The 72,089-nt window shown below is 40.1% G+C and overlaps 2 protein-coding genes and 1 long non-coding RNA gene across 3 annotated transcripts in view; 2 read left to right on the top strand and 1 right to left on the bottom strand.

Moving 5' to 3' along the window:
• The first annotated feature begins 30,327 nt into the window (after nucleotides 1-30,327).
• Nucleotides 30,328-50,487, top strand: LOC113090843 (CD9 antigen-like). Its single transcript, XM_026256455.1, has 7 exons — nucleotides 30,328-30,402; nucleotides 30,512-30,609; nucleotides 47,016-47,090; nucleotides 47,170-47,271; nucleotides 47,909-47,995; nucleotides 50,053-50,136; nucleotides 50,261-50,487. Exons 2-7 carry the CDS (start codon nucleotides 30,517-30,519, stop codon nucleotides 50,402-50,404), a joined length of 585 nt encoding a protein of 194 aa, XP_026112240.1. The 5' UTR covers nucleotides 30,328-30,402; nucleotides 30,512-30,516; the 3' UTR covers nucleotides 50,405-50,487.
• A 9,904-nt stretch (nucleotides 50,488-60,391) lies between these two features.
• LOC113090846 (vegetative cell wall protein gp1-like) lies at nucleotides 60,392-61,280 on the bottom strand. Its single transcript, XM_026256456.1, has one exon. The coding sequence runs from the start codon at nucleotides 61,245-61,247 to the stop codon at nucleotides 60,663-60,665; it is 585 nt and encodes a 194-aa protein (XP_026112241.1). The 5' UTR covers nucleotides 61,248-61,280; the 3' UTR covers nucleotides 60,392-60,662.
• An 8,238-nt stretch (nucleotides 61,281-69,518) lies between these two features.
• Nucleotides 69,519-72,089, top strand: part of LOC113090845 (uncharacterized) — a 4,650-nt gene continuing 2,079 nt past the window's right edge. The window contains exons 1-2 of the long non-coding RNA XR_003287271.1: nucleotides 69,519-69,561; nucleotides 71,663-71,679. This is a non-coding gene — a long non-coding RNA (uncharacterized LOC113090845). The remainder of the gene's footprint in view (nucleotides 69,562-71,662; nucleotides 71,680-72,089) is intronic.

Below are 72,089 nucleotides of genomic sequence, written 5' to 3'. Positions count from 1 at the left end.
GACGGGCTTTAAGTATAACCCGTCTGAAGTCATGGTGCTTCATATATCATTATCCAGAGAAACAAATATTAATGATAAATCCCCTGTGATGTTTGTACAGGCTACTATATACAGGCCAGCATACAGACTTTATTAAAGAATGTGCTGATTTTATATCTGAGTTAGTGCTGGCTGCAGGTAATGTTTTAATTGTTTGTGATTTTAATATCCATGTTAATAATGAAAAAGATGCATCAGCTTTTCATAGACATTCCAAACTCTATTGGGGTTAGACAACACGTTTCAGGACCTACTCGTTGTTGAAATCGTACTGTAGATTTAATACTGTCACATGGAATTGATGTTGATGGTGTTGAAATTATGCAGCCAAGCGATGATATCTCATTTAGTCTTGTGCAAACTTGATCATTCAGACCGGCATTCATTATTTATTCTGATTCCTGAAAATCACATGACTGGCAGGAAAACTGAAACTGAAAGCAAAACAGAAACTGAGAAGCCTTATGTGTAATTTTACAAAAAAAGCTATATTACTCCTAATCATACTACACTTAAACATGAATTATGCAAACTTCATATAACTAAAACCGTAAATTCTACTCCTTGTTACAAGTATGGTAGAACCATCACTTCTACCACTAAAGACTGCTTTGTAAATAATCTTCCTGATTTATTTATTTATTTAATTTATTTTTTATTTACCCTTTATTTTACCAGGTGATGTCCCATTGAGATATTCAAATCTCTTTTACAAGGAAGCCCTAGGGCAACAATTACACAGTTACACAGAATCACAAAAATGGACTCAACAAACAAAACAGATTTACAACACATGTTAAATAATTTAAAATGACATAATAGGGTTATTAAAAACGTGCATTGCTAAAATTTGGAACATTAAAGTAATTTAAGTACTTTAAATGTAGTAGTTTAAAATGTTAAGTAGTTTAAAATGTTCAAGTGGAATAAAAACAGAAATCTTCAAAACTTTTTGGAGCAAATTCCAACACCAAGAAGCAGCATAACTAAAAGCAGTCTTACAAAATTCAGTTGTTTTACGTGGGGTATTTAGAGCCAGCTAATAGCTTTGTAAATAAAAATATGCCAGTGGAACCACCTGCGCAGACCTAAAGAGCTAGAACCAGTCACCTCATAAAGAGGACAGTGATGCGTGCGTGACTTGGCATTAATAATGAACCGTAATTCACCATGGTAAACTGTGTCAAGTGTGTGCAGCATGCATATACATATAAATAACATCCTCATAGTCCAAGACTGGTAAGAAAGTTGCCCAGATCAATATCCTCCTAGCTTGGAGAGTAAAACAGGATTTATTCCTAAAATAAAAGCCAAGCTTTACTCTCAGCTTTCTCACTAATTTATCAATATGAGCTTTGAAGATTAGCTTTTCATCAGTTCACAGACCAAGATATTTATAAGATGAAACATTTTCAACACACTTCCCATCCAGTGTGGAAATGGCTAAAGTGGTTGATGAGGTTACTATGCAAGACTTTGTGAACTGCATCACCTTAGTTTTACCAGCATTTAATACCAGTCTAAGTTCAATGAAGGTGGCCTGTAATAATTTTAAAGACTGCTGTAATGATTGATAAGCTTGAGCTAGGGTGGGGGCAGAACAATATAGTACTGTGTCATCTGCATAGAGGTGTATTTTGCCATTATCTGCTACAGAAGCAATGGTGTTTATCTAAATGGGAAATAGGACCAGACCAAGGATAGACCCTTGAGGGAAACCTCGTTGGACCCCCAGTGGGGCAGAACTATGCCCATCGACAACTACAGTTTGAGTGCTGTTGGAATGATGGTTTCTGAACAAATCAACTGTCTTAGTGTGCAAGCCAATGTCCCGGAGCCTCTTAATAATAATAATATCTGCTAAAGTTATAAAACATTAGTTAAAGTTGCACAGATTACCTTGAGCACATCAAACATATAAAAGACATAAAACATTGTTTGTGAATATAATTTAACCTTCAGGTTTCTCAATGGTTGTCCTTTTGAGATCGTTTATTGAAAAGTTAAGTTCGTAGAAAGATTCACAAGCTAGCCGGAAGTAGAGTCATGGGATGGATCCTGTTTTGGTTCTTTGTGTTGAGGTCCATTAATTATTAATGATTCTGGTGGCGTTTCCATGATCATGTGATGCTTCTGTATACACAGGGTCTTTGTATCAGTAAAAGTTTGTAAAAGTCATCAACTCTTTTGATTGGAAAACAACACTGCTGAGAGGAAACCAACCCAGATGTTGATGTCACATGTTTAGCCCAAGATTAATTTTCTCGATTTTTCAACACACTTGTCCTCTGTTGTATGATCACATGAAATGGGTCCAGACAATCTTTGTTCCTCTTTGTCACGGTGTCTGGTCTGTGTTTCCCTGGGTGTTAACTAGTGGTCTCGCTTCCCCATAGGCACCTCACCGCAGGCACTACAGTTTGTCACCCAGTTTCCTTGTGTTCTCTAGTTTCTAGTTTCCTGTTTGTTTTGTTTCCTGACTGATTTCATGGTTTTGACCCCCTGCTTGTTTTGGATATAGATTTTTTGAAAATGTAAAAATTAATGAGCGGGAGGTCTTTGATTTTGGGGGGTTCAAACTGTACCTGCAACATCGGTCTCAGTGCGATACCCCAGCCACACCTGTCTCTCCAAGTGGGATGGCTGACTCTAGACCAGGGTGTACAGACAGGAGGACCACCAGCCCAGCGCCACTACACAATATGGCCGCCAGCCCAGCGCCACTGCGCAAGATGGCCACTGGCCCAGCGCCACTGCACAAGATGACAGCCACAGGTGACCCTCCAGAGTCGAGTCAGGTTCCCATTGACCTTCCAGAGTCGAGTCAGGTCCCCGTTGACCCTCCAGAGTCAGGTCAAGTCACCATTTACACTCATGAGTTAAGCACTACGGATCTACCAGAGCCGCTCCACGTCTCTGCTGAACTACCAGAGTCTCTCCACGTCTCTGCTGAACTACCAGAATCTCTCCACGTCTCTGCGGAACTTCCAGAGCCTTATCACATCTCAGCCGAACTCCCTGAGCACTCTACTGATCCTGTCGTGGCCACGGAGGCCATGCAGGAACTCACCGCCTTCCCTGTAATGGCCATGGAGACCATCTACCATCTCCTTAGGCCCACAAGGCTTCTGTCTCAAACGCATGGCTGTGGTGGTCTTCTACGCCGCCCTGTTGGGCTTCTGTCTCGACCGCACGGCTCCAGTTCCACCTGATCCACCCTGGATACCTGCCCTGAACTTTCTGTTCCCTCCTGGCCTTGTGTTTGTATATTTTTGTTTTCTCTCTGTTTCCTTCTATGGACCTGGCCCTCCGTCCCTCCCCCTGATCCTCCGCTGGTCCACCTCCCTCCTGGTCTCCTTGTTTTGTTTTTTCAGAGACTTCCTGTTTCTGTTTCCCTCTATGGACCTGGCCCTCCATCCCTTGGTTTGTTCTTGTGTTCAGGTGGAGCATCTGGTAGCTGCTCCGTAGAGGAGGGGATAATGTCACGGTGTCTGGTCTGTGTTTCCCTGGGTGTCCACTAGTGGTCTCACTTCCCCATATGCACCTCACCGCAGGCACTACATTTCCCACATAGCTTTGTCCCTTCATCACAGTTAATTGCACACCTGCTATTAAACTCAGCTGTCTCCACTTCCTTCGTTATCCTGTCTTTATAACCAGTTTGTTTCCTGTCTGTGTCATGTAGTCCTTATTTTCCGTGACCCAGTTTCCTCTCGTTCACTTGTGTTCTCTAGTTTCCTGTTAGTTTTGACCGATTTCATGGTTTTGACCCCCTGCTTGTTTTGGATATTGATTTTTGGATACCCATTAAACACACTGCTCTTGGATCTCTCATCTCCTGTGGCCTATCATTACACTCTTCAGATAATCATTAGCTTAGTTCAGATGGCAGATGGGATGAAGTAGGCTTTTATAATTCCTTTGACGAAGTAGCTGATACTGCATTTATTGGCGGGACTGTTCACCGAGGTCCTACACTAGGTTACACCAGTACTTGATTTTTTTACTTTGTCCACCACTGCTTATGTGTCTAATCCACTTGGAGAGGAGTGAACTGTCTATCTTGCCTGCACTCTTCTCACTCCTCCCCTCACTGCAGCTACCTACTCAAATTTCAGTTGAGTCGATGTACATCTCAAATGAGCCTACTGAGTGAACACATCAGAAGCTATCTGGAGGCAATCACAACACAACTACAGCTCAGTATCTTTGAGGTAAGTTTATTTATATAGCACAATTAATAAACAATTAGCATTTAAATAGTCCATTAAGATGTAATCCATAGATCATGTTCATTTGGAGGCTTTTTCTTGCAGTGAAAAAATTGGTTCATGATGAACAGGTCTATGCAGATGTGTAGATGTTTCCTGATCTCATCCAACATTCTTTTTGCTGTGAGTAAGCCTCAGTTTTTATTCATTATTTATTACTTGTCTATCATTTAAATACTGTCTCCTTTGATTAAAAAATCCTATAAATGTAAACACTGGGTTCGTACGGTCATGAAAAACCCGGTAAAGCCATGGAATTTTAAATTGGAAAAGTTTTGGAAAAACAAATGAAGCAAGAAAGTTTTGGAAAAGCTGTGATTTCTGTAAGTAATGTTGATCAAACAATGAAAGACTTCTGATAAAAGACGGAATAACTTTTTGTAACTTCAATCTGTTTTTAAATGACAGTTTATTAAATCCCTGTACCTGAATGCTACTGAATTTCCAAAAGTTAATTCAGCTGCTGAGTTTAACTGATATTATTGGTTAAAAAATTTAAATATTCAGTGATGCTATGATATGCTCTCTGCACACACACCCACGCACACACACACACACACATATATGTTTTTATATATTTTATAGTATATTTTAAAAACTGTTTTAAAATATAAAATCTATGTTTATTTCCAACAGTTATGCAAACAACTATATAAAAAGACATTTATGACAGTAAAACAGCGACATGTGCTGATGGATGCGGTGTCACAGGAACAAATCCCAGATAAAGATAATGATGAAATTTTGTCGCTCCTTTTGTAAAGTCCATTCCAAACTACTACTTAATGGCACGCATGTCCCCTGCTCACTCCAAAGTCCCCACTCCAAGGGGATAGGGATGATCACTTCCATTTAGAATATGCCCGGGAACCCATGGGGACCAAAAGGTGAGTACATCGCTGCTGGAGATAGCCATGCTGTCCACAAAAAAAAAAAATTCTCAACAGAATGGTTTTCAACCTTCAGTGAAAGATTTGCTTCAGATCTTTACTATTTGTTGTTATCAGCTTAGGCAATAATGATGGGAAAGTGAGCCTTCAAAGGGAAGGGTGTTATGGAGGCCACATCCTACCCATAGGAAGGTAACTTGTGGAGACACTGATATGGACTGATCGAATGGGGGCAGAACTACATATGGAATAGTCTCAGAGGCAGGTCCTTTCTGAGAGTAGATGGAGCAACTGCCAGCAAAGACTGACGTAATGGTCTGTCAAAGGGAAGACACTGAGAGGGAAACCTTACCGTGGAAGAATACACATATGGGATCACTCACAGGAAACCACGCCTTAGGACACCTAACAATCCAATTAAATTCAATTCAAGTTTATTTGTATAGTGCTTTTTACAATACAAATCATTACAAAGCAACTTTACAAAAAATTATATTTCTACAATATTTAGTAGTAGCTTATAAGTGGTGACTGTCAGTTTGTGCGCATATGCCAGGATTTTTTCAGAAAAATTAACACAAGACGTAGTCAGCCAGACGATGAACACTATTAACAGCAATTATTATATAATGCAGTCACATTTGTAGCAATATTTGCTAGTTCTGTTTGTTGATTCAGTGTTAGCATCATCTGAGGTCCTCTGAGGGTCAGCATCAACTCTTCTCAGGTGTTGTGGATCCAGACTGGAGTTTGTGTAAATCCTAGTTACCACGGGATGTAAATCCCAGCAGAAACGTAGAAACAAATAGAGAAATCATTAGCATAGCTGCTATTCCAAAATGGTAAAACTAATTAGTTTAACCGAAGCTAAAGAATATGAATGCGCATTTGATCAGATACAACTGCAGACCAATGATAGGCAGTAACGCGTTATTAGTAACCCAGTTACTTTTGACAGTAACTAATTTCGTAACGCATTACTTTTTAAATAAATTAACTCTGTTACCGTTACCACATGGTGCTGTAATGATGAGACAGAGAGGTTCGGATCCATGTGCAGAACTTTTAATGAGATTGGTCAGACAGGCAATGATCAGCAACGGCGTCAGGTATATAGGGATAACCAGAATCGAAAACAGGAACAAGCAGATGTCGGGGGCAGGCAGCAGAGAATCAGAGTCGGTATAAACAATCCAAAGGTCAGGTACAGAGAGATCAAACACAAAGGAAATGCTCAGAAATGACAGACACAGCAAATCAAGACTTCGCAGTGAGTGAGAGTGAGTGTGCTGCTTATATGTGTGTGTAAATGAGGTGCAGGTGTCGCAGGGTGATTGTGATGCAGTGACTATGGGTAATGTAGTTTGGGTGTGGTGCAACAGTATGAAAGGTGCTAGTGTCCAAGTGACATCTGGTGGTTGATGGGTTGAAAGGTCCTGAGTGGAGTGCCCTCTACTGAAGCTCATGGGCACTCCATCTAATGATCGTGACATAGCCCCCCCCCCCCCCCCCCCCCCAAAGGAGTGGCTTCCAGATGCTCAAAACAATCTAGGAGGACTGTGAAGCGGAGGCGGAACAGGGGGAGGAGTGGTCGAGGACTGGGGCAGAGCAGGCAGAACTGGGCCTAACATGGAGATCAGGAGGCCCTCCTGGACCTGACATGGGACACAAGGGCCCTTCCTTGGCCTGACAGAGGAAACAGGGACCCGCCGTGGCATAGCAGGTGGCGTGGGAGCCCACCAAAGCGGAGCAGGTGGAGCCTACCAGGGTGGAGCAGACGACCACCACAGCTGAGAAGAGGGGACAGAAGCCCACCAGGGCGGAGCAGAGGACCACCACAGCCGAGATGATGGGACAGAAGCTCACCAGGGCGGACCAGACGACCACCATAGTTGAACAGGCATGACAGAGGCCCACCAGGGCGGAGCAGAGGACCACCACAGTGGAGTTGATGGCACAGGAAAGCAAGTCTGGTCAGGTGGGACTGAAACAGTGAACATAAACAGGTTAATAGCGGCCTCCGTGGCCGTGATGGGATAGGACGAGAGCTCTGAGATGTGACGAGGCTCTGGGAGTTCGGCTGAGATGTGACGAGGCTGTGGTAGATCTGTGGTGATTTGACTGGGTTCATGAAGATCAACTGTGACTTGACTTAGTTCATGAATATCAACGATGACTTGACTGTGCTCATGAAGATCGTTGGTGACTTGCCTTTGCTCATGAAGATCATTGATGACTTGACTTTGCTCATGAAAATCGTTGGTAACTTGATTTGGTTCCTGAGGATCAACTGTGACTTGACTTAGTTCATGGAGGTTAAGGGTGACTTGACTGTGCTCATGAAGTTTAACTGTTGTTTTACTTGACTCTTGGGTGTTAGAGGTGACTTGACCCATCTCTGGATGGTCAACGGTGACCTGACTAGGTTCTTGGAAATCAACGGGGACCTGGTCAATGGTGACCTGATCAACGGTGACCTGATATTATTTACATCAAGCTTTTGAATGGTATTGTATACTGTTATTGAAACTACACAATGTTTCACTTGATTATACATTTAGTCAGGAATTATAGTTTGGAAAAAGTATTTGGAAAAAGTCTAACTAGTAAAATGTTTACACGTTATGTGAAAACTAGCAAAAATAAATAAAAAGAGACTTACTCATGTTTATGATCTCTGCTGAATAAAGTGCTTCATTCTTTTTTCTGAGGAAATCCATTTCTCAAATCCTCAACCACAACACATCTTTTTGGAGTGATTTATGTCTTATTCCTCTCATTGCGAAGCAAACAGTAAAATAAAATAAAAACTTTAAGAACAGTCTGGCTGCTTTTTTTTCTGTGTGGGCGTATTCAAGCCGCGCTCTTCAGTTTGAATCTGAATAGAGCGTTAAGCGCGGGGGCGTGATCACATTAGATATAATGAACGGAGACATGAAAAATAGACATCGCATTGTTTTCATATGGATTACTTTATCTCAGAATATTTGTTTTCGGCAGCACTTGTTTAGTTTAAAAGTAGACAGGCTTTCTATAGATATCTCTCTCATATCTCTTTGTTGAGTATTCACAGAGTTACAGTTCATTTTAATGATGTGTTTGTAAATGAAGATCAGAGCACACAAAGGCTGCAGACAGCATACCTTGTTTGTTATCTTTATTTTATAAGTGCACAAAGGTGTTTTGTTATTATGTCTGTATCCAAAAAAAAGTAGACCCTTTACAGATTCGATTGATGTATTGCTCTTATCTGTACGATTAAAACTGAGAGTATAATTTAAGTTCTTTTCGGGGTTATCCGGAGAAAATGACTCAAAACGCATATATGCGTTAATGGACTCCAGAGGGTTAAGCAATGCTTCTGGTAGCCTTCCATGGTGCGGGACGCTCGTCAGTTCGTGTCGGCATGTCCTGTTTGTGCTGCGGGGAAGGGCTCCAATCGACTCCAGCCACTGCCTGTTCCTTCGAGGCCCTGGTCACACATAGCTTTGGACTTCATCACAGGCCTACCTCCGTCTAGCGGCAACACGGTAGTCCTTACTGTTGTGGACAGGTTCTCGAAGGCCACAAATTTTATTCCCCTCCCCAAATTGCCCTCATCGAGGGAGACAGCGACTATTGTCCTGGATCCCGTTTTCTGTATTCATGGCCTCCCAGTGAACGTGGTTTCTGACAGGGGTCCCCAATTTGTGTCTAAGTTTTGGGCAGAGTTCTGTCTACAGCTGGAGGCGACTGCCAGTCTTTCCACTGGGTATCACCCGCAGACAAACGGTCAGGCTGAGCATGCTAACCAAGATCAGGAGAGAGTCTTGCGTTGTGTGGTGTCGGCAGAACCATCATCTTGGAGTTCCAGATTCACTATGGTGGAGTATGCTCATAACTCCCTCCCGGTCTCATCTACGGGTTTGTCTCCCTTCCAGTGCTGTTTAGGCTACCAGCCACCCTCATATTTCCCTTCCAAGAATCTGATGCCGTTGTTTCATCCGTGCACTTGTTTATTCAGAGATGCCTCCGTAAGTGGAGGGTCACCAGAGAAGCTCTCACTCGGACTGGTGATAAAGCCCTTCATTCGCTCCCCCCTTCAGCCCCAGACCTCTGTCCCTCCGCCTCCTAGACTCATCAGGGTGTCTCCGGCTTATATGGTACAGCGGCTCCTTAATGTGAGATGGAGGAGTAGAGGTTATCAATACCTGGTAGACTGGGAGGGCTATGGTCCGGAGGGGAGATGCTGGATTCTGGCTCATGACATTCTGAATCACGCTCTCATTGACAAATTCCATCGGCGTCATGGTGAGTCCTCCGGGGACGCCAGGAGGCATCCCTGAGGCGGAGGTACTGTCACAGTTCAGGGTGCTTCTTCGGCTTCCCTGTTATCAGTGTCCTGTCAGTGTCTGTAGCTCGTGACCTGGGCAATCAGCGCTGATACATCGGCACTGGTGTGTGCAGATCATGAGCTGATTGCCCTCACCTGTTCCCTCACCTCATCACGCTTGTTCCCATTTTCCCTTATATTCCCTGCTGTGTCTGTCCCTTGTTGTCAATAGATTTCGTGTTGTCATTGTGACTGTGCTATGTGTCTGTGTCCTCACCTTTTCCGAGGTTGTGCTCGGGACGTCAAGACAAGGAGTGTTTCGTTGGCCATGTGCCCGAGATCCTCTGTCTCGTTTCTTCCTCGTCCCGTTGGGCATTGCACCAGAGGCGGTCTCCACAGTCTGAGTCCGCTGGTGACTTTACGGATTGCTCTGGGTGTTTCACCAGTTTTTGACGCGCGTGTGTGTCATCACACATTGGATTATTTTTTTACTTTTCTGATACCTAATAAACTGGTGCACTTATCCTCTGTATTTGAGTCCTCTCTCTTCACGCACCCTGACAAATCATGCCTTTTAAAAATAGTAAAAATTCAAATGATATTCTAAGTAGAAAATTTGAATTTAGTTTTTCAGTCATTTTCACAGTCATAGAGAGATCACATGAGGTCACAATGGGTGGCCTAGGAGGATTTAACTTTCTGCAACCCCTCAGGAACCCGACTATGAGATCATGTTTTCCCAGGGACTTTTAAGGTGGTGAGTGACAGTCTACGCTTCAGGCATTCTTGAGGAAAAGAAAACTCCAATTGTGCATCTTTGGGAGTCTTCTCAGTGAGTACACCAGCTCCAAACAGACTCCACTTCAGTGCATATGCTTGCCTTGTAGTAGAGGCTTAAGCTTGAATGATGGTGTCTTCCACCGCCGGTGGCAGGTCACTTAAGTCTGCTATGTCCTGTCCAGGAGCCACATGGACGTTCCAGAGATCTGGTTTAAGAGCCTCCCTGCTATTGAGGGTAGTGAGGATAGAGGAAGGAGATGAGCAGCTTCTGGCCCAAAAGGACTTTGTCAACTCCTCATGCACCTCCAGAAAGAAAGACACCGGTGCTTGTTGTGACCTGAGCTATACAATAAGAATCCAATCGTCCAGCCGCGAAGGCTCAGGACTGGGCAGTGTTTTTACCTCCAGCTTGATACTCACAACTGTCAGCTTAGGGTCCAATTTATCATTGGCAGCCCCACTGGAACATCATCCTCAGAGAACAATTGCCCATCCCCCGATGCCACGATAGACATCTGATCCTCCAGTGGCGCACCTAATCACACGCTGTGACCGCCCTCCGACAGAGCCACAAAATTTCTTGGCAGCTGCTTGGGACGGTTGCTGCGGGAGAAGTAAGATGTACATGGGGGCTGGCCCTTACTGTGACTCTCAGATCACCCAGAGCACTAGCCGCCCAGCATCTGCTCGAGGCAGAGTAACCAGGATGGGTAGCAGCAGAGGGCACCCTTACCATTCTTTGGAGGAGAGAGAGGTGAGATCGTAGTCCCGCTATATTTATGCATTCACGAAACAGCATGAACTATCAACGAAAGCTTCCTCTGTGCTGGAGGCCCAGACACTGAAGATAATGATCATGTCCATCAATTGTGGACATGTAAAGACTGAAAACGATAGGACATGGACAGAATGGTATCTTTACCTAGATGCAAACCACCTATGATTTGTTCTTTTAGTGAAACTGCTCTTTTAGTTAAAGTCCCAACGACAGTGGAATCGCTGATGACAACTGCTGCTTGCACCATAACACAAACCATGAACAGCTTTCTCTTCCAGAAGAGACGAAAGCTTTGTGGAGAGCTATAACATTCACCCACTCGGCTCCTAAGCTGATGACAACCGCTGCTTGCACCATAACGCCAACCATGAACAGCTTTCTCTTCCAGAAGAGACGAAAGCTTTGTGGAGAGAAATAACATTCACCCACTCGGCTCCAAAGCAAAAAACTGATGAGTGAATGCACCTGTCGCCTCTTTGTACCTTTATAACAAAAAATATCCTTATTCCTCAAAAACAAAATAGACCAACTTTAAATATTTAGCTAAATAAATAAACAAACAACTGTATGGAATAGAATGTCGTTCACTGTCGAGAGCTTCAGTTTAATCCATCTCTGCTCCAGTATGTGACCGCAAATACTGAATGCCCTCTCCGATGATGCACTAGCTGGAATGCAAAGTACATGGCGTGTTACTTTGCTTAATCTCGGAAATTCATCTTTTCCACCACTGAAGGACATCATCCGGTCTGTGTGCTTCTAATCCATCCAACTTGACATTTAAATATCTTTGCTATTTCAGAATCAGATTACACGTTGCTGTCTATGGTATCATTAGCATCCTCCCATTCCGCAAAGTCTATTTTATTTTATTATAAATAAAGGTTTATTTGTTTCTAGTTATTTTATTTTGTTAGATATTTCCACTTTGCGGGAGTCCTGTAAATAATTTTATTTTCCCGCAACCCACACATCATAATATCTTGCCGCCTGCATCCGCATTACTGGGTCCCGTGGGTGCAGGTCTCTAATACAAGCAAAACTGAAATGGCATTGGGCTTATGAGCCTGTCTCATTCCACAAGAATCCAAATGTTTATTATGTAGCCTAAACAAGGTTTTGTAATTCACTCATGTTCTAATATCTTTAAAATCCTTCACATGCGCAAAAAATTGTTTGTTTGGGTGCTGCACGTTGATTTAACAGTGTACCTTTTAAAATAATAACTTTTATGTTTGATTACATTTTAGTTTGATGAATGGTTGAAATATCAGGCAAAGGTAGAACTAATGTTGTTTGTGTGTGCGTGAGATGCCTGTGTGATCAAATAAAGAGATACAGAAAAAAATGCATTACAAGTGTCACTAAAACGAGCATATCCTATTGTTGCAGTGTTTTTTTCCTTTTGTTAATCTGTTAATTGTATTATATTCTATTATATATTTTGTGTGATCCTATTTAATTTATTCCTGTTATAGACTTAATCTCTTAACTGTCACACACATTTTTGAACATAGACATGAAAGTGCATGATCCAAACCTATATTTTTATAATTTGTGACTGAAAACATTTTGTAACATGATTTTGATGTAAAATTTTCATGGTAATGCAATGTTTGTTTTTAAAACAGGTTTCAAAGGATGCTTTTGAGATTTTAAGTTTTCAAATGATATATCATTTCTGATGATTCTAAAGTGTGATAGAAAAGAGAATGGTAAAATACCTATTTAGGAGTCTTAGACTTTTCCAATGATACATAGTTTGTCATGATTAAATTACTATTTAATTGTAATATAGTGAAGTAAATGAGGGGCCCGGTGACAGTTAACAGGTTAATTTCAGTTTTTCTCCTTTCACAGAAGCGCTGCAGGTGCATGACGTGACAATTTAATCCTCATGATCTTGTTTATGTTGCTATTCATTCCAAATACTAGCTTATTTATTTGAATAAGAATGAAATCTAAAGATTTAAATTGCTTTAATTTAACTGATGCCAAATTTAATTTGTTTATAATTCATCAACGGTTCGTCCAGCAAACTTTAAAATCACTATATCTTTACGATTCTATTTACATTACTTCAGGGATAAAAAGAACACAAACAGAATGATAATTTATACGTTACAAGCTAGGTAGCTCAGATCTGGGCAAAGTTTAATCTTAAAATACACGACACAAGATTATTTCAGCACAAAATGAGGTTTGTTTGTTTTACTTGCGCTGAATAGCAGAGTTCGAGATTCGCTTGTTGTCTCGTCTCAGGTAATCCCCACGCCTCGGATTGGTTTGCCGATCTGACGTCTGGATGACATCTTTTGGGAAAACGGTCCGTGTATCTTTTGGTCATTCGATTTTCTATTTAAAAATAAAGATAAATGAGAAATGGTTTGATTTTTTTGTTTTTTCATTTTGTTTCAGTAATGGAAAACGAAAATTTAGCTGGATTTTTCGTATTTTTGTTTGTGAGTAGACATGAATGTTTATTCATAACCGTACTGCCAATAAGTAAATATTGTTAGCTGATGCTAACTGTCAAGCTAACAAGCTTGCTGGTGCTAACTTGAGGTAATTTTAATAAATAATGCCCAATATATATATATATATTACATCTAGGGACAAAAGAAAGGATGTGATGTTCAGAACTACAGTAATTAATAAAGAGGGGAAGACATGCACCCCGTTTGGCCAGGGGTGTTTTTACACCACAGACAAGATTTGAGAAGGAAAAAATCATTCTGAAAATATAATTATATTTTCCTTAAAATGTTCTTCCTAACTTCAGGCCTTATTATCATGTCATATATAACTGTGATGTTCTGTAAAACAACAAACTTTAAAATACTTTTTTCTTACTGTTGAAAATCAGATGGTCATCTCTGTTTTCTCTCAGGTAAATCACAGTGTAAGCTTTCACAGTGAACATTACTCCCGTCAACGTAGTCCATATACACAACAAAAATATATCTTGACTCCATATAGTGGTTATTTTGGAAAAAATGCCAGGTATTTTGAGCAGTAGGATTATACAAAAAGTATGTGCTAATATAAAATTAAATTAAGTAATGTTAGCCTATATAAAATTGCAAACATTATCTTTCAGTACTTTTTTACTTAAGTACATAAAAAAATTGAGTACTTTTGTACTTTCACTTGAGTAAAATTGAAAAAGTAGTACTTTTACTTTTACTGGAGTAATATTTTACTATACGTATCTGTACTTTTACTCAAGTACTTGATTTGTGTACTTCGTCCACCACTGCGGAAATCTTCATATGAGCATTTCTCCCGGAAAAAGCGCGCCCGCACATTGACCAGAGCGAGACCACGCACATCAATGCGCTTCAAAATCGCCTGCAGCGCTGCATGGGATTTGGTCGAGAATGCCACCAAGGAAGTGTTTTTGGATGTGAGGGAAAGTTTACCGTGTTCAGTTCTCCAAGAACCCAGCGTTACATGAACAGTGGATGCAGTTTGTTTTCCCAGGGCAGGAGTGTTATCGAGTGCGTTTGTCTGTTCTGGTCATTTGAGTGGCGAATGTTTTATAAACAAGGCCCAAGGCCACGCTGGATTTGCACATCGTTTGCTATTAAAACATGAAGCCGTCCCTGTGATAAAAGACTCCCTTCATGTAAGTACAATTGCATCAGATTTCTGTCTTTTGTCAGAAATCAGTACATAAGTGAATATATGTTAATGGAAACTACAGGAAACCGCAGTATTATAGCTCCGCCCACAGCTCGCCTCCAGGAGCTCGGCTTTTTCCGGAAAGAATAGAAAAGCTGTATTTTTCTTTTATAAATATGATAAAACTAAAAACCTTTTGGATATATGAAGGATGCAGTACTACTCTATAGGTACTCAAGATTAACATGAGATTAGGTGAAACTGTGTACGTTATGTACCCTTTAATACCTTATAAAATTTTCCCCTTGGAATTATAAGGATCTATCTGCATTCCGTGTAATATTGAGCTTCCAAATTTTGCATTTCATCGGCTTAAAACACATCTCTTCCATCTTTATTTGACCCTCTAACTTTAACACTCACTATTCTAATTCTATTCTTTAAAAAAATCTAACTACCTTTCTAATCATTTTGAATTATATTTTCTTTTCATTTATTATGCAATTGTATATGTATGTGTGTGTGTATGTGTAAAGACTTCTAACTAGCTTGCTCTATTCTTTTATTTTTATTTTTTTATTTGTTTTCTTTTCATTTATTATATTATTTAAAATCCCATGCTACGTGTACTGTGTTAACCTAACTGAGACTTTTTATAGCACTTATATATCATTGCTCTTTTTGTTGTTTTTGATTGCTTCCACTGTCTTCATCTGTAAGTCGCTTTGGATAAAAGCGTCTGCTAAATGAATAAATGTAAATGTAAATTTAAACATATATAATACATAAACATATTTGTTAATATAGTTTAACCTTCAGATTTCTCAATGGTTGTCCATTTGAGATTATTTCTTGAAAAGTTCAGTTCGTAGAAAGATTCACACACAAGCAGAAAGCTTGTCATGGGATGGGTCCTGTATTGGTCCATTAATTATTAATGATTCCTGTGCCATTTCCATCCTTGTATCGTACCTTTGTATCTGTATGTTAATTAACTCAGCTCCCTTTTAGGAGACTCAGGATGTCGATGTCGATGTCCCATGTCCCATTAGTTTTCTGATGAGCGAGGGTATTTTACAACAGACTTGTCCTATGTTGTATGATCATATTATCACTTCACTTAATGTCGACATAGATTGTCTGGACCCTGTCAAGGAGAACTGCTTAAAAAACCTAAGTATTGTGTTTCTTCAGCTTCAATCATTAATAATGTTCAGATTGTACAGTTTACTTGTGTGATTGTTCACTCAGGTCCTACACCCTGTATAAAAAAACATTCTAATCTTACTTGTTAACGATTGACTAATGAGCTTCATTCATTTGGCGGTCTGGACATCAACAAAATGCTGTCATTCTACAATGCTCCACCATATTAGCAAGTTCAGTAACTTCAGTAAAATAATTGCACTGTATTTTATGTCATTTTCTATTTTTTACTTTCTTTAAATGTAATTAAATTGTAAAATAATTGTAAAAGTTTAATTTTCTTGTTTCATTTTTATGATTATTGTTTTACTTTCGTTTATGTAAAGAACTTTGAATTACCATTGTGTATGAAGTGTGGAATATAAATTAACTTGCATACACAAGCTGAGACCAGACGTGAGACTTGATTGTATCCACTGCTCACGTCCATATTGATAAATTCTTAATCTAAAAATTAATCATGATAAATTAACGTTTTGTGTTGACATGAGTTATGACTGTACACCCAATTTTCTGCCGCATGTTCATTTGTAAATGAGGCCTAATGTATTTTTTCTTTGCGGATTATGTACATGTACAAATGACATATCTCAAATTTTGTAATTTCAACTTTTTTTAAATATATAATTATTGATATTCACTGTCTAGGGAAGATTTCTGCTGTGGTTTGGTACCGATTGGGTGAAAAACCCAGGACTTGTTCGCACAACTGGTTTCAGACATACGTTAAAGGTGCCATCTGTAATGTTTGGCAAAAAAAATCAAGTCATGCTCCACATTCCATAACAGATGGGGCCAGTATGCCTCAATAAAGTGAATTGGTCTACTCTAGAGTAACAAACGAGAAACGGCATAGTCTCTATGCTCCGCCCCTACTTTCACAACAACACTACAGCCATAGCCGAAGCCTAACTGTGCGTTCACACCGCCGGCGTCGAGAGCGTCAAAAAATCGCTCTTGCCGATCTGCTCATGACGCTGCAGAAAGATTTGTGAGCGCTCAGACGCTCTAACGTAGATCGAATGCTTATTTTGTATTTAAAGCGGCCGCAAAGCAAACAAGCTTGTTGATCTCGTGCAGACTAACCACAAGGAGTTATAACCTCATTAAATATTGTTGTGGACGAAATATTAGGATCCTTTACTTAAAATGAACAATCTCAGACACCTTGGTCCACGTATCACTTTTAATTTATTTTTTTATGTCCCTGTAGGCAAACAGGGACACATCATAGATTAATACAAACGCTAAACAGCAATAATCAATCAATCACCTCAATCACCTTTATTTATATAGTGCTTTAAACAAAATACATTGCGCCAAAGCACTGAACAACATTCATTTGGAAAACAGTGTCTCAATAATGCAAAATGATAGTTAAAGGCAGTTCATCATTGAATTCATTGATGTCATCTCTGTTCAGTTGAAATAGTGTCTGTTTTAATTTGCAATCAAGTCAACGATATCGCTGTAGATGAAGTGACCCCAACTAAGCAAGCCAGAGGCGACAGCGGCAAGGAACCGAAACTCCATCGGTGACAGAATGGAGAAAAAAACCTTGGGAGAAACCAGGCTCAGTTGGGGGCCAGTTCTCCTCTGACCAGACGAAAACCAGTAGTTCAATTCCAGGCTGCAGCAAAGTCAGATTGTGCAGAAGAATCATCTGTTTCCTGTGGTCTTGTCCTGGTGCTCCTCTGAGACAAGGTCTTTACAGGGGATCTGTATCTGGGGCTCTAGTTGTCCTGGTCTCCGCTGTCTTTCAGGGCAGTAGAGGTCCTTTCTAGGTGCTGATCCACCATCTGGTCTGGATACGTACTGGATCCGGGTGACTGCAGTGACCCTCTGATCTGGACACAGACTGGATCTGGTGGCCACGGTGACCTCGGAACAAGAGAGAAACAGACAAATATTAGCGTAGATGCCATTCTTCTAATGATGTAGAAAGTACGGTGTTATGTGAAGTGTTCCGGTTCCAGTTTACCTAATTAATGCAGCCTAAAAATCCTTTAACGGATTTGGATATTAAAAGCATATTAGTATGTTATGTGTATGCCAGGTTAAAGAGATGGGTCTTTAATCTAGATTTAAACTGCAAGAGTGTGTCTGCCTCCCGAACAATGTTAGGTAGGTTATTCCAGAGTTTAGGCGCCAAATAGGAAAAGGATCTGCCGCCCGCAGTTGATTTTGATATTCTAGGTATTATCAAATTGCCTGAGTTTTGAGAACGTAGCGGACGTAACGGAGTATAATGTAAAAGGAGCTCATTCAAATACTGAGGTGCTAAACCATTCAGGGCTTTATAAGTAATAAGCAATATTTTAAAATCTATACGATGTTTGATAGGGAGCCAGTGCAGTGTGGACAGGACCGGGCTAATATGGTCATACTTCCTGGTTCTAGTAAGAACTCTTGCTGCTGCATTTTGGACTAGCTGTAGTTTGTTTACCAAGCGTGCAGAACAACCACCCAATAAAGCATTACAGTAGTCTAACCTTGAAGTCATAAATGCATGGATTAACATTTCTGCATTTGACATTGAGAGCATAGGCCGTAATTTAGATATATTTTTGAGATGGAAAAATGCAGTTTTACAAATGCTAGAAACGTGGCTTTCTAAGGAAAGATTGCGATCAAGTAGCACACCTAGGTTCCTAACTGATGACGAAGAATTGACAGAGCAACCATCAAGTCTTAGACAGTGTTCTAGGTTATTACAAGTAGAGTTTTTAGGCCCTATGATTAACACCTCTGTTTTTTCTGAATTTAGCAGTAAGAAATTACTCGTCATCCAATTTTTTATATCGACTATGCATTCCATTAGTTTTTCAAATTGGTGTGTTTCACCGGGCTGCGAGGAAATATAGAGCTGCGTATCATCAGCATAACAGTGAAAGCTAACACCATGTTTCCTGATGATATCTCCCAAGGGTAACATATAAAGCGTGAAGAGTAGCGGCCCTAGAACTGAGCCTTGAGGTACTCCATACTGCACTTGTGATTGATATGATACATCTTCATTCACTGCTACGAACTGATGGCGGTCATATAAGTACGATTTAAACCATGCTAATGCACTTCCACTGATGCCAACAAAGTGTTCAAGTCTATGCAAAAGAATGTTGTGGTCAATTGTGTCAAACGCAGCACTAAGATCCAATAAAACTAATAGAGAGATACACCCACGATCAGATGATAAGAGCAGATCATTTGTAACTCTAAGGAGAGCAGTTTCAGTACTATGATACGGTCTAAATCCTGACTGGAAATCCTCACATATACCATTTTTCTCCAAGAAGGAATATAATTGTGAGGATACCACCTTTTCTAGTATCTTGGACAGAAAAGGGAGATTCGAGATTGGTCTATAATTAACTAGTTCTCTGGGGTCAAGTTGTGGCTTTTTTATGAGAGGCTTAATAACAGCCAGTTTGAAGGTTTTGGGGACATGTCCTAATAACAATGAGGAATTAATAATAGTCAGAAGAGGACCTATGACTTCTGGAAGCACCTCTTTTAAGAGCTTAGATGGTATAGGGTCTAACATACATGTTGTAAGTTTAGATGATTTAACAAGTTTATACAATTCTTCCTCTCCTATAGTAGAGAATGAGTGGAACTGTTCCTCAGGGGGTCTATAGTGCACTGTCTGATGCGAAACTGTAGCTGACGGCTGAATGGCTGCAATTTTATCTCTAATAGTATCGATTTTAGAAGTAAAGTAGTTCATAAAGTCATTACTGCTGTGGTGTTGGGAAATGTCAACACTTGTTGAGGCTTTATTTTTCGTTAATTTAGCCACTGTATTGAATAAATACCTGGGGTTATGTTTGTTTTCTTCTAAAAGAGAAGAAAAGTAATCAGATCTAGCAGTTTTTAATGCTTTTCGGTAGGATATGCTACTTTCCCGCCAAGCAATACGAAATACCTCTAGTTTTGTTTTCCTCCAGCTGCGCTCCATTTTTCGGGCTGCTCTCTTTAGGGTGCGAGTATGCTCATTATACCATGGTGTCAAACTGTTTTCCTTAACCTTTCTTAAGCGTAAAGGAGCAACTGTATTTAAAGTGCTAGAAAAGAGAGAGTCCATAGTTTCTGTTACATCATCAAGTTGTTCTGAGGTTTTGGATATGCTAAGGAATTCGGATACATCTGGAAGATAACTTAAAAAGCAGTCTTTTGTGGTAGAAGTGATGGTTCTTCGATACTTGTAACAAGAAGTAGAATTTACAATTTTGGCTATATGAAGTTTACACAGAACTAAATAATGATCTGAGATATCATCACTTGGCTGAATAATTTCAACACTATCAACATCAATTCCATGTGACAGTATTAAATCTAGAGTATGATTTCGACAATGAGTAGGTCCTGAAACGTGTTGTCTAACACCAATAGAGTTCAGAATGTCTATAAATGCTGATCCCAATACATCTTTTTCATTATCGACATGGATATTAAAATCACCAACTATTAAAACTTTATCTGCAGCCAGAACTAACTCAGATGTAAAATCACCAAACTCTTTAATAAAGTCTGTATGGTGCCCTGGTGGCCTGTATACAGTAGCCAGTACAAACATAACAGGGGATTTATCATTAACATTGGTTTCTCTGGATAATGTTATATGAAGCACCATTACTTCAAACGAGTTATACTTGAAGCCTGCCCTCTGAGAAATCCTGAAAACGTTATTATAAATTGAAGCAACTCCTCCCCCTTTGCCTTTTAGACGCGGCTCGTGTTTATAACAATAATCTTGGGGGGTGGACTCATTTAAAATAATGTAATCATCAGGTTTTAGCCAGGTTTCTGTCAAGCAGAGCACATCTATATTATGATCAGTTATCATATTATTTACAAAAAGTGTTTTCGTAGAAATGGATCTGATATTTAATAAGCCAATCTTTATAATTTGTTTATCCATATTGCATTTGTTTTTTATTTGTTGAACCTCAATTAAATTGTTAACCTTAACTTGGTTTGGACGTTTTTTGTATTTTCTAGTTCGGGGAACAGACACAGTCTCTATAGTGTGATATCTAGGTGAAAGAGTCTCTATGTGCTGAGAATTAACTGACCTCTGTGACGGGAGGCAGCTAGCAGACGGTCGGTTTAGCCAGTCTGTCTGCTTCCTGACCTGGGCCCCAGTTAGTCAAGTATAAACACTAAGACTATTTGCCATATTTCTAGACAGAAGAGTGGCGCCACCCCAGGAGGGATGAAGACCATCTCTTTTAAACAGGTCAGGTCTGCCCCAAAAGCTCGTCCAATTGTCTATATAACCTATGTTATTCTGTGGGCACCACTTAGACATCCAGCCATTGAGTGATGACAATCTGCTATGCATCTCATCACCACGGTAAGCAGGGAGGGGACCAGAGCATATTACAGTGTCTGACATCGTGCTTGCAAGTTCACACACCTCTTTAAAGTTATTTTTAGTGATCTCCGACTGGCGAAGTCGAACATCATTAGCGCCGGCATGAATAACAATCTTACTGTATTTACGTTTAGCATTAGCCAGCACTTTTAAATTTGCCAAGATGTCAGGCGCTCTGGCTCCCGGTAAACATTTGACTATGGTGGCTGGTGTCTCTATATTCACGTTCCGTACAATAGAATCGCCAATAACTAGAGCACTTTCATCAGGTTTCTCAGTGGGTGCATCACTGAGTGGGGAGAACCTGTTTAATGTTTTGATCGGAACAGAAGAGCGGTGTTTTGACCCACGACTACGCTGCCTCACCGTCACCCAGTTGCCCTGCTGCAGGGGCTCTGCTGGAACCGGACAATGTACAGGAATCCCTGAGCTAGACGCATCCAAAGCCATATCTAGAGCCCTAACATTCTTACTGTCCTCAATTAAAGTTTGGATGCGTGTCTCTAATTCTGAAATCTTCTCTGTCAGCCTAACTGTTTCCCTGCATTTATCACATGTGAATCCCTCATCAGCGACAGAGATAGATAAACTGTACATGTGGCAAGAGGTGCAAATAACAATTGTAGGAGAAGCCATTACTCACCGTGCTTGATGAAATATTCTCACTGCGGTTGTTTGATGACCTTGTGGAAAACTGCAGCGTGAGAGAGGAGAGGAGAGGAGAAAAGAAAACGCTAATGACAAGCTAACGAGTGCTAACGCTTTGCAGGTGTGCTGCAGTCACGGAAGAGTGAACGATCAAAGTTAATCTGATAAGATTGATCGGTAATATCAGAAATATGGTGTGAATTAAGTTATATTTTACAATTAAAAAAAAACAAAACAAACAGACAGTGATAGTAAGAAAGATTATAAAGAAAAAATATAAAATAAAAACAGCTACATGGAGCTATGATTAGCTACAGAAGGCCAACAGGAAGTAGAGAAAACACTGTCCAACAGCGACACCAACAGGCACCAGGACACCAACAATGCTCAGGTTTGTCAGTTCATTCTGTATCAGAGTTGACTCGCTCCTTCTTCTTAGTTTTACATGTTTCCTCGTCATTCAATTTAGAGCGTTTTTCCGAATCAACCTGTCCTTTATTCTGCTTGGGAAATAATGTGCCAACTCTCAAGCATTCAGCGTGAGACACACGCAATTGACTCTTTTCACACGCTTTCACGCCACACATCAATTTTTTCACGCACAGAAAAACCACGAAGCAAAGAGGACACGGAGACCAACAGACTAGACAGAGCAGGTTAGTTATGATACATAGGGCTGTGCAAAAAATCGAATGTGATTTTCATGCACCTCTCATCAGTAAAGACGCTCCTGTAATTAGAAGTATATCTCCAGCATGTGCATTCAGATCAGGGTTGCCAGGTTTTCACAACAAATCCTGCCCAGTTGCTTCTTAAAACTAGTCCAAAACTAGCCCAATCGCGTTTCCGGGAGGTTTCGCAATGTTTTATCGGGGAACCTTCTGGAAGCGAGATTGGGCTAGTTTTGAGAAGCAACTGGGCAGAATTTGTTGTGAAAACCTGGCAATCCTGATCTGAACACACGTGCTGGAGATATACTCCTAATTACAGGAGCGTCTTTACTGATGAGATATACATGAGTAAAGACATGCACAGCCCTATATAATAAAATGGGTAACGTTAAGCTATAGCTAGCTAATTATCAAACGCAGCTACGGTTAGCCATCGCTAACATTAGCACGTTTATCGAACAGCCTTCGATACATTTCTATGTTATAACTTCCCGAAAACAAATACACAAACATATAAAACAAACTTCTAGCGAAATACTAACAGCATCTAACTTGCAAGTTCGGAGTCAAACCTCATATCTTTCAGGTCCATCAGTTGTCTCCAGCGATTAAAAGCAGTGCCGATGTTTACTCTGGCATTCTTATCGGATTTGATTTGTGTTTCCGAGTGCGGTTGTTTCCCTGTAGCGGGTGTTGGTCTTTTGCCAAGGGCTTCAGCTATCCTTCCGCTCTCTTCTCTGAACTGAAAGTAGTGGGCTGTACTTTCCACACGATTGACATCAGGTCCAGGTACGCCCTGCGAGTTATTCGTGTATTCGTTGCAGGTTGGCTGGTGGTTATGTTGTCCGCATACCGCCTCCCACGGGCCAAAACTGGTATTACAACACCTGTGGGCCGGGGCTAGTAATGCTAATTAAGGTTGATATCTCTGCAGCACTATAACTTGACATTTTTTTAATGACATCATCGCCTTTATTTCTTCTCATTCTTTTGATGCGTGTAGGTCATGTTATGGATATTTTTACCTCAATTTCTGCATATGGCACCTTTAAATTTGCTGAAAAACAGGGCATCCGGGACCCAAAATCAGAGTGACCATTTTTAATTAGACTCAAATATTAAACTTTTTTGGAATCCTTGGGTCAAGCCATAGACAGTAAAAGAAATGGACACAGCGACCCCATTGGAACTCAATTGAGACAAATGAAGCCCAGTTTTTGCGTTTTTTAGCACTTCTGTTACTGACACGCAGACTCAAACGAAGCTTGACGACGTCAGCAACCTGTCTGACAGATGTAAATCTTCTAGTAGCTGTGCGTGCAAACTGCCATCGTTAATCTTGCAGAGACGGCGAGCTTGAGCGGGGATTTCTTTGTCGTGAGTGAGCAGGAGTAAGTATTCTGGTTAATTATTTTGTATAGTATTTTAAAATGTAACGCCAGTACGCCATATTAAGTTAATTGCCTGCGAGCTTCTCCACCTGTCTGTACGGTAATGCGACAGAGAGCCGAGTGGTTATGACGCAATCGTTAGCTTATTTTTTACAAAAACTGTTTATACGGGGCCATAATGTAACATAGAAGGTAATGGAGCCCTTTATACATTGTCGTGTATCTTTAGAAATAAATAATGGACAAACAGAGTCTTTAAACGCCTCAGATGTAAAGTTATTCGCTGTCAAAGTGACGCCAGAATGAATGGGAGTCAATGGGAATGCTAACGCAAGTGAAGTTCTGCTAAAAGATGGCAGCCCCCACCCGACTTCAACTTCCGGTCGAGTTCCTTGCCCCTTGGGTCAAGCCTATGACAAGCGGTTTAGGGGTGATAAGCACTAACGCATTGTTGATCCCTGTAGCACCCCCCATAGGCCGATTGGGTTGAGACTTTGTCAGAATGTCCCCTCGGGGAGCTCTACCTTCTAGCCAAGTTTCAGCTCTCTAGATCTTTCGGTTTGGTCTGCACAAAAAAAAAATTATATTAAGAAAAATTATAATAATATTTTTAAAAATCCTTAAAATTACAATAAGGTTTCAGCACCTTAAAATTACAGGTTTCGTTGTAATCATAATGTGGCAAAACTGTGAAAACTGATATATCTGTATGAACAAAAATGAGATTTAAAATGTTACAACAGTCATTTTATAATGTTTAAGCATCCAAATGAAACCAAAAGGAAATCTATGAAAAAAGGGAAATTTTCAGAGTTGTATAAGCCCATTAGTCATCTTATGCTGCCATGTAGTGGTTATAAATTGCAATTTCTCATACATCAATGTGTTTAACCTTTATAACTATAAGTTCATCTCTACTAATATGTTTTACTTTGTTGTATGCTTTATTAATCACCCTATTTTTATACCTTCGTTCTTTAAAATCTTTGAGCCACATCCTCTGCCCCGGTGTTAAAATCGTCTTCCCTATCAACCTCTGGAACTGTCGTACTGGAATGTTCTCATTAATCCATAAAGGATGGAATCTGTCTGCTCTTAGTATAGTATTTCTGTTAGTTTTTTTTCTGAAGATAGTAGTATGTAATATCCCATCACTATCTTTAAAATATCTAAAAAATTTATCTCAGTGTGTGAAAACTCTAAACTCAAGTTCAAATTAGTATTGGTATTATGTGTGAAAAGTAGGGCCGGGACTTTAACGCGTTAATTGAGATTAATTAATTACACAAAAATAACGCGTTAACTAAGATTAATTAATTACAGAAAAAAAAAATCTCAAAAAGAACGTTTCTCACTGCATTTGTTTCGGCGGACCGATTATACTGAAGCACCAACTAGCGTTCGCTCCGCATATCACTGCAGCCTGCAGCACATTGACCCTCAAGTATCACCTCAACGCAAAACATATAGCAGCTAGCGTGGACTTTACACTTTATGTTGAACTATATATTATTTTGTTGGTGCAACAGTTTATGTTGAACTCTTTATTGTTTTAGCCAAGATTATTGAGAGTTGGACTTAGTATGTTATGGCCTCTGAAGCAACAGAGAGATGTTTTCTAATAGTCAGTGTTTCCAATGTTCTGAATGTAATTGACAGTATTGTGTTTTACTTTAAAAACTCTTTACAGAAGGTTCCAGCACCTATAAGCTTCCTGAATTTCTGAAATGTACTATTTCTAAATTGTTTCTAAATATGCTATTGATACACTTCATGGCAAAAATTGCACTGGTCTGCTAGACTTGGTTGAACAAAAATAAACAATATTTTGTTGCTTAAGCTTATGTATTCAGTCATTATTCAATGGTATACTATAAATCCATGTGAAAAAAAATTACTTCTCACTGTTTTCAGGTCAGATATTTATATGCGATTAAAATGCGATTCATTTCGATTAATTAATTACAAAGCCTCTAATTAATTAGATTAATTTTTTTAATCGAGTCCCGGCCCTAGTGAAAAGCTAACATATCTGCCTCAGAACCTCTCCGTATCAATATAATATCATCTGTATATCTGCCCCACCACTCAACATACTTCAAATAAGGATTTAAGTCAGAGAATACAAATCTCTTTTCCCAAAATCCCCAAAACAAATAAGCATAATTAGGGGCAAAACAGGCACCCATAGCTGTACCTTTAATTTGTTTATAGTATTATGAAACAAGATATTGTTATTCAATGTCCATTCTGCTAGCTGTACAATAAAACAAGCAGGTGTACTTTCAACAGATGATCTCATGTCTAGATAGTATGCTAACGCTTCCAGTTCATCCTTATGGTCTGTGTTTGTATATAGTGACTCTACATCCATATCTTGAATAAATGAAGGAAGTTTACAAACCATTGGTTTAATAAAGCTATCAAATTTTTTTGAAGTTGGCTCTGTAATGGATTCATTTACGCTAATTAAGAAGAGACTCTTTAATTTAAGAAGACTCTTTTTTTTTTTAATATCCATCCCTCTTCTTCTGCACGTAATAGAATATCAGTCAGTTCATTTTTAATTCCTTCTATTTGATTGTGTTGGAAATGTGTTTCTTTCTTCTAGCTGATTTACATAGAGTGACCAGGTGTTTCTAATTTGAATAATTAGCTGTTGTTAGATGATGTTTGTTACACACACCCTGATGAAGGCATGTAGCCGCAACGCGTAGATGTACCTCTTACGAAAAGAGTTTAACGTATAAAGCCAGTGGTGCAATAAAGATTTGAGTGCCTTGGAGTTCTTGATAGCTAGAAATGCAGCATTTACAATGAATTCTAGCCATAAAGTCAAACCATTCTATCAATTCATAAAGATGGCGTTTATCTATAGCCATGATAGCAGTGAATTATACAGTAATAGCGAACTAATTAAAGCTCAAACAGATGGTAATCATGCAGATACATTCACATTCAACATGAAACACAAACACACTTCTATGAAAACTGTTGAAAAATCAAACAAATAAAGAAAAAGGAGAACACTAAATTCCTGCCTCCATCAACTGACAGGTGCGCCAGATTATGGGTCGATTTAGATAGGTATCCGAGGATACATAGGTGGAGTGGTGCCCAAGATGAATGGGGCTTTTACCAACTGTTATGTGGAGGGTAAGGGAGGAACTCATACGCAGACAGGAATCACTACACAGAGGGTTTATTAAAGACAAAAGGGGAAAACAAAACACAACATCTACTGGACACATGACAACATCAGTGGAGACAGAAACTGGCTCAGGAACCGCGCTCACTGCGGCTGGCTCGGGATCAGCCCTCACTGCTGCTGGCTCGGGATCACTGGGGACAGGGTCTGGGGACAAGACAGGACTGGCAGGGACTTCTAAAATCTGAACAAGACGAGACAAATAATCAGACAGAGTCTTGGCAGCAAGGATAACAGGCAACTCTTTACGAGCAGAGACAGATTGCAACAAGGTTCGGGGTCAAGGTTCACTGCTGCTGGCTTGGGGACGCCAGCGCTCACTGCTGCTGGCTCGGGCATGCCAGCGCTCACTGCTGATGGCTCGGGCGGCATGGCCAACTCAGGAGGAGACAGAGACGCAGGACCGGAAGACCCCTTCTTCCTCCTCTTCTTCCTTGGCCGCGGTACAGAGGTCACAGCTGGGTCTGAGACTGGTTGAGGAAGTTCAGTCTCTGGCAGGGCTGACTCCGTCGCTGAGGACTCCGAAGCAGACTCCCACGAGAACCGTCTCCCTCGCTTCTTGGGGAGACTGATGGGTGTTGGAGGCGCCTCAGGATTCGGGGAGGGATCTATCTGATCCCCCAGTGTTGTAACGGCCAGGAGACGACCCTCTGGGATCACTGGCAGCTGGGTAGATGGTGGGGACCTCTGAGGCTCCTCCTGGGATAAACTCTCCCACAGCTGGGCATAGTTGTTAAGAATCCACTCGCTCTCAGACGAGTATGGGAGGGTGACCCTTGTCGGTGGGGGATGACATCCAGCATTGCTGGCGGAACTCCAATTGACGTAGTAGATTGGAGGACCTCCTGTCTGCTGAGTTCTTGGGTGGTCGGTTCATTCTGTTATGTGGAGGGTAGGGACAACGAGACAACACAAGCAAATGGCCCAAAGACAAGGCCATGTGCTTGTACACAAAACACGGGTCTGTCATGATCCTGCCTCAAGACTATAGGAAAGTCCGGACATGAAGGCAAAATCATGACACCAACTCAAGAAAGGACACCAAGCAACCGCACAAAGCCCTCACCATATAGGACTTTAGAAAGAATGCATAATACTAGCACGCAAACTTACCACAGTGTGGATTTCAGAAAGTGTGCAAAGACTTCATGTGCACACTTACCATAGCATAAATTTTCAAATACTGTTCTAAGGAGGGGCTCTCGTGGCACTCTGATAGAGCAGCTCATAGATGGAATGTTGCATCTCAAAATAGTATGATTGAGAGTCATCTCAAAACAATACTGATCTATGGAAACAATACTGGAGCGCTCTGGGGAAAAACAGAGAACTCAGTCTCATATGAGAGGAGAACTCCGAGCTCAGAGTAGCGCGCTCATAGGCGACCCTTTTTGGAAAAAGGTATCTGAATGCAGCAGAGCAAGCTTTAATCTCCCTGAACTTCTTGATCACCGTCTCAACGGAAATACCGAAAAGTTCAGAAGACGAAACCTAAACATTTAGAAGAAAGCCTTTACTTTTCTTCCCGATGTCTGCCAGGTTCATCCACAGACGTCTCTCCACTGCCACCATGACCACCATAGTCCTGTCCATGGCAGAGGCCGGCCTGCTTGGTAGCACAGAGAGAGATCTGTGGTGCGGTGCGGTGCAGCTCAGCTACCTGATCAGAAAAAGGACCTTGAAGCACCAGCATCATGTGTAATAAAGCCACAGCCTGACCTACTACTGCGTATGCCTAGCCATATAAGCCAGATGATTTTCTGAAGGGACCTAGATGGCAAGGAGTGAGATTAAGAGAGGATGTCTCCCCTGCAGAAAGAAATTTTGAGTTCAGCTCTTTCTACAGGGGGCATCCCCTCTTAGCCGCCTTCGCGCATCACCTCAATGTCGGCAGATTACTTTCATGCCTCTTTCATTTCTATTTGATCTCTGTATGGAGATCACCTGAGTTGGAGGGCTATGGTCAGAAAGAAAACGCTCATCGGCGTTTAATTTTTTTTATTTTTTGTGGCCTCACGGCATTAACTTGTTAACGCACTTTCATTGCAAGTCCAACTTTTCCGTGGCACGATCCATAACCTCCAACAGCTCTACATACACAGGGCAGGAGAATTGAGAAGGTTCAGCCTCAGCTTCTTCACCATCCTCAAATATCTCCTGCTTTTCCTGGGTAAAAACCCAGCAGAGCACTAACCTCAGTATCAGAAAGTATTAAAGATACAACATCATCCTCCTGAGGCTCTCTCTTGTCCGCCGCCATTACGAGCGCGGAAGGAAAAGTCTCTCTTTAAACCATTCAGACAGATCCACCTGTATTCTCATGAGCTCATTCTCCTCCGTGCCTCTGCAGAGCTGTGTCCTGAACCGCGAGAAGCAGATGGCTGCCTTTTTATGGTTAATGGACTGCATTTATATAGCGCTTTCAACAGACCCATGGCCATCCAGAGCGCTTTACAATTTGCCTCATATTCACCCATTCACACACACATTCATACACCGTCGGGTGTGGTGTCAGCCATTCAAGGCGCCATCCAGCTCGTCGGGAGCAGCTGGGGTTAGGTGTCTTGCTCAAGGACACCTCAACACTTGGTCAGGTGGAGCCGGGGATTGAACCACCAACCTTCCAGTTTGTAGACAACCTTCATGAATCACTGCCATCCACCTTTTTTTTTTTTCCAGAAGAGAGACGAACGAGAGCAGAGCTTTTTCCATTAAAAAAACGCTCACAATGCATGCAGATTGCCTCCTCAAAGAAATCGTGCGTGCGTGCATGCTCTTCACCCAAACAAATTATGCAAAGATTGCGTGTGTCATCGGGTGTCTGGCCAGATTTTCCCATTGGCCTCTGACAATCATGGCCATCCTAATCACCCCATATTTACTGATTGACATCACTCTGTATCTTCTCCACCAATAATGTCAAATGTTACCACAATGAGCACATCCACAATAGTAACAGGTATAATAGTGAGGTATAAGGATCATAGTGACATAGATGCTAAAATAATATATTGTGCAGTCATAACTGTGATGATTGTGATCAAGTGATAATTTTGGTTTAGTGATGATAATGATTGTGATGCAGTGATGTGTGTTTCTTTCAGATGGTGGGTTTTGGACTAGTCTGTCTGGGAATATGGTTTGGGGTCACCGCTGCATTCACAGGATTTTACCAAATCAGTCTAAAAACATCACCTTTCAGTATTGGTTAGTCATTCTGTTGTTTCTCATTTTACATCTGTTGAATTAAATGATATTTACACTCACTTTTTCATTATGTAAGCTTATCTTTGACTCTATGTGTTCTGTCTGTCAGGTGTGATGACGTTGATTATCACCGGTACTCTGATATCACTGGTCGGTGTTCTGGGCAATCTTGGTGCATGTAGCTTCAAAATATCTGCTCTTAATTTGGTGAGGAAAATACTCATTACAGATGCATGATACTTATTCATACAGCAGATATAACACAAGATGATCTCTAAGGAATTGCATGTGTTGACATTGAAACAAAGCTGTACAGTCTGTGTAATAATTTCTGCGTGCGCAGTTTGGATGCAAACACAGACAGCACGGATGCTGGTGGTCTGCTCAGTGGATGTGTTCCCCACATGCACAGTAGATCAGTTTGAACAGTAAACAAACATGTTAACAGTAAACAAACAATTGCCATATTGTTTTTTAGATGGATTTTAATGTTGCAGATAGTGATAGACTTCTTCACACCATCAAAAAAAACGGGATGTCCACAGAGTATATAGTAATATATCTACAAAACATTTACAAACTAAATGGCATGAAAACTGATGTGGTGGTTGACACTTGCTAGCTCTACAAAATAATAATAATAATAATAATACAAATTGTAAGGATATCTGGCTAGTGTGAGTCATTTTATTCATGTTTTAGTCTACATTTGTGCAGTGTTGGGAAGATGTTAGGGTTTTAAAAAAATACATAAAAAAAATTCATAACAATTCAATTCATGCAAATATTTATTTAAATATATGAGTCAATTCTGAGTAATTTGCATGTAAAACAGACCTTCCTGAAAATTCTCCTCTGGATTCACAAACGCTTCGTAAACATCCAATTTTATAGTTAAACATGTGCATCTTAATGAATTAATGAACAGCCGGTGCTCCACATGGAGAGCGGATCTCACCATCATCGAATCTGTCTGTGATTACATGAAGAAACAGATTAAACTAAATTCAGAGGAACTGTGGTTCTCCAAGATGCTTGAAGAAACCTTCCTGCAAAGCTACCTGAAAAACAATGTGCGAGTTTACCTGGACAAAATCTGTTTTAAATGTAAAGGTTGGTCACACCAAATATTGATTTGATTTAGTTAACAGAAGTTAAATTGGAAATTAAAATCCATTTATAACAATATTTTTGAAAGCTTATTTACAAAAGCGCTTAAACCTTCTCACAGTACTGCAGCTTTGGAGGCAGGTTTCTTAAAATGTCTTGAAGACGTTTCCACTGTTCTTTTGGATTTACTTCTCCGTTTCCTCTGATTCTTCATGTAATCACAGACAGATTCGATGATGGTGAATTTCACATATAAACATATAGTGGGTCTTCGTGATGATGCCATGAACAGTTTTGGGTGATAAAGCTTTCATACAAATTCTAAATGTTTAGTTTATTCATAACGTGATATAGTTAAGTACCACCATGACAAGTGAGCTATTTTAAAAATCATTCAAAACACCTACAGAGTTGAACAAATTACTTAAAGTCTAGTGTACGTGCACATTTAAAGTGTGCTGTGCATGATTCAGTCTATTAAAATACATTCAGAATGATCACAAATTCAAGAAATGGGGGCAGAAAATGTGTTTATTTATACCACTTCATATAGTTAAGCAATTTCTCCAAAAATTACCATATAAAGATGTGATATTGATTTTCTTTTAATCGGTTTAATAAATTATATGTTGTATTAAAGTCTTTCATAATGCCTGTTTTTTGACAACAAAAATAATTCCATAAGAGTTGCATCTATGAGCAACATGATAACGTTTTGTTCCTGAATGAATCAACCGTTTAAATGATTTGTTTCAATTGCAATGACTCAATTATTAACAGTGACTTTCTGCTACTGGCGTTTTTACTTATGTGATTTATTTCACATTTAAATTGTCTTTTAATTTTTTTAATCATTTCAAATATTAGTATTTAATGTTTTATGTTTAATATATCAAAACATTATTTATGCATTTGTACCTGCATTAAACGAGTGTGTAAATATATCTAAATGTCATCTCAGGTGTTATCTAAAGCCCTATTCGGACGGGACTAGTTTTACAGGTTTACGTTTCACAGACGTACTTGGTGATTTTAATCCTGTCCGAATCTGCCACGTCTGTGTTTTTCTCACACAACCTCTGTGATAATTCCAGAGCAAATTACCTACCGTTTTTCAACAAACTCAGTGATCTGAGAAAACTAATCCCGTCCGAATGCGAATGTCTGTGATTGCCGGTGATATTTTATTTCACAACGCGTTTCCTTGTGTGTTTTGGCCATCGTGAATTACCGTAGATGCTCTTACCGCGTGGATGTTTGATATATTTGCTTAAATAAATAATAAAAAAAAAATAATACAAATAATAAATCAAGAGCAAGATCAAGTAAACTGTTAATACCGGCTACTGTAATATCAGCATCAGGTAAGATTACTCACGCTCATTTATGTACCCAGTTACATAATGTTTTAATTACATTTAATAAATAAAAAAGAAAACAAGTTAATCTAAAGGAACCACACATTAACATGGTTTTGTTATACTAGCCATTTAGTATTTGTTGTTTAATAATACTAATGGCAATAATTCTGAATGAATGCAATGCACGCATACAGAGCGCGTGATCTCTGTGACGCCCAGATGCACTAAACAGACCCTCCCACCTCTGTAATAAACACAGAGATGTTAGTCCCGTCCGAATTGGTACATGAAAATCACAGACGTCAGGTGGTAAGAATCGAACCTCAAACGTAGTTTAGAAAACTAGTCCCGTCCAAATAGTGCTTAAGATGTCTCTATTGCAAAGATTAATTTTGTACTTAAAAATTCTGTACTTAAATGTAAGAATTTGACTCAAAAGATAGTGCATACATACACTGAAAGAACAATGATGAAAAATATTTATTTAGAATAAATTGCTTACTCCACCAAAAAGATGCTGTCATTTTGTAGGGATATTTTGCTTGGAATATTTTCTGCTAATATGAAAAGTTTACTGTAGGGCTGTGACAGTATGGGATTTAGCCCTAGAGTGAACTTTTCATATCAGCAGACAATATTCCATCCAAAATATCCCTACAAAATCCCCTCCCCTGAATGCCACAGAAATATAATGACTTGAAAATTATGTCATAATAACTTACCCTCATGTTGTTCCAAACCCGTGAGACAGAACACAGTTTAAGATATTTTAGATTTAGTCCGAGAGCTCTCTGTCCCTCCATTGAAGCTGTGTGTACGGTCTACTGTCCATGTCCAGAAAGGTAAGAAAAACATTAAAGCATCAAATACATTTTGGTCCAAAAATAGCAAAAACTACGACTTTATTCAGCATTGTCTTCTCTTCTGTGTCTGTTGTGAGAGAGTTTAAAACAAAGCAGTTTGTCATATCCGGTTCGCGAATGAATCATTCGATGCAACTGGATCTTTTTGAACCAGTTCACCAAATTGAATTGAATCGTTTTAAACGGTTTGCATCTCCAATACGCATTCATCAACAAATGACTTGGAGTTGTAAGGAAATATTAGCTCATTTATTTTAAGAATCAAATCTAAAGATTCGAATTGCTTTAATTGAACTAGGTCTAAATTGATTTAGTTTATACTTCTGTCACAGGCCGGAGCGGACCACCAATTCAACGGGTCTCGCTCCTCCCTCTAACTTCCACCTCGAGGAGGTCCCACAACATCCCAATGAATGGACGGACAACCAAGATTAAAATGTAACAATTTTATTTGTTTAAAAGTTTGGGGAAAGGGGTAAGGGAACTTTAAAACTAATGAGGACTCGAACTATTCTTTATCCACAAATACGGATTCCAGTCTCAAGAACACTCCTCTTCAGCCCTTCCTCGACAACACTCCACTTCAGCCCTTAATTTCCCGCCGACTCCACTCCAGGTAAGTTTAAAGCAAGAGCTAGGCAGTTGACGTGCAGGGGTTCTAGCTCTCGAGTAAGTACAGTGTTCCATACACAGGTAAGTATTCAAAGGGCTGGGCTGTTAGCGTGCAGGGGTTCTAGCTCTCAAGTACGTACAGTGTTCAATACACAGGTGGGTATTCACAGGGCTGGGCTGTTGGCGTGCAGAGGTTCTAGCTCTCAGGTATGTACAGCGTTCAATACACAGGTAAGTATTCACAGGGCTGGGCTGTTAGCGTGCAGGGGTTCTAGCTCTCAGGTAAATACAGTGTTCGATACACAGGTGGGTATTCACAGGGCTGGGCTGTTAGCGTGCAGGGGTTCTAGCTCTCAGGTAAGTACAGTGTTCGATACACAGGTAAGTATTCACAGGGCTGAGCTGTTAGCGTGCAGGGGTTCTAGCTCTCAATGTAAGTACAGTGTTCCATACACAGGTGGGTATTCACAGGGCTGAGCTGTTAACGTGCAGGAGTTCTAGCTCTCAAGTAAGTACAGTGTTCAATACACAGGTGAGTATTCACGGGGCTGGGCTGTTAATGCGCTACTCACCACTGAAGATATTCAGAGGTCTGTATTCCAAGCAGATACGGGTTTAGTCGATGACTGACGGCTGGTGGGCCTTACAGGTGAAACTGCAAACAATACTGGGCTTCCCGCCCAGCTTGACAAGGGGCACACGGGGGAGGATCGGCTGTTGTCCTTCGCTTCCCTCGTCAAATAAACAGCACAGACGACACGCACAAGGCCGGTGGTTGCCGACAGGGCCAAGGACACAACATCACATGGACAAAAAAAAGGATAAGGCTTTGATTTAAAAGCTTACAGGGATTGCTGCGTGGGCAACGACATCCAACCTCCTCCAGAGGCGCCTCCAACACGTCCGAGCTCCAGCTTACTTAAGGTAAAGACTGTGGTTGCCACCAATACACTACTCCTCTCCGTCAGGCCTCTTCCTACGACTAGGGACACAACCAAGGACAAACACCACACACGCACTACAATTCTTCTCGTGTGTACACTTCAATATAGCAGCACTCACCACACTCAGTGAAAGAAGATCGGTGGTGTATTCCCGTTTCGGGCTCAGAGTCCTGACAGGGCGGGTCAGATGGACAAAAGGCAGGAGGGCAGACCACAGCAGGCAGATATATCGTACACCGGAGTCTCTCCGTCTTTCCCAGCGATCTCCAACGCAAGGCACTACTATCAACACTGAGTAAACACACAAGCACTGAGGATTATCAGATCAACACAAGAGGGGGGGGGGATTTTCCACTGCTACGGAGAGATACGCAGTCGGAATCCTTTCTTAAAGGCGGTTAGTCTCCCTCCCCATCCGTCATTCACTCTCCACAATATACAAGAAATGTTCGTAAAGTCTTCACCCACCAGTGCACAGTGTTGTCCTCTCCCAACACGAATTCAATGATCTCCTTCACTCAGGGGCCTTCCAAACGTAGGATCACTCCTTCAACTCAATCCACAATAAGAGGTAAACACAACATACAAAAGGTCGATCACTTAACTTCCTCCGCACTTCCAATATCCATTTTCCTTGGATTCTCCGTTGCAGCCCGTAAATCGCAACATCCACGCCACACCAGCCACTTCCGTATCACGTGGAACAACAGCAGAACAAAAAGAACTACTCCTGTTCATAAACCAGCCCCTTTTATATCACTGCATCCTTCCCGATCCTCCAATCGGTATCCAACACGTCCTCTTCCCACACCTGACATGTATTTTGGATAATTTCCCCGCCTTGGGCCAACCGGAACAGAACTTATGTTTCACTGAAATTAGTCCGGGCGGAAATGTTTCCCACACTACAGTTCCGCCCGGATTAGTCACCCAGTGACACTTCATCAACGGTTCGTCCACCGAACTTAAAATTCAGTATATCCTTAGCACAGGATCTGGGCAAAGTTTAATCTTTAAATAAACCACACAAGACAATACTTCTTTATAAATGAAACAAGAATTTATTGAGCTATTCTATAGATTATATGGATCTAAAACTAATGAACACACAAACATACGTACACATACACACACAGTTGCAACGGATTTATGAGGTGAGTTAATGAGAAAATCTCTGCCAAATTCATAGGCGTATCAAGAATCAATAAAAGCAGAGCTCTAGTTTATCTTTACAACTTAATAACTACCTTGCACCATTTCATCAATAGATAGAGGTTTGTTTGCCTTTACTTGTGGTTGTGCTGCTGGCCGCGTTGTCGTTTAGTCTCCTTTCGTCAGCGCACCGCATTTAAGCGACACGATAGACGACACACGACACACCCTCGACAAGAGAAGATGTGCTTGGAGACTAGACTAGAGACTAGACTAGACACTAGTTCAAGCATTGGGGTTTTATCGAAGCAGATTTGGTCCATCCCACGATGTGATCCTCCAATCGACTAGATGCAAGGCGGAGCGTGCATACCTTAACTTGACGCTTCACTTTAATACATGTGGACATAACTTTGTAGATTTGTTTAATAACTTCTCTAACGTGTCGTGCAACACACATCATTCAAAATACCATCTTTTGATTCAGTTCATATTCTTGCAAATATCTCTGCCATTTGTTCAATACTAAACTTCCCATATCTTACACCCATTTAATAGCACTATCTGTTAAAGTTATAAAAACCATACATAAAACATTGGTTAAAGTTGCACCGATTACCTTGAGCACATCAAACATATATAAAGACATAAAACATTATTTGTGAATATAGTTAAACCTTCAGATTTCTTAATGGTTGTCCCTTTGACATAGTTTGTTGAAAAGTTCAGTTCGTAGAAAGATTTTCAAGCAAGCAGGAAGCAGAGTCATGGGATGATCCTGTATGGGTTCTTTGTGTTGAGGTCCACTAATTATTAACGATTCCTGTGGCGTTTCCATACGTTGGGATCATGTGATGCTGTGATACACAGGGTCCCTGTATCTTGTAAAAAGAGTTAATTAAATCAGCTCCTTTTTAGTGACTCAGGATGTCCATGTCCAATTAGTTTCCTCATGAGTGGGGGCATATCGCAACAGACCTTTTCTCTGTTGTATGAACACATTATCACTTCACTTAATGTTGAAAAGAAATTAGCAATTTCTTTCCTTGACAGGAAAAATTGTTTTTCCTCAGCTAATCATTAACTTTGTTCAGCTTGCAGATGGGAGGAAGTAGGCTTTTATAATTCCTTTGGCAGTAGCCGATTCTGCAGTTATTGGCGTGGCTGTTCACCGAGGTCCTACAGAGTCGATTAACGCGTACACGCATTATGAGTCATTTTCTCCTGATAACCCCGAAAAGAACTTAAATTACACTTTCAGTTTTGATCGTACAGATAAGAGCAATACATCAATCGAATCTGTAAAGGGTCTACTTTTTTTGGATACAGACATAATAACAACAGAACTTTTTTGCACTTATAAAATAAAGATAACAAACAAGGTATGCTGTCTGCAGCCTTTGTGTGCGCTGATCTTCATTTACAAACACGTCATTAAAATGGATTTTTAACTCCGTGAATACTCAACGAAGAGACATGAGAGATATATCTATAGAAAGCCTGACATATCTACTTTTAAACTAAACAAGTGCTGCCTAGAACAAATATTCTGTGATAAAGTAATCCATATGAAAACAACGCGATGTCCGTTTTTCATGTCTCCCTTCATTATATCTAATGTGACCATGCCCCGCGCTGAACGCGCTATTCAGATTATAATGTTTCACTGAAGTGGAGGGGATTTGAGAAATGGATTTCCTCAGAAAAAAAGAATGAAGCACTTTATTCAGCAGAGATCATAAACATGAGTAAGTCTCTTTTTATTTATATATATACTTGTACTAGTTTTCACATAACCTGTAAACATTTTACTAGTTAGACTTTTTCCAAAGACATTTTTCACACTATAATTCCTGACTAAATGTATAATCAAGTGAAACATTATGAAGTTTCAATAACAATATACAATACTATACCATTCAAAAGCTTGATGTAAATAATATAAATGTAACAAATAAAGATAACTGTAACAAATGTAAAAATAGTGTTTTCTTTCAATTTATTTCCCCTAAAAAAATGAAAATATTCTCAGCTCTTTTCAACATTAATAATAATAATAATAATAATGATAAAAATAATTACAATAAATGTTTTTTTTTGTAGAAAATAAGATTGTTAAAAGGACTTCTGAAGGATTGTGTGACTGGAGTAATGATGCAAAAAAATTAGTTTGAAAGTCAGCTTTGATTGTTCCTAATAAACTGTTTAACTGCTCCCCCAAGTGGATATTAAATTATGTTGTGGGATAATTAAATATATTCTAAATAAACTACAAACATAAAATTATATACATTTATTTTGTCCTCACGTTCTTTCTTGTAAGTCTTCACTCTCAGTGACACACAGCTGACTGAATGGCTCATAATGCAGGCCTTTGTTTTCTCAGGTGTAAATCACAATGATATTCATGATAGTTGACGCCTACTCGCATATGAATTTTACCAACAAAAAGTGTCTTAGAAAATTTAAATCAATATATTTTGTTTTCTGTAAGTGAGTAAACAAGATGATTTTTACATAATTTAGAAAGAAAAATTCTAGGCTACAAGCTCCAGTGTATGTGTTTTATTGCCTTATTCAAGTGATTTAACATTTTTAGTTTTTCACTAACCACGCATAACATTTTTTTCTCAAAAACACAATCATGTACATACATGCTGCTCACATATTATTATAGCCCAGTTTGTGCTGATTACAGTGATATTAGACTTTACCCATTTAGATGTGTATAAGAAACTGAAAAAAGCACAAATGTCAGGGCATGACAAATCTTCTCCAGGCCCCAAAAATAGCCTTAGACTCCAGAGGGTTAAACTGTTAACTTTTTTAATGTGGCTAACACTCCCTCTAAGTTCAAACAAACCAATATCCCGGAGTAATTCATTTACTCAAACAGTACACTGACTGAACTGATGTGAAGAGAGAACTGAAGATGAACACCGAGCCGAGCCAGATAATGACTCGTTCTCGAGTCAAAGAACCGGTTGCATTGGTTTTCGGATCACCAGTAGTTCTTTTGGACAGTTTGATTCAATAAACTGGTTGAAGAAAATAGTTCACCGGTTCTTTTGCGCTCAACGTAATAAATTATTTGCGATGATTGCCCTTGATTCAAGCCTTCGGTTACCTGCGCTCATAACACTAGCACAGAATCAGTTCATAATCAATCACCAAAAGAATCAGTTCAGTTCAGACGCTCTGTGTGTAAGTCTGCTTCACACTAAATCATATTTGCGCAGTATCATTAGCTCATCAGTTCTCAAATCGGACATGTCTGACAGCAACTGTTCTTGACTCGAGAACGAGTCAGTCTGTTGTTCGTTATCTGGCTCGGCTCGGTGTTCATCTTCAGTTCTCTCTTCACAGCAGTTCAGTCAGTGTACTGTTTGAGTAATTGAATTACTCCGGGATATTGATTTGTTTGAACTCAGAGGGAGTGTCAGCCTCATAAAAAAAGTTAACAGCTTAAGTCATTTGTGGATTAATGCGTATTGGAGACATGAACCGTTTAAAATGATTCAGTTTGATTTGGTGAACTGGTTCAAAAAGATATCACAAACTGCTTTGTGCTGAACTCTCTCTCACAACAGACACGGAAGAGAAGACAATGCTGAATGAAGTCATAGTTTTTGCTATTTTTGGACCAAAATGTATTTTCGATGCTTCAAAATATTCTAACTGACCCTCTGATGTCACATGGACTACTTTGATGATGTTTTTCTTACCTTTCTGGACATGGACAGTATACCGTACACACAGCTTCAATGGAGGGACTAAGCTCTCGGACTAAATCTAAAATATCTTAAACTGTGCTCCGAAGATAAATGGAGGTCTTACTGGTTTGGAACGACATGAGGGTGAGTCATTAATGACATAATTTTAATTTTTGGGTGAACTAACCCTTTAAGTATGCATGCAGCTTGTAAATTAACATTGAAATTAATAATAATAAAGCAGTCCGTCTTCTTTATTAAAACAGAAAATAATATTTACAATAATAAAATAAAATAACATTTATTTCAGGTTTTTTTTACATTCTTTTATCATTATTCTTTTGTTTTCATTCTGCCATTATTAGCCTTTATTCTGGAATTACAATGTTTACCAAGCCACATTGCTTCGATCCCAATATACATTTACCCAACTATTATCAAAAGCATTTCTATAAAAATACAACAAATCATTTTCTTATGACTTAGTTGCCAATTAATAATAATTACATTAATTATTATGACAAAATGCATCATGAAGAAGAACTGAATCTAATGTAGCTTGATGCTAATGTTAGCTCAAAAGCAGCAGCATTTGAGCTAACATTAGCATCAAGCTACATTAGATTATTTACGTGATTATAAGTAAATGTTTATTTATAACCAAAAAAACGAGTTTTGCGATTACATGTGGAATTTGAACCTTTACTGTTTTTATAATATGCTATTAAAAGTCTTTTATATTGCTGCACAAATTAGCATTTCAGATGTGCGTATTCTTTACAGTTATCAAAATACCTAAAATCTTTAGAAAATCACATACAAACCATATCCTATTGTAATTGCGTTTATTATCTTTGATCTTTGTGTGTGTAACGATATAAACTCCATACTCATCGGGAAGAAGGAGGCGGGAACCGGCGCACAATCAAAAGACACTTTAATATTCAAAAATAAACAAAACAGCGCGTCAGCCCCTCACGGCGACTGACGTGCACAAATAAAAGCCAAAACATAAAATAATGTCCCAGGCTTGGTCCTCTCTCGTCCTTCACATTCGTCGCTCCAGTTTTATATCCTTCCATCTCCTACGTGGGACTCGATACTAGCGGTGGGGCGCAGGTGTAGCTCATCTCCAATCACTACACCTGGCCTCACTCCTCGTTCCCACGCCTCTCGGCCCCGCCCCACTCGCCCACTTCCCAGACACACTGCTGCTCGGCCCTCCACCAGCTGGGTGATCTCCTCCGCGGTGCCCGGCGGTGGCACTGGACAGCCCTCGGCGGACGTCACGACACTCCTCCGCCGCCCGGTGGACGGCGACGGCTCCTCCGGTTTTGGGCAGTGGCAGGAGTCCCCCGTTCCCTGCCCCTCCGGATTCCCTCGCGGAGGCAGCAGGCTCCGGCCCCCTGGCGAACGGCGCCGACTCCTCCGCTCCCTCACGGACGGCAGCCGCCCCTCCATATCGTGGGCAGCCGGCAGCGAGCTCGCCCGTCCCCGGCAACTCGCTCCAGCCCACCACCTCGAGCGTCCATGGCGGCACATACCTCGCCTGCTCGAGGGCACCGCGGATTCACCACAGCAGCGAGGGATCTTCAGCAGCGCGTCCCTCCTTCTCCCGGGCTTCGGCACCACTGTAACGATATAAACTCCATACTCATTGGGAAGAAGGAGGCGGGAACCGGCGCACAATCAAAAGACACTTTAATATTCAAAAATAAACAAAACAGCGCGTCAGCCCCTCACGGCGACTGACGCGCACAAATAAAAGCCAAAACATAAAATTATGTCCCAGGCCTGGTCCTCTCTCATCCTTCACGGTCGTCGCTCCAGTTTTATATCCTTCCATCTCCTACGTGGGACTCGATACTGGCGGTGGAGCACAGGTGCAGCTCATCTCCAATCACTACACCTGGCCTCACTCCTCGTTCCCACACCTCTCGGCCCCGCCCCACTCGCCACAGTGTGTAAAAGTGTTTATCTGAGTTTTGTTATGGTCAGATATGTACAAGGATGTAAAAACAAATACACCGCTGCTGACGTGACTGAATATGAATGTGCCGTGAATTTCTATTCTAAATTTGACACAATATGGATTTATTATTTTGCACTCCTGACATAAATTACTAAATTAAGGTTACTGCAGCAAATAAAATATCGAAGCTAGAGTCTTTAATCTTTCAGTTGATGCACAGTTTGTCCAAATCAAGTAAGAGAGTGATGTTTAATGTGCTGTGATAGTGAAACAATAATAAACTGGGGCCATCGCCGATCTTTGACTGCAAAGGGGTTAAATCCCACAAACACTACATAAATGTAAAGTAATGTTAAGTAAAGTTTGAGTGATATAATAAAAAAATTATATTACATTATTGTGTTACAACATGGAGTTAATTGGTATTAACTAAAGTTTGGGGCAGGGGCACGTCCAAACAATCAACTGACTTCTAAGAACCTCCATATATACGGGGCTACGTCCCACCGCACTGCTAGTCTTGTTCTCTCGAAGGACAGGTGTACTTGCCTGGTCTGAACGGCGTGCTGTTTGATTCAATGTCACTGACGACACTCGACAATCTCCTCTCATCACAGTCTCTTTCAGAGCGGTCGCGTTCGATCGTGCACATTCTGGGCCATGAGTGCCCACTCACAGGCTCATCTCAGGTGGATTCCGAGCCGTTCCCGGCCTCCTTGCTCTCCGTCAGTGAGATCCGCGGGCCGAGTTCGCCATCATCATTTGCGTGGTGAACCCAGAAACTGAATTCCCGATCCCGTCGCAGCCGCTCTCTCACGCTTCCTCAGCGCTCTCATTGCACGTCTTCTAGAATCCAGAGCCGAGGACAACTGAGCCACGGATCGCCTTCAACACGCTCTTATATCCAAGGTATCCAATTCATCAATCATTCAACAAACCGTTATTTCAACTATATGTAGTTTCAATAAAACTTCTGTCCTGACAAACTTTGAGCCCTCAGCACTTCCGGAAACTCCACTCTCCGTCACACGTGACGTCACGGGAATTCTCCTCCACAGCATCAATCCGCAGTGCCCCCTAGCAGCAGGCAAGATGTAATTCCACCTGAACTAATTCAACCTGATCTCTCTTCTCTATGCTCACATATCGTTCATAAAACTCCACTCACAAACATCCTTGCATTCCAACATCCACTCCTATGACCTTTATTTCATGATTACAGCAATACGGCTCAGCCCAAAGACACGCAGGCACGTCAAATTGAACAGTCTAAATTGTTCCCCCCTTGACTCGTATGTATTAAAGACTTGTGCATGGACTGATTTTATGTATTAACTGATTTTTGCCATGACTTTAGCCTCATATTGCTGGTATGGCTTAATAAGTAAATAGACAACAATCAGCAATACGGCTCCATGTTTTCTAATAATTCTCTACAGCTACTTCTAAATTCCAGATGCCCATTCACCGTCCCTCACGCCACCCAAAAACTAAAGGACTGACACGTCTTGTGTATTCTTTAGTCTTCGCTCATGCAGACCAGCCGGTCTCCCTTCAATCTCCAATTCTATTTAAATCTTCTTTTCATTCTCTACCTCCCAACCTCCCTCTCTCACTGCATCTTGCAACACACCCCACTCACAAACAACTAACACACTAACAACAGCACCACCACTACAGTGGCCAGGCGATCGAGCTTGCAGTTAACAACAACACCGCCATCAGCGCCTCAGGTGAAATGATCATTCAGCTACAACAGCACCGCCACCAGCGCCTCAGGTGAAATGATCACACAGCTACAACAGCACCACCAGCAGCGCCTCAGGCACAAGATCATACAGTTAACAACCACACCACTCAACTCAGCGGAAGAACCCGCAGCTAACACCAGCAACACCAGCAGCGCCTCAGGTGAAATGATAATTCATCTACAACAGCACCTCCGGTGAAATGATCATACAGCTACAACAACACCACCAGCAGCGCCTCAGGTGAAACGATCATACCGGTACAACAGCACCGCCGGCAGCGCCTCAGGTGAAACTATCTTACAGCTACAACATCACTGCCACTAGCGCCTCAGGTGAAACGATCATACAGCTACAACATCACCGCCACCAGTGCCTCAGGTGAAACGATCATACAGCTACAACATCACCGCCACCAGTGCCTCAGGTGAAACGATCATACAGCTACAACAGCACCACCACAAGTGCCTCAGGCGAAACAATCATTCAGCTACAACATCACCGCCATCAGCGCCTCAGGCGGAATGATCATACAGCTACAACAGCACCACCACAAGTGCCTCAGGCGAAACAATCATTCAACTACAACATCACCGCCACCAGCGCTTCAGGCGAAACAATCATACATCTACAACAGCCCCGCCACCAGCGCCTCAGGGGAAACGATCATTCAGCTACAACAGCACCACCAGCAGCACCTCAGGTGAAACGATCATTCAGCTACAGCAGCACCGCCACAGCAGAGCCTAAAGCGAACGGTCATACAGTTAACAACCCACCACCAAGGCAACGCCTCAGCGGAAGAGCCCGCAGCCAACCACACCACCACAGTGGTGCCTCAGGTGGACATCCCGCAGCTAACAACAGCACCACCACAGCAGCACCTCAAGTAGGCGAGCCTGCAGTCAACAACAGCACTGTTATCTTATTCAGGCTAGATCAGTCAGTGTGAACGCGCAGTCTTATGTGCATGTCTAAGACTACTGACTGTTCCAATAACAACCGGGAAGCTTCTTACAGCAGCTGCAATGACCCGCTGACTTACTGTTCGGCTCTTTCATTCAGAAAGTGGGGCATCCTGCGATTAAGCAACCTATTGAGCATTGCATGTTCTATAGTGTTTGCTCACACAGACCAGCCGGTCTCCTTCAACCTCCAATTCTATTTACAAACCTCTTTCCGTTCTCTCCCTTTATCTTGCAACACACCCCACTCCCAAACATCATTTCATCCCAACATCCCTTCTTCCACCATTCCTCTCTCCCTATCTTCCCCTACCTCCTCCCCCTTCTATATCCTCTCATCCCAACATCCCTTCTTTCACCCTTCCTCTCTCCCTACTTTCCCCTACCTCCTCCCCCCTCCTATATCCTCTCATCCTCAACCCCCCCCCCCCACTCAAAGACATCCTTTCATCCCATCATCCTTTCTTCCACCCTTCCTTCAGCCACTGTCAAGGCTGCCTCTCGTCTACAGGCGCCGTCACACCTGGGCATTCCGTAACGGAGCCACGTGAGAAACTCCTGCTCTCATAACCCTAACACCAGCAGACTGACTTGCAAAGCACCTCCGCAGTCCTATCAAGAACCTGACATGGTCGACAGATCACTAGCAGAAGAGACTGAATTAAATCAACTTCTCAATCTTCTCTCCATGACACTCTCATTCCAACCATTAACCATACTACAACCACAGAATACTCATTCACTTAGCACAGTGATCCGCAAATCTGGCTCGCGAGATCCAGTTTCCTGCAGAGTTTAGCTCCGACTCCAATTAAACACACCTGCCTGTGATTTTCTAATGATCTTGAAGACACTGATTAGCAAACTCATGCGTGTCTGATTAGGGTTAGAGCTAAACTTCGCAGGAAAGTGGATCTCGCGAGCCAGATTTGAGGAACACTGACTTAGCAAGTCACGGAGCTGGCCGACCAAAGCTGATACCACTAAATGCCAAGTCTTGCTTATTCATCATGAATCCGGTGAGGCTTCTGGGATGGTGCCATTAATTCATAGTGAGCCTCATTCATTGCAGAAGCAGCCTAGGATGTTGGTCTCTCTCCCGAAGCTACAAAGGATTCTTACTAACAACCACAGTCTCCTTACTTTCTTCACCTCCTCTGAAGACTTTAGATAGTCGCACCTTCATCTGCACCTCCATAATGAGGATATCCAAACTAATCTAAATCTCTCATCTGTCTGCATCTAACTGTATATGGATCCAACACCCTAAATAGACTTCGGCAGTTAATATGGTGTAATATGGCACTTAATCTACTCAACAACAATTCCTCCTCCAAACAACTCTTATACCATGACTCCTTAATCTCGTAAACCGGCTCTTCGTCTCGTTTCCCGTTTCAGAAATTAGACTTGGCTCTGGAATAAATGCGTCTCTTGCCGGTCATACCACAGACCAAACACCAAATAGGCTTTCCAAGAAGCCATTCTTAATTGCCTTGCTCCAAGCATGATCTCCAGTATACCACTCTGCCTGAACTGTCTCAAAGCTTCCGTTCCCATCAACCGACCCACCGTCCATCTACAACTTAACATCTTACAGTCATTCCTTCTTCAGATCCCCATGTGCATTTAAACCTACTTGAGGGATCATCTATTCCTTTGAATAACCACTGGCTGCGATTGCCCAGCTTCTCTCATTCTCACACATACTTCTAAAGGCTTACGAAAACAAGAACCTGCATTAACCATTTAACGCCTGAACTAATCAGGCGTTAAACCTCTGCATCCTCTCTGTATGATTGGGCATTCCAAGCTCACACTTGACTCAGCTCTTCCCAACATTGTCTGGCCTAAATATATGCTAGAGACTGTACCCCCACCCTGAGTCTCTCTGAGCCCTCAATTTAAGATGCCCTGATCAACCTGACCATCATCCCATTCCCTCGACCCCTTCATCCTCTTTCTACTCTTCCCCAGTTTCTTAGTTTGTTTGTGGTGTGGTCCTAGCTTGTGAATTCACATTTAAGGTCTGGGGTCTCTGGAGACACTAAAAGCCGAATGTACATCTCAAATGGATAGCTTTTAAGGGTTAACTTTGACAAAATTGTCTGAGCTGTATTAGATTAAATATATTTATGTACTGAACAAACATTTCTGTTTTTCTGATGTTCAGTATTCTGGCCTGCTTTGCCTTTTGATCATCATAAACATTGCAGTAGGTGTGGCAGCCTTCGTAAGGAGTGGACAAGTAAGTAAACAGAGATTATGTGAACATATCTGTATAATAGTGCAGATTTGAAAGCATTTGAGAGTTTGTTTTGTTGTAGATGTCAGACGAGTTGTTAGAGTTCCACCGCAAGCTCTACACTAAGAGTCCGGATGACAGGAGTAAAAGCGAAACCATGATCCTCAAAGTATTGCATAAAACTGTAAGTCTCTCTCTCTCACACACACAAACAAACACATGTTGATTAGGGTGACCATACTTCTAAATGGCTGGATTTCATCTTTCTTATGGTATTGTTTTCATAGCTGCTGAAGGTAATGACTGGAAAAAGAGGTTTAACCTAACTTAACTACAGTCCCATACCAGACAGTGATGCAGCTGGTCAACACGCTCTCAATGGTTCCTCTGTAGAAAGTGGTGAGGATGGGTGGAGGGAGACAGCACTGCTTCAATTCAAACACATCTGACCTTAATAAAAAAAACAAAGCCGAAATACAGACATTTTAGGCAATTTATAAGTCATGGCCAGGACATGTCTGGGAAAAAATGGAAGTATGTTCACCCTAACGTTGATACTTCTTTTATCATGATGACATCCCATACACATAATGGTTTTATTCTGATTCAATATTTCTGTAAACTCTAACCATAATCATACTCGTAAAGGAGAACATAAATAAATAAATATTTAATGATTTGAATTATGAGGACATCTGTGTATTAGGGACGTGGCTTGGACCCTGAATACACACCACATTATAAGGACATCGAGTTATTGCTGATGATGGAGGTAAACCAGTGGAAACATAATTTAACAGCTGTGTTTATCTGTGTGCCAGTTTGACTGCTGTGGCATTGATGGATCGACTGGCAAGTCTGAAGACACCTGTCCAGAAGGTATCTCCCAGAAGGATGGCAAATTTCCTGTGAGTCAATTCCTGTTTGTCTTAAAGCCTGTTCACATCACAAACAATAACCATAAGTATATAACTATAACTATTGTAGCATTCACACCAGGGGACAATAACTATGATGATTATATTATCATATACACCAGCTGACGATAACTATATTAGTGTTCACACTAGTGGACAATAACTATGAAGATAACTATATTAGTGTTCACAGTAGCTATCTATTGGGGCAGTACCCTAATGGTTAGCGAGTTGAACTTGTAACCAAAAAAGTCCAGCAGGAATTGCTGGTGGTGGGAGTGAATGACCCATGCTTTCTTCCACCTTCAGTACCATGACTCAGGTGAGACCCTTGAGCAAGGCACTGAAACCCCCACTGTGACGCAGCAAAAATGGCTGTCCACTGCTCTGGGTTATGTTCACGGTGTGTTTATTCACTACTCACTGACTAGGTTTACATGCAGCCAAGAACCCGTTCAAAACCGGAATATTAGCAATAACCCGGTCGTGCACGGCCATGTAAACACAGGCAAAAACCCGGATATGCTCGTTTTTAAAAACCGGGATATTATACCTGGGGTATCCCTTTTCTAACACGAATATTTGGTCTTGTAAACGCATTTCGGCATATCCCCATCAAAATGTGTGTTCTGCGCATGTTCTATTCGCAAGGAATCTTGGTCTTTTGAGTAGAGACGGCGCATAAGAAAGTCGGAAATGACGCATATTGCTTTTTAATGTTATCCGCACGTCCAGACGCTAACCGTTCGTCGCCGTTTACATCGGGATATTAGCGACTGATTACACATTATAGGAGTAACTCTCTCTGCTCATGCATGTAAACAGGTTATCCCAAATGTTTCAGAAACCCGAATAGTGACCTTAACCCGTCCATAACCCGAATTTTAACAGCTTGTAAATGTAGTCAATGTTGTGTGAGTGCACTTGGATGAGTGAAATGCATCCAAAATACCACATATGTGTCACCTTATTTGGCCACACATCCATTCCTTACATATAACAATAAATACAGGTGCAGCTCAATAAATTAGAATCTCATGGAAAAGTTCATTTCAGTAATTCAACTTAAAATTGTGAAACTGGTATATTAAATAAATTACATCGGTGGGTTTTTATTTATATGACGTGACATTCAGCAAAGTATGGTGACCCATACTCAGAATTCGTGCTCTGCATTTAACCCATCCAGAGTGCACACACACACACAGAGCAGTGAATAGCCATTTATGCTGCAGCACCCGAGGAGCAGTTGGGGGTTCAGTGCATTGCTCAAGGGCACCTAAGTTGTGGTATTGCCGGCCCAAGATTCGAACCCACAACCCTAGGGTTAGGAGTCACTCTCTAACCACTAGGCCACGACTTCCCTTATGTCAGCCAAAATCATCACAATTAAAAGAACCAAAGATAAACACACATAACACAGATAATTTTTTTTAGTCTTGTTTATAAATATATAAAAAAAAGAAGAAGATAAGATATAAGAAAAAAAGAGATAAGCCATACACACAGCGGCAATCATGTCTTAGCAGACTTTTTTTGTTATAAACAACAGCACACAAAATAGTCTCTGAAGACAAAGAAAATCAAAGGTGTGTCTGTTTCACAACTATTCATAACCTTGCAGGTGCATGCATTCCAGTGATGTCACGGACCGGGGTTATTTAAGTCAAAATTTTTGGCCTGTTTGAATATCCGCTGATAGATGCCATGTTTCAATTGCTCCTGTGTGTAAGCGCTCAGTGAAGAGCATGAAAGATGTGTATGTTCAATACAGTATATTTAAAGCCATGATCATTGTTGCCAATCAGTGTTTTTTATCATTAATCAGATGGAAAGAAACAATTCTGAAAATGATTCCAATTGTATCATTATTAGTTATCATTATAGTTGTGCTTTGGATTCTTTTACATTTTAGAAAGATTTTTAAAAAGTATATCTTTATCATCATAGTTATCATCCATGGTGTGAAGGGGTCTTTTATTTCTGAATGTGTGATGTTTGAGGAGCAAAGCAGATGCTCATGTTTGTGTGTGTGTTGTGTGTGTTAGAACTGTCCCAACGTGATCCAGGACATGTTCAACTCCAAAGCGCCTCTGGTGTTGGTTGGGTTTCTAGGGATTGCTGGAATCATGGTGAGTCCATCTGAACACACACTAGAGTTTATATCAGTTCACATCCTCACACACACACTGGAAGTGTGTCCAGTGCTGCACACATACTGATCGGCTGGCTTTGTGCGTTTGTCTGCATCCTCAGATGTTGGCCCTGGTGTGCAGTGTCATCTTCAGCAGATACATCTCAAAGAATCCTCCATCTTCTGGAACCAACTCCGAGTTGGAACGTTTACATAACGAATGTATTGAGAATTTGCGTGATAACTTAATTTCGTTCTGTAAATAATTAGGTGTGTAATAATGCATTGTTACCATGGATAAGAACTGGTAGTTTCATGGTTTATCATAGTTTTTCCAAAACTGGGCCTATATAAGACTCATAATGCATGAAATAATTATAGAACGAATTTATTTTTATCTCTATCCAAACAAAGATGATGCATGTAGCATAAGCTATTTATGATGCAAATAAGATTGTGTAATTTTGCAACTTAAAACAAAAACAGCATTGTCTGGCTTTAGCTTTGTGAAATTATGCTATATAAAATACGTGCATGAAACAAAAACAGCAGAAAGCCTGAATGAAAAGCAGATTTGATACTGTGGTTAACAAAAAAAAATAAAAAAAATAAAGTGTATTTCTCATCTAAGCCCTGCTTGTCATTGTTATATTTAAAACAATACTAAACATGGAAAAAGTTAAAAATAAATAAAAACTGTTCATTTTGCTATATTAATGCAAAAAAAATACTCAAACTCAGAATTTTACTGAGCCCAAAATATGACTGTGTGTATTACTGAGCAGTAAACACATATAGACATAGATATAATATACACATCTTTGATAACTGTAACAGATGGGGCTGGTAGTCTTCTCCCAAATACTGTCTGTTTCTTCATTGGTTACTTCCTGCTTTGTACCCTTTTTGAACCATGCAAAATATTGCCTGTTCTCACTGCCTTACTGAGCATTTATCTTTTATTGTGTTGCTCTACTTTTATGACCATTGTGCCTGCTACTTTTGATACTGCATTTGGATGACCGTTTCTGCCTTGTTTGCCTGGTTGGGTACAGTCTAGTGATTTGGATTTGTTTGCTGAATGCTATTAAACTTCTTCCACTTGGATCTCACGCTGTCTTCATGTCATCGCCTACGGCCCGTCACAGTGACAGAACTGATGATGCTCCAGGAAATCCATTATAGGGCGAAAACATGGGTGAAGATATCCCGAAATCACTGTGACTAAAGAAAGAACATAGAAACTGATCAAACATGAGGACAGTAAACACGACTGTGACAATATATGGTTTATCTCTGGTTTCAAGCCATCTCTGGTATTTTCACAATGATAAAGTATATTTATAATCAAATGCTAATTGGCATAGCATTTATTACAGTATAGAATATTCTTTCTGCCTCATTCTATAATGAAAAGCCACATAAGATCACAAAATGATTTAAAACAACTCATGTTGTGAAGTAAAATCCTTTTAATGTTCTCTTTTGTTGGACAATGCTTCTCTTTAATTTGTTTGATGCATTTAATTTTTTTTCAAATGCACATTTTAAGTGACTAGACTCAGAGCGCTTGCAGAGATTGTTGATTGTGTGCATTTAATTAAAAATGGCAAAAAGAAAAAGATTCTGATTAATCGTTCAACCCTACTTCATGATGTAAATGTTGATCACCATCAAATATAGGCTAATATTATGTATTTTAATATTTAACGATTTATTAGGCCTATATATGTATGTTCCATAGATTGATACGTTAGGTTTTCTGTAACAAACAACAAAAGAGACGTGGGGATCAATATGCAAAGCTTATATTAAAAGAAGTCAGATGAATATATGACCCCCAAGTTTCAAATTGACATGTCTGACGTCATGTTTCTGATGTTTAAGACCCCCAGGTGTCAAATTGAAAACCTCTGAACTCTTGTTCCTTGATGTTTTATGGCAGTGGTTATTTTGCGATCAGGATATAATTCAGCCATCGTGATTTATTATGTGTTATGAATTGTTATAGAAATCTTGGGTGGTCCTTCAAGTTTTCTGGTTGTTCCACACCTTTGAATACACTCTTAAAAAACGTGTTAAAACTGACTCAAACTGTGTTAAATTCTTACACATCAATGGGTGAGTTCTGGGACAACGTTCATTGTTAATTTTATCACATTCACTGTGTTAATTTTTTTAATAGAAAGGTTAACACAATGATGTGTAAACATGTAATCTTCACTAGTTTATACTACTTGTCTTTTTCACAACATATGAATAAAACAGCTCATCAAAATATTTAACATTAACAATCCTTAAAAGAGCCAACAAAACATTTTTGTCTACCATTGGGAACAAATGTACAACTTCCCCAAACACTACTTCCTGTTCATAAGTGGGTAACATCAAAATACTCTGTTCTATATGTGTGAAAGCTAGTTTTTGATATATTCCTGAAATTGCAAATAAATTGTGCCAGCCATTTGAGGGGATTGTGTTTAGATTCTAATCTCATACACCACAGTTTTGACAAAGGTCCATCATCATACTAGGATAGTGTGTCATAAACAGTGTTGGGGCTAGTTACTCAAAAAAGTAATATATTACATATTACATATTACTCTCAAAAATAGTAATGCCTTACTTTACTTTATTACTCCCTGGAGAAAGTAACTAGTTATATTACTAGTTATATTACTAGTTACATCTTTTTTTCTTAATTACTCTATGATTGCCTGAGATGCATCAGATGGAGGGAGAACATACAAAGGAGGAGTGTTCTTTAGGGTCTTTATCAGTGGCGGCTCCTGCCAATTCTCTCAGGGGGGACAAATGTTTGCTCTATTAATGAGGATAGGTCACCCATTCAATTGATAAATTAACGGGTAGTTAAAGATGTAAAGGGAACCGAACTACTATAGTATTAATTAAAAATAAACTGACATTAGGAATCAATCTCTTGCACTCCTTATTTTTCTATATCCGTGTTAACACTATTCATCAGCATATGAAGACTAACACTAGGATGTGGTTTTTCCAAAAAATACTTTTTACTTTTCGATTTCAGTTTAATAAGAAATAATTGAAGTCACATAAATCACTGTTTACACAACTCACTTATATTACTGCTCGTCAGTACACCTGTTCTCTAATCAGCGGTTAATTCCATCAGGTGCGTGATTTCACATAGAGCAGCTGTTACTACACAGAGCCGTTATTAACTGAGAAGATGCGCAAATCCAGTTCATTTTCAGCGTTTATTGGCACGGTTGTATGAATATATGGTTCACGCACCTGATGGAATAAACCGCTGATTAGAGAACCGGCTTTACTGAGATGCGCATTAACGAGCGGCCGATCGTGATCAGAGCACTCCTACAAAATAATTACTGAATCTCCACCCGTCGAAACTAGCTTTCTGTTGCTGGGAACCTTCCTCTGAAAAAGAGCTTGCCATTGTTGACGCTTCCATTTTTCCCCATCTGTCTGAGCGTGCCGCTCTGCTGCCGGCTGTCGACCAATCAGTGATGGTAAATGATACCTCGTGCCAAACCCAGACCAATCACTGTTCCATTCACGCCCTCCTTCCCTTCCCTTCTGTTCTCTGTGTTGTGTGCCTTGTGTGTGTGATGAAGGTGCTACTGGCAAATGTAACGCAAGTAACTAGCTTGGGAAAACTGTAATAATATTACCATTTTCAGACGAGTAATGCCTTACACTACTAGTTACTGAAAAAAGTAATATTATTACAGTAACGCGTTACTTTGTAACGCGTTACACCCAACACTGGTCATAAAGAGGTGTTTTGGTAAGGGATTTCGAGCAGGATAAAGTTCTGTGAACATGAATGATAAGCTGTTTCAGGAATACAGCAATACCTCTGGTTACAGCAGAGCAAATATAATGCTGAATATCTCTCATAACAAAATGAACAACTGCCAGTGTGCACTTTCAGGACTTACAATGTCCCCAAAAGAAAAGGCAAATTTAGTATGAGACACCACATTTGTGAAGCTGTTTGTTTGATTGCAGTCTCCGATTTGAGGTTAAGGATGACACTTGGTTTGGTTTTTGTGTTTGAATACCCATAATCATCCAGGCTCAACAGTTTTTCTTCATAAATGAAGCGCTGAAGTAAAAGATTGACTTCTAAAGGTGCAACACCCTCGAGCACATCATGCATTACATCAACACCTACATTTTCAGTCACATGAAAGAATTCCAAGGTATTCAAACATGATTCTCTTTTGATTCATGTAATAGTAACGTCATTTAACAGAACATGCTGCCGGTAATTGTGTCTGTCTCTCATTTCATGATCGTCTTAATTAAATATACTTTGTGATGTTGTTTTATAAACGAGGCAAATATGGCTAAACTTATTTGCAGAAAATCTCTCTGCATATTCACACAGTGCATGACAAGCCAGATTGTCAGTTAAAAGGCAGACTGTTCCATGTCCTATGTGTTTCACCTCTTATCATTATGTCAATGCCTTGTGTCTCTAGAAATTGTATGTCATCTAAAAGAGGCTCAAAGGTTTTTGCAAAGCCATATTTTTCTCTGTCTATAGAATTGAAAAGAAGGCAAAGATGAATGTTAGCCAAGCTTGAATTATATTCGGGGGTTATGTTTCTCAATGAAAAATACACTGCAACCATTTTATGGATTTTAGTTTTTAATCCAAGAAGATTTACAGTCTCCAGATCATCAAAGTATAGCTGGGATGTGTTTTATACAGTTCATGCTTTGCAAAATGATCTCCATCACAATAGTCATACATCTTACCATGTGTACTTACTACTACTGAAATTTCTCATTACCAAAAAGAAATCTAAGGGTTTCAATGATGGAAATATACTGTAATGTATCAGCTGCGAGTGTTTGTTGTGCAATACCATTTTTTTTTTCATGGTGTCACCTCTATGACCCAAGAAGATCTCTTTTGGGTTAACAAGAGAATACTTGGGTTTCAAAGAATTTAGCCATTTTAAATGGGTTACCTTACCTTTACTATCAAGACACTGCCTAGCAGCTTCAAACTCTTTACTTAATGAACAAAACCCCTCATTGTCATCTGGAACAGCCAAGCTTTTACAAAATGCACTGGTAGACGCTTGAAGGCTGTCAATAGTCCTGTCCAAAATTTCTTTAGTGCAAGTTACTCTTCTTTGTACATCAATGTTATATTAAAGCAAGAGTACATCTTTGCAGCAAATGTTGCTGCATGACTAGTAACTGACATGGCATCATCAGACTTAGAACACAAAATGACATTTTCCTCACCATCTGTAAATATATGTTTATAGATGTGTGTGTGTGTGTGAGCTTATTCTATCATACTAGATTCTGCCATTCTTGAGCAAACTAATACTCTAATGAGATTTACTTGGCATGTAGTTGTAAAGGTACTTAAAGTCAACCATTTAAGGGGATCATCAAAATAAAATGTAACCATATAAAACATTGAATTTCTCTCAGTTGGAGTATTAAGCTCACATCAATAAATTAACATAAGCCCCACAGGAAACACTCAACATCTAACCACTCACAAGCTGTAGTAAGATACCATGCAGATCTTAAATAAACAATGTCAAGATATGATACAGTCCATTATACTGTAAATGAAGTTTATTTAATATGGTGTTCATTGTGTTATAAATAATCTGTCATGATCCGGTCATTGCACATCCGTTTATTCACCCCACAGACTTTCAAACAACACAGTACATCCTGGACTACATTTCCCATAAGCCCCTGCCTAGGAACTCATTATTGAACCACACCTGTTTTCTATCAGTGACACTATAAAGGTTGCACTCATCCACACTCACATTGCGAAGTCTTGTTTAGTTCTGTTTGGCATTTCCAAGCGGTTTCCCTGTGTTTGTTCCTTCTGTGTTTGATCTTGGATTGTGTATACTGACTGTGATTTTCTGCTGCCTGCCCCGACCTCTGCTTGTTTCTGTTTCTGATTTTGGATATCCCCTGACATACCTGACGCTGTTTTCTGATCTCTGCCTGTTTGACCATTCTCGACAATAAACTACTTCATATGGATCCAAACGTCTTTGACTCCATGCTACATAATCATACTCTTAACCCCTTTGCATAAAAGGATCGGCGACGGCCCCAGTTTATTATTGTTTCACTATCACAGCACGTTAAACATCATCACTCTCTTACTTGATCTGGACCAGAGCCATATAGAGAGAGAGTTGCGACAACGGAAGTTCGAAATGTTTGGTTGTCACGTGATTCGTGTAGACTTCAAATAGTTCCAGGAAGTGCATTGGCGGCCATTCAAACTGATAGAGTAGAGTGACAGAACTGCGATTTCTGGTAATAAGGAGTCAATAAATGCATTTATTTTATATATTTATACAACACACCGACATATGTATGTAGCGTGAGTATGTAGTTACAGCAATGTTGTTTTTAAAATATCAAATCGGGTAATGTTTGAGGATTAGTGTTCAATTACCGTTATTTTAAAAACGTATTTCAGGCTAACGTTAAGTTGTATAAACACGGGTTGCTGTTGCCTTTTTACGTTACATATTGTCCTTTTTTTTCACTGATCTCATGTTAACTAATGCCATATTGATGACTTTCAGGTAGTACAGAGACAGGCTGGTGACAGGTGATTTTCAGCTAGCACCGCACTATGGGTCAATTAACTGTTAGCAGCAGTAATTAGCATGTTAAATAAATGTAAAATTAAGCTTACTGTTTATAATTCTTACAATTACATATAGTAATATAATTATGTATTATAAATAATATATCTAGTATAGTTCTTACAATACTTATTTATGTACACAATATATTCAGGTTTAAAACAACTTAAGTAATGATGCTGAAAATTCAGGTTGGCATCACAGGAGTATATTCCATTTTAAATAGAAAAAAGTTATTTTAAATTGTAATTATATATTACGAGATTACTTTTTCTTTGTATTTTTATTCAAATAAATACAATTAACCATTTACAGCAATTCACGAATACATTTCTAAGAAATTTAATAGCATGCCAAGCATTTTGTATGTGTCCTTTCTTTCATGTTGCTCTTGCATAGTCTCCACCATGGTTTGCTGTGCTGCATGGGGATGCTCCACTCAGTCAGAGAAAGGTGTGCGAATGTATGGCTTCCCCGCTGACATGGAGAGGAGAAAAAAATGGTTGGCTCAAGTCAGCAGGAGCAATCTAAATATAAATAAAAATTACAACAACAAAAAATTGTTAGGTAATTTTACTTGCATTTATTTGCATTGAAAATGATTTACTAGAAATAAGGAACAAGCAAAGCCTTGCAAAACCCAGGGAGCTGAGACTCATGGTGAGACATTGGAGGGAGTCATAAGTGTTACCTATAACTGTGCATTTAACCACCATGTGATATGTACTGTAAGTGGGTAGGCAAAAAAAAAGTTGTGTGTGGAAACTAAACTCAAGTCACTCTGCAGGCACATTGAGGCAAAGCAATATGTCATGACCAAAAAATTCAAGAGAAGGCTGAGACCAGATGTTATTCCCACAATCTTTGTACACCGTCCTGTGGTCAAAAAGAGGAGGGCCCTGCTCCACGATGCACCCCTAGACCTGTGAACATACAAGAAATGGCTACTGATTACAGCTATGTTATTTCAGGTGATTCATATATAATAAGTACAAACTCGTACTAGTTGAAGTAAAGTGATGTGATATTTTCAATATTTAAAATTAGCAATACCATGTATTTTGCCTCAATCGGTTTCAAAGGTTGAGGAAAAAAGAATGAGGACACTCAGAGAAGGGAAAGTGACAGTGAAGAAAAAGGACATGGCTAGAGAGGAGAGACAGGGACAGGTGACACTACCCAGTCGGTCAGCAGCCAGTCAGCATTCCAGTGAACCATCAGCCAGTTACCTGGGTCTATTAAAAAAATTAAAGAGACAAGAAAAAAAAAAAATCAAAGGCAGCACTAAGAAAAATAAATAATGAAAATGCAGCTATCAAAAAAAAAAAAAGGTCCCCTCAGCTCTCCTGACCTGCATCCTCACTGATGCTCCATCACAGAACACTTCAGTGGCACCACTAATCCTCCACCCACCAGAACCCACAGAATGTTACAGTATGTTACTTTTATACACTAACAAGTCTAAATATATAATACTTTATTATTATATAATATAGACAGGTAATAGTAACTGAATCACAATCTCTAAAAACACTCCACCCATGTTTTTGCAAACTCAATTCACTCTAGATTTATATCAATATGGTGTATTTTATTATGAAGGAACTTAATACGTGTAATAAGGAACAAACGTTATAACCTCATTTTTACCACTTTCACTCACCGCTATCACACGTTATATTGAACTAACGTAATAGGCTATGTAACGTTAGCTAACTTTCCCCACCCTCCAAAAAAATATGTTTATACTACTTTTTTTCTAATTGCAAACACGATGGATGAAACTGAATTATGAGAACAGATTTTACAATTATTAGGGTGTTCGTTACTAACTTTATTCAGCTCCAATCCTAGCCTAATCTGTTAGTTATCTGATAACAAACCTTAAATCTACTCATTTAATGAGTGGTAATCTACTAGAAGGTTTTAATTTGCAATTTATTGTTATTAAGATGTACTGATAATATTCAATCTTATTTTTTAAACGTCTTACCTTTTAAAAGTGGGTCGCAACTGGTTTCCGCATCTCTACGGCGCGGCATCGGTTTGCTGCTACTTCCGGGAACTATTGAGAGGCTCCACGAGCCGCCATTGCTGTAAAAAAAGCGTTCCATTGGAGTCAATGGAGTTGTCGCAACTCTCACTCTATATGGCTCTGATCTGGACAAACTGTGCATCAATTGAAAGTTAAAAGACTCTAGCTTCAATATTTACCGCTGTTTTGATAAAAAATTGTTGCAGGCAGTTATTTAGTGATTTATGTCAGGAGTGCAAAATAATAAATCCGTATTATGCCACATTTTGAATAGAAATTCACCACTCACTCATATTCATTCACGTCAGGAGCGGTTTGTGTTCACATAGACTCACTGAACAGCATCAATAAGGATTTATAGACCAAAGATGCATATCTGCGGAGATATATGGATATATTTACTGATGTTTACTTCATATTTCTTCAGACAGAATCGTCATTTCTATTCATTTTCCGATTATTTATGTGATCTGGTGATAAACAGCCTCTCCCAGCGATCTGTGTGTTTGTGCAATCCCGTGTACTCGTGCTGTGTGTCAGACACACTCTGAAAGGACCAATTGTTCAGACTTTGGGCTGGCTACTATTTGACTCATACCCTATATGGGTCAAATAGCTGACCCATAAAAATAAAAAAAACCTGACAGTCTGTAAAGCAGATCATTCTACACATATTGTGTTGGATGTTGTGTCAAAAACTATACATTATTGTGTAAAACAGCTTAACTCTTTCAACACATTTTTCATTTAACATTTACTCAAAATATATAAACCAGATTGCTACACACAATTTGTGTAATTTTTCTACACATTTTTTCTAAGAGTGTAAGAACAAGAATGAATGAGAGGCATCATACTCTTTTGTTTTGTGATGAAAGACTCTTCCAAACATTTATCCTTATTGTCATCAATGGTTGCACAACAGATCAAAATGGCAAAACAATTATCCAAGGCAGCAACTGCTTAATCTATCCATGCTTCTGAAAAAAAGTTTTGTCTGTACATGTTTTTTTAAGACACTGAGAGTTGCAGCACATTTTCCACTCATGAATGCAAATGAAGAAGCTGTTTAGAAGAAGTTTAAGAAATAAAGCAACAGAATTCTAAGATAACTTTCACGAGTTAAAAGTGATATCCATGCAGTACAGATGCCTATCTGTGAATGAAGTTGTTCCTAGACCGAGACAGGGGTAGCTGCAGCCTGGAGCAATGGGCATGCCAAAAGGTAGCTAGAAGGGACGTGCCAAAAGAATAAATTGATAAAAATGGTCTCATTTTACAGAAAAGTCTCGGAAGTTTAACACAAGCATATGATTATTTCCTTGCAGAAAGTTTCTTTTCTATTCCACAGTAAACAGATAAAAAAAGAATTTCCTGAAAGGAGGCGTTGGAGTCTCCAAGTTCTGTAGCTTTACCTGAAGAGACAGTATGTCTTATGTCTCCAAATTTCCTCCAAACTCATGTCATGTAATAAGCAAAAGTTCTGTTCTTGCATTTTATTTTACACCAAAAAAAGCTCAAAGTAAATAAAACAAATGTATAGAGGGAATAAAAAGTGCAAAAATAAAATACAAATCTGAGAAAAAGTAATGGAACAAAAGAGCTCACTTAGACAGTCTGAGAGTGTCCATCAGTCTGCCTTTTCCTAAAGCAATTTCTGGATGCCACCAAGCACAAGGGTACACTGCATTTTGTACAGCACACAGAAGTCTTTACTTTGAGGCCCGAAAGTTTGCACAGAGCACAAACTCTCCTCCCACTCCTGGTATCTGACCCAAAGTACTCTGGACAACATGGCTCTTCTGCTGTTGTGGCAGATGCAGGTGACTATGGGGCATGTGATGTGGATGGAGGCTGCTCTGGGGCATGCGATGTGGATGCAGGTGGCTCTGGGGCATGTGATGTGGATGCAGGTGGCTCTGGGTCATGAGATGTGGATGCAGGTGGCTCTGGGGCATGTGATGTGGATGCAGGTGGCTCTGGGGCATGCGATGTGGATGCAGGTGGCTCTGGGGCATGCGATGTGGATGCAGGTGGCTCTGGGGCATGTGATGTGGATGCAGGTGGCTCTGGGTCATGAGATGTGGATGCAGGTGGCTCTGGGGCATGTGATGTGGATGCAGGTGGCTCTGGGTCATGAGATGTGGATGCAGGTGGCTCTGGGGCATGTGATGTGGATGCAGGTGGCTCTGGGGCATGCGATGTGGATGCAGGTGGCTCTGGGGCATGCGATGTGGATGCAGGTTGCATGCGATGCGGCTCTGGGGCATGTGATGTGGATGCAGGTGGCTCTGGGGCATGCGATGTGGATGCAGGTGGCTCTGGGGCATGCGATGTGGATGGAGGCTGCTCTGGGGCATGCGATGTGGATGGAGGCTGCTCTGGGGCATGTGATGTGGATGCAGGTTGCATGCAATGCGGCTCTGGGGCATGTGATGTGGATGCAGGTGGCTCTGGGGCATGCGATGTGGATGCAGGTGGCTCTGGGGCATGCGATGTGGATGCAGGTTGCATGCGATGCGGCTCTGGGGCATGCGATGTGGATGCAGGTGGCTCTGGGGTATGCGATGTGGATGCAGGTGGCTCTGGGGCATGCGATGTGGATGGAGGCTGCTCTGGGGCATGTGATGTGGATGCAGGTTGCATGCAATGCGGCTCTGGGGCATGTGATGTGGATGCAGGTGGCTCTGGGGCATGTGATGTGGATGCAGGTGGCACTGGGGCATGCAATGTGGATGCAGGCGGCTCTGGGGCATGTGATGTGGATGCAGGTTGCATGCGATGCGGCTCTGGGGCATGCGATGTGGATGCAGGTTGCATGCGATGCGGCTCTGGGGCATGTGATGTGGATGCAGGTGGCTCTGGGGCATGTGATGTGGATGCAGCACCTCAGTCTTGGGCAGCTGAGGTGCTGGACATTGCAGCCAGCTCAGATACAAGTTTCTCTCAAAATTATTTCTGGCTGAGAGGACTTTTGTTCTGAGCTCTGGAGAGGTGAAGGGTGGAGAATGAAACTGTTCACCACTGCAATATCAACAAAATAAAATAAAAAATACCATTTGTACCATTTAGTGGTTTTGTGGAGTACATTATAATACCCAATTAGGGCATCTGACAGGTCCACACCTCCCATGTACTTGTTGTAATCTTTCACTGCGACTGGAATCGGGATTCTCCTCATTTCCCAACTGTCATCTGGGTTTTTGACACGCTGAAAGACTGTCTCACCGCCATAAGCCTTGTTCATGGTTGAGCACATTGTAACTTCACGTGTGTCCATCCACTTGAGAAAAAGAAGCTTCCCATTTTGAAGCCATCTTATGGTTCCTCTTAGGTCTCTCCGACTGAGATCATTTGCTTTGATTTTCAGAGAGCCTTGCTGATAAGTGCGTACTGCGCCACATGCTGGGGTCTTCTTTACCAGCAAGTTCATGAAAAGGCATGGTCTTGTGTAGAAGTTGTCCATAAACAACTGGGAGCCATCACCAAGAAGAGACAAATCCAAGAGCTGCGTAACAGAATCATAACTGAGCCCTTTTCCAGTGGCCAGGGATGATTTGCCTTCATAAACAAATAAGTCCCATGTGTAGCCACATGCAGAATCTGCAAGCACAAAGAGTTTGTAGCCCCACTTTGTCGGCTTGTCTTTTATGTACTGCTTGACTCCGACTCGTGTCTTTGAAGCTGCCATCCTTTCCTCCACTGCCAGCTGCTGTGACTATGTTAGTTTACAGGGGCTTAATTTTGAAATGTTTTTCATAGGCTGGAGTTCCCCTTTTTCTTGCGTTTTCTAGATCGTCCTCAGGATCACAAAGATGGAAGTTCCTGGAAATGGCCTGAAATCTGGACCTGGACATGACAGATTTTGGGAAGGGCAAGCAGTAAATTTCTTTGCCAGACCAGTAATCAATGATGTTTTGGGCACCAAGGAGCCCCATGTAGATCACAAGTCCAATGTTTGAATACAATTCCTGCACTTTCAGAGGCAACCAGACAAAACGTTTCCCAGCCTCTGATCTCATTCTTGCAAAGGAGTTCATATTCTTCATGATAGTGTCCACAGCAGAGATGGTGAAGAAGAGCTGAAATAGCTGCAGAGGAGAATATATCCTGTCCATTACAAGTTGTGGTCCCGGGATTCGTTTTGGTAACACTGGAGCCTCAACCTCCTCACTGCAATCATACCACCTTTCTGTGCCACTGCTTTCGGACATCACATTGACTGGCCTTTTTGTCCCCTTGACAGAACGAGACCTCCCTCTATATTGCTCACTGTATGTTTTTGGCCTCACTGAATCACCTGAACAGTGTGTGGGGGGTCATGGAGGTCTGAGGTCTGCTGGTGGTGGATGCTGAGCAAGTATCCTGATTGCTGGTGACCATTCTTCACCACTGGAGGCTACACTACAAAACAAATGTATAAATCTACACTGCAATCCCAAAATACATGCTAAAATGACATACACAGAAATAATCTAGATATGCAAGTAACAGAAAGAGGAAAATCATTTGATTACACATACACAAATCCATGAGTATGTGTACATAAATGAGAAACAACCCTTGCGTACATGCGTGTGATAACTCATATATGTAATGAACACATGAATGCAATTCACATATACATAAGATATAACATTGCAAAAGGCAATACACTTATGTATGCTATTGATGAATAAATTAATGCAACAAAACAAATCATCATTAGAGCCCGACCGATATATCGGCCGGCCGATATTATCGGCCGATATGAGCTAATTGCATTTAAATCGGCATCGGCGTTTATAACGGCCGATGGAACATGAGAAACGGAGTCTCATGCTTCACTCATGTTATGAGTGTTGCATAGTTTGCCCACCAGAGGGCGGTCTGCAACTCCAGAGATTCACTACAGAAATTCACTACAGAAGAAAGCGATCAGCCACCCAGGTGAGTCTGTCGTTCCTCATGTGAAATGATTGTAGATTTAGTTCATACAATGTATATAAAAACGGTGTGGTAATTCTAGCTAACGGTCCTATCATCACTTCTAAATATTCTGCAACATCACTTAGAGCCGCTAATGCATTGCTATATTAGATTAGCCACAAAGCTAATACCATGTTTATCAGTGGAAGAGTGTGAACGTTAATATGAGGTCAAACTATAATATTAGCATTTAACTTATTCTTATTCTATTGCGGTGCGTTTCCCACATAATGACCGCGTAATGGGCCTTTCACACAGGACGCGGTATGCACGGCGCTTGCCCGCTGGGTTTAGCGTTGCCCTTCAGATACAACGCGATTTGCGGCTGCGCTGCGCTATGGCGTTGGCGGAGTTTTAAAAACTTTTAGCGGGAGCTCTAATCTGTTGTTCCTCCTTTCGGTCAGCAGCAAACATGTATCTGTCCCGTTGTAAGAAGCGAGCGATAGCGCTAGTCCAGCTGATGATAATTAAGAGAGAAGCAAGGAAGAAGAGGCTACCCTCAGGTCCAGAGCACAATTTGGTGAATTCAGGCTGGTTACGTTACTCTAACGCTAATATAGCTTCATTTTTAGCAGGCCCCTTAAATGCTTGCTATTAACTTGTTTGAAGGTGGTTCTTCTCAAAATTGACAGCGGTGTGTTCATGGCACTAACGTTAACCATTCAACTTCGAATTGATTCCGTAATCTTCCGGTAACATTAGGCTAACTTTACGTTCGCCAGCGCATAACGATGTTTTGATTCAGACTGCACAAAGAGAAGAGGAGAATATATACGGGTCCGTTGTGAATGTGTCTGTGAGAGCAAATATAGTGTAGTTACAGTAACTACAGTAGGTGCGTCAGAAATGATTAAACCAGAGGGGACATGTAACTAAATGTGAGCTGAACACGCGTTTTTTTTTTTTTTTTTTTTTTTTTTACATATCGTTTCAAAGCAGCTTTACAGACATAACAGGGAAATGTTGAAATAATATAGTTAAATATAAGTAGGTAATACCTATTGCTTGACAAATAAAAAAATATATATGTATATTTTTCTCATTTTTGCCTATGTAGGAGATCCCTGTTTATTATTATTATAATTCTAATGATGACACGAGTAATGATACATGGTGATATTATTAATACACATGCTTATTCTTTCTCTGTCTCTCTTTCTGCCCTACAGATGGCTGAAAAAGGTGAATGCTGTAGCAGCAAAGTGTGGGACTACTTCTGCAAATACTTTAACTTTAGTATTATAATTTATTTACATTACACACACAGACTGTTAAAACCAGCTTCAACTGGAAGAAAGTAAAAGTGTTAAATGTTTAAAACCAGACTGTTTTTTGATCATTAAAAAATATATACTTTTGATGTGCAATTGTTTAGTCATTGAGACTGTAATCTAAGGCTTTTTTTATTTTTTTTTACATAAATCCCTTCTGGAAAATGGTTTATACAGCCCACATACATAGAACAGGCAGATATTTTGCTATTGAATGTTGTGTAAGTGCAGTTTATAGGAAATGGGTCTAATATCCAGTTTATTTTCAAAATCAAAATATCGGCTTATAAATCGGCTCTTTTCCAGTTAATATCGGCATCGGCATCGGCCCCCAAAAATCCATATCGGTCGGGCTCTAATCATCATGCATTCATTTGTTTAAATCTCGTTACCAAAGACAATATAATTGATGCTGGAGCAAACAAGGTGATCACACTGTCAGCCCTTACTGATGGACAGACATGGTACACCTCAATAAAAAATGGAAGTGACCCAGAGTTTGAAGAGGGTGGGTCATATATCACACAAAAAATGTTACCCTCTCAAAACAAAATGGGCGACAGTGTATTTTTTTAAACGTGTCAAGCAGGAAATTTAAAACCTCTTCATTGGCCATAACCGAGGAGGCAGAGAGAGCTGCTAAAGAGGTCCTCTATCCTCCTTCACCATTTGTAACCGGGGAAGAACAGGAGATCTTCAAAAGCCCTGGGTACCTGAGTCTGCGGGGAAATATTGAGAAAGTTAGTGAATTTAAAATCACAATTGAATATCTAGTACAATATCCTGGTTTACTTATCCTAAGCAAATGTAAACTATTATAATTGTGTTTCTCAATCACAGTCCTAGAGAACCCTAACACTCTTATCTGAGATACACATTTAGGTGAATTAACTTTGATTGGGAATACATAGAAAATATTCAGTGTTGTGGATACCTGGAACAGGACTGAGAAACACTCATCTGTGACACTGGGCTGTTATTTTCCATTTGGAAGTGGCCAGGATGACTCGGGCCCAGTATCCCCTCCTGGACCTTTCTTTGAGGTCTGGAACAAACTTCTGGAGGTAACTTTGTGAAGAGAAGAGGCGTTGATGGACCTGTACGTCGGGATAAGGTGGAGGTCAGCCACCTAAGGGCAAAACTTCTGCCCAGTGGAGGAGGCAAATTTGACTCCTCCAACTATATGACTGTCAAGGTAAATAAATGTAAATTTCAAAGGTTATCAAAGACAAGTAAACAGTCATTAATAAAAAATAAGAACAAATAATTAAAACTGCAAGCATTGAAATCTTGTGAATCATAATCAACAACTTTTTACTGTTTATAATAATCAGACTCTAACCCTAAGTGTGGATGTTTCTTATTTATTTTACACCAGATCGCAGAGCGCCAGATCCTTGAAGCAGTGCTGACAATTACCGAAGTGTCCGAGGATGATAACAATATGCTCATCCCGTTGGACAGTGAACTAAAACACTACACTGTACTAAACCATGACAATATACATGACTTGGTACAGCAGCTGCCAACTACATTAAAAGTCCAGCATATTCATCATCGTGTGCTGAAACTTGCGGCCGCAAAATCCCTAGATACAGCCGAGGAATCCCTGGACCTTATTGAGGCCGCAGAAGCCACAGAATCCCTAGATGTTGAAAACACTGAGGCTTGAAATGTGTTTGTGTCATGATCATTGACTTTTATTTTGATTTTGATTAGGTTTTGTTTTCTTAAGTTCTGACTGTTTTCTATTTCTAAATGTTCTAAGTACTAAGTATTATTAAAGACGATTATCGATTATCATGTTGTGTGCTTTTTTGCATTCACCCCATTACATGACAGTTTGTTTGTTTTTATGGGGTTTTAGAATGTTTTTTTTTTTCAATTTTAATGCATGAGCTGTTCTCTGTTAGAATATATTTTTAGTATAATGTAATTTTATTATAACACATCAGCAGAGACGACACACTCCTCGAAGGTCTCTGATAAGAGCACCAATCCATCGCCGTTTTCATCGTTACTGATTCCTTCGATGATCATCCCCTCTGTGGTTTTAACAAGTAAAAAAACTGAATCAGGACTTAAAATTTAAAACTATTATTCTTCATATTAAATATGTATATTTTAGGAATTATTAAAACTCAAAACAGCTTGCCTGTGCAATGCTATTTGTTAAGGGAATGTCTTCATCCCTTCCTCTTTCCTCTCTGTTTCAAGGGGAAATGGGTATAAAATAGAATTGGTATTGGGGCTAAACGTTATGTACCTTCACAGTTGAAAAGGAGGACGAATTAAACTTGCTGTATCCTGATCATGGCCCTCAGATGGGACACCTCAACTTCACCTCCCAAATAAAGCTCAGCTAAGGCTTTGTCCCACCAGAGAGAGAGAGAGGTCAGTGATCCGCGGTCCATATTTTAGAGACATGTCAGGGATTGGGACCACGGTTATAATCGTTAACGAAAACTACAGAGCCCCGCACGTCACCTGCAGGAGAAAAAAAAATAATTCCATGGCGACGGTTTTGCAATCCGTCCCCTCAGTTTATAAACCGTACTCACGAATTCATAAACGGTTCATTCGGTTTAACAAACCATGCCCACGAATTTTCAATCCGTGTGCTCAGATTTTGTAAACCGTACCCTCTTTTTTTGAATCCGTACCCACGAATTCATAATCCGTGCGCATGCTTTCTCAATCATTTCCCAAGGATTTAAACTGACGCGCATATGTGCCTCCGCCCCCACCGGCAGATTAATTTCTCTTTATTAAACATTATTTTTCATCGTATCCAATGAGACCACGATCAGCATTCACAAAATAGTCTTCTTTTTAGCGTTTATTTTACATTAATCACCAATAGGATAAGACAAAGCCACCTGTTTATGGCCAAAAAAATGTAAGCTAAAAAGAAAAAGAAAATAAGGGTAAAAAGCAATACAAAACAAATAATATGCCGGTTATGTTTTCATTCCTTTTCTCTCTAACTGAATGCAATGTTATTTTTGGCCTAAGTATTTAATAATAACATTAACAGTGAAACATGCATCTAACTCCGGCAGGTGAGGTGGGGTGGCTGGAGCTTAGCATGATAAAATCACAAAAAAAGGTCTTCAAGTTAAGAAAGAATTGTACACAAGCATTTCCAAAACTGTCAAAGGTTATTTAAAAATAAAGCAATTCATGAATTATTGTATGACAAACATTTTTACTGTCTTGTACTCATTTATTTAGCCTACAAATTAAAACTATAAAAATAACTTTATTTTTTCATTATTATATATTATTATACAGGTTATGCATAAGAATCTTTTATCTAAAACAGTTTACAAAAGAGGAAAAAGTTACTCCAGAGTCACAATGGCAGGTTTATTATAGAAACTTTGCTGTAAACCTATTCCTCATAATAATATTCAATAAAACTGTATGTAAACACGTAGGAGTTTGCTGCATGAATCCGTGAGTACGGTTTACAGATCCGTGGGAACGGATTGCGAAAGCGTGCGCACGGATTATGAATTTGTGGGTACGGATTCAAAAACCGAGGGTACGGTTCAGGGGCGGAGGCAGACAATGTAAACATTCGGGGCTTAGCCCAAACCTAGGGGGGTCCAGGGGCAAACTCCCCCGGGGAGATTTTTTCTCCCCATACGTCAGCTAAATGCACTATTTTGGATGCTGTTTGAGATAATAGAATGCCTAAAAATCTGTACACTATCTGGGGAAAAAAAATCACCCAGTAGACTAGAGCCTACAACCTACACTTGTCCGCTGTTCGCCTGACGCTGTTTCTGAATCTCTCTCTGGCCGGTGAGGTTTATTGTTAGTGTTCCGTATAAAAAACTTTGTTATGTCCATAACTTCAGCCAGTTAGCCGGTGAAAAACAGTAGCCCGCCAGTAACAATAGTAGTAACTATAGTAACAATAGCCTGCCAGCCCCTGATGACAACGACGAAGAAGATTATATATGCTTCTTCGTTAGTTTTTATTCGCAGTTGGCAAACAAGCTGAGTGATGCGCGATGCATTACCGTCCGCCACCACGCACGGTATGTGCTTTTGTTTCATTTTTTGCCGCTCCAGTCAGAAAGACTGAGAGGAAATTAAACCAAGTTGAAATTATTTTTAAAAACCTAAAAGATTCGGGGCTTTTGACAAAACATTCTGGGCTTAAGCCCAATTAGCCACCCCCCCGCTCCGCCCCTGGGTTTACAAAATCTGAGCGCACGGATTGGAAAAACGATAACTAACTAAAACTTGAATGTGTTTTTTTTGTTGTTGTTGTTAAAACTAACTAAAATAAAATGAAATAATAGATTAAATGTCCTTAGTTTTCATCTTTGTCAATGTCTTTCATAGAGCAAATAACGTTCAGCTTGCATTTCCCTTTCCCTGCGTCTCTCACGAGCGCGCGCACGCACACACAGCCCCTCCCATCCGTGCACGCCGCGTCTCCATGAGATCGGACGAAAGCATGTTGGTGAAAGGTTGGTTTCTCGTGAACACCTTTACACAATCACACAACAAAAAGTGGTATAAAAATATTTTAAATTCTGAATATGATTTTGTCTGTGTGCTAATGTCGACACGAGAAGCGATTGCTTCTTCAGAAAGTTAACTAGATGCAAGTTTGAGGTAAAATGCACTTGTGTTGTCGATGTCAAAACACAATATAAGTTGTGATTCAGATATTTTACAATGTTAAGTCATTGTCTTTATATCAGCTGCAGTTCTGGCGCCTCCGTCATATACTGTTCAACACCACATCATCTACATCAGTGTGAACTCCGCGGTAGAGCTACTCTCTCATTATCTGCATGTGTTTTTAAATGTTTAACTCACGCGCTGCTCTGATCTGAGCTTTTTCTGAGCACCGCATTCACCCGAAGCTCGCGCTAAAGTCTGTCAAACAGTGACAGTGATTAGTGAACTAAGTTATCTCTTGCGCTAAAACTGTCAAAACACACAAGATTTACACCTAGACTCACTTGGTTACGTCTAAAATGACAGTAAACAGTTGAGAGAAAAACTTATACTAATACAGGTTGTCTTAACGTGTGACTCTTTTTAAAGTGATAGAGCACCCTAAAATATCATTTCTGTCGTTATTTACTCACTCTCACATTGTCCCAAACCTGTATTAATTTTCTCTCGTGTTGAACACAAAAGAAGATATTTTGAAGAATGTGTGTAACCAAACAGTTGCTGGTCCACATTCAATTTGGTATTAGCAAAAAAATACTCTGGAAGTCACTGTGGACCAGAAACTGTTCCTCAAAACAGCATTTATGTTCAGAAGAATTAAACTCATTCAGGTTTAAAATCACTTTTGAGTAAATGATGGTATAAAATAAAACACTGACAGAATTGACAGACAACTGACAGAATGCAGTCCATTTACCATATATAATGTGTAGTTGTAATGTGTATCTTTGTCATTCTTTAATCTTTGTTATTAACAAATGAGAACAAAGATTTTTATCTTCACCCTCTTTTGGACTAAATATAATTTTTTAAACTTGAAATACTGTCTTTATAATAGGGAAATTGGTTTGGCTGTAATGCTCAGACAATAATAATGAGCTGTGGTGTTTGTATCGAGTGTGAATTCTGTCTAGAAAAGTATTGCTTGACTGAAGTAAAGCCATCTCTCTTTTTCTCACTCATGCTCACTAAAACATTGAAAAGCTGTATTTAAAGTTTTTATTATTATTATTTATTATTATATAGTTCGTCATGTCTGTCTTTAGTCTGTGGCTCTTTAGGTTTTTTACTGGCACACGTCACTTACACATTCTGCTCTTACTGAGGAGTGTCGAGACGGTTTACATATTTGAGCCCATATCTACATCTTATGTACTGGATTTATTTTTGAATTAATATTATCTAAAATTGTATAATTTTTTTGTTCAGTTATTATATAACTTTAAAGAGGGGTCATTCATACTATCTAAAACTAAAAAGGTAGAATGTTTTCTAGTTGACAATGCCAGCATTTTTTATCTTTTTCTTTCTCAGGCTGAATATCCAAACTTACAATATATTAAAATAAAGAACAAAGCCTCTGATGGAGAAGTGTTGTCAAAAAACAGAAATACTAAGAAGAACCGATTAAATCTAACGATTCGTCTTTTTTTTCTGTGTGAGAGATAAAGTAAACGTGGGCCATGGTTACACCAGGAAAAAAAGAAAGTTTAGGAAGAAGTCACCTTTAACGAGGATATAAGTAGTTCAGTTTCTGTTCACCCCAGGGGTGTTAATGATAACACTTGTGTGTTACAGTAGAGTATAGCATTTTTATATAATTTCACGCTTGTATCATAAACTGAATGATTCTGCCAAACATAAGCACTTAGCCTCTCCACTATGATAACACCTGAGTATTACAGTTTTATATATTGGTACTGATAGATTCGGACCATGAACGTATTATACCACATAACTGTCAACTTTATTATTTTACTTTCTATAGTTTGTTGCAGTCTAATCTGTTTCTAACACAGTGGTGTAATCATTTCTATTTAATGTATAAAGTTCATCAGCACATGACTTATGTGTTTCTTTTTCCTCTTTTCCTTGTGAATTCAGATAATTGGATCTGCTCTGTAAGTATTCTGTGTGCCTCATTGTCTGACACATAATAATATATATATATATATAGATCACACTGTAACGTATCGATCAGTCAGAGATCGTTTCTCTTTTCTTCTTTTACACGTCTAAAAACAGCTCTTCGCTACTGCTCTGTTATTATGCTTTTTGATTCACACTTTATGAATTCTCAATAAACGTCCACACTTATGTGATGTATAATTTTATACAATTAAATATAAGTATATTTAAGTTAGATTTTTCTTCTCCCTTTTTTATTTTTCTCTAAACTGTAGCCGTGCTGCCATATAAATGAACATACTTGAACACATAGTCGAACACACATTGCTTGTCTTGAGGTGAAAAAATGATCTGTGCAGGTTAATCCACTTAAAATAATCTTTAATCAAAATCTAGATATGTG

Source organism: Carassius auratus, unplaced genomic scaffold, assembly GCF_003368295.1.
Source record: "Carassius auratus strain Wakin unplaced genomic scaffold, ASM336829v1 scaf_tig00214025, whole genome shotgun sequence".
Classification (NCBI taxonomy): Eukaryota; Metazoa; Chordata; class Actinopteri; order Cypriniformes; family Cyprinidae; genus Carassius; species Carassius auratus.
Note: the sequence above shows the minus strand (reverse complement) of the source record. Positions and strands in the feature narration are given on the sequence as shown.

Coding starts and splice junctions, on each gene's coding strand:
- LOC113090843 (XM_026256455.1), top strand. CDS start 30,517: ATGACGTTGATTATCACCGGTACTCTGATATCACTGGTCGGTGTTCTG. Junction 47,272..47,908: donor TCAAAGTATTGCATAAAACT/GTAAGTCTCTCT, acceptor TCTGTGTGCCAG/TTTGACTGCTGTGGCATTGA. Junction 47,996..50,052: donor AGAAGGATGGCAAATTTCCT/GTGAGTCAATTC, acceptor TGTGTGTGTTAG/AACTGTCCCAACGTGATCCA.
- LOC113090846 (XM_026256456.1), bottom strand. CDS start 61,247: ATGCAACCTGCATCCACATCACATGCCCCAGAGCAGCCTCCATCCACA.